The following is a 72,089-nucleotide window of genomic DNA, read 5'->3' on the forward strand; positions in this document are numbered from 1 at the left end:
GGTATTTGGAAGTTGCCGATTCTTCTGTTCATTGTGGAAGCTTGTTCCACTGAAAATGTAATCATCTGTGCATATGTTGTCCAGAATATAATTGTTGTGGCCCATATTGGAAGCAATCTCCCCATCATCTTCACTTCCTCCACTCTTGTCACTGATCTTAGCTTCCATGGATTTGGCCCTTTCGTATTCTCCTTCAAATCTCCCTCTGCTACAATCGCTGCCTTGTCCAAGAAACTATACATACATGAACAAAAATACAAATTAAATATGCATGATTCTTTTTTTTTTTTTTTGAATAATGAATTCCAAAGATCAACCGAATTAAGAGTTTATTGAAATTGTTACAGTACCCTTTTGTTAAAAAACTACCCAATATTATTTTAATGTTAAAAAAAAAACTCTATGATTTAATTTTTTTAGCAATTAAAAATTGAATTATGGGGGTTTTTTCGTCAATAAAATAACATGGGGTTGTTTTTTAGCAATTCGACATAGAGCATGGGATATATACTAATTGTAGAAAACACACTGAATTAATTACTTGAATTGATCGGTGTGACGGATTCGTGATTCTTCTGGAGTGTCCTCATAGAGCATGTCTATATTGTAAGGAAGGCTCATGTTTCGTTTCCTTATAGCTGCAGCGATGACCTGAAAAATATGGACGATGGGGCTCCCCGAGCTCTTCTTGTACCTGTACTTTTTAGTCCCGGAAAGGAATATCAATATTGCCATAAACATTGAGATAGAACATATCCCATAAGCCAAGCTCCGTCCCACTTCGTCTTGGATATAGACAAGAACAGTGACAGCTGCCAGTGTGCCTATGCTTATGAAGAAGAAGAATCTGTTGAAGAAATAAGCCATCTGTGCTTTCTCCTTTTCGTCTTTCTCGTCAAACTGATCGGTTCCGAATCCAGAAACACTGGACTTGAGTCCACCAGTGCCTAGAGCTATGAGGTACAAAGCAAGGTACAATATTGCCATTTGGAATCCGTTCGCTTCCTTGCAGGTTATGTCGCGAGCATGGCAAGGCGGTGGGCGCAGCTCCGGCAAAGCGGTTATTGTTGCCAACATCCCAGTTCCCTGTATTATTAAAATTAAATATTTGCCATCATTTATTACTGTTGAATGACCATCTCTCAATCAACAGCTAAAGCTGTTAGTTAAATGTATCATTTAATATTAATATCTCCAGCAATAATTAATTACTGCAGTTTACTGGACTAGTCAACTATATTAGATAATGGTTGTTTACTTAAACATGGATCTTTCAATTCTTTCTTACCAGTGTTTGTACAACCGCAAAAACGGCGATCGTTTTGTATCTACCGAGGAAAGAATCAGCGAGAAATCCACCCAATAAACATAGGAGAAAACAAGTGCCCATGAAATCGGTAACAATGTTGGCAGAAGTGGAGCTAGGCAGATGCATCACTCCACCCAAGTAGGTCACCAGGTTCACTGCTATTCCCATTGTTGAAAGCCTCTCACATATTTCTATCCCTGAATTTACATTTATATTCAAATAGTTGACAATTAAAGGCTGTTTCTTTTCAATTTTACTTGCATGCAACGATAGTAATTAGTTCATGAAATAACTTCAATACTTGTTTATGCTCTAATAATTAGGATGAAGCTTGGAAACAAAAGGTAAATATTTGTAGGGATAATGTTATATTAATTAATTAAATAATATAATATTTTATATATTAAATGTATGAATGAGTATAAAAGTTTGGGACAAGAACAGATTCAGATTTATTTTGTGATGGCCGCAAATATTTAATTTGATCCCAACTCCAAAAAGCAGGGGAGAAATTAAATATAAATATAAATATATAATTAATGGAGATAATATGAAAAACTTTTAACTTCATCCATAGCCCTAGGATGTGGACCTCTTTATTACTAATCATATTCATAAGGAATCAATATTCACACACCAAAAAAAATAAAAAAATTTAACAGTTCAAAATGAATTTAAGAGAGAAAACAAATACTATGATAGATAGGCCTCACCTGACTGACTGACTGACTGACTGACTGACTGACACATTCTTATAATAATACTATAATAAATTTTGGAGTACTAGACATGAAAAATGAGAGAGAGAGAGAGAGAGAGAGAGAGAGAGAGAGAGAGAGAGAGAGAGAGTTTGTGAAGATGAAGAGAAAGAAACCTAGGATAAGTGCAGCTGGTACCCAACCACCAGTCTTGGACCTCTCAGCTGGTAACCCATTGTAGTCTACTGCATCTCCAACTGTCAAACTCATCTTTTCATCCTGCACCATTTATGCAATTAATTACTAAATAATGTTTACAACCCCTATTTTTATATACATATATCATGCACCAGATATATATTACTAATTAAAATGGTGGGTACGTACGTATTTGAGCTATGCAATTTACTTACCATCTATATAGTTTGGTTTTGTTTCTCGATCTCTTTGTTGGCAAATATTGCAATTATGATAATAATAATAATAATAATAATCTCAGAAAGAGTAATAGGGAAAGATGGAGCTTATTAGAAAGAGTGGATGATTATGCATACAACTCAGAGAATTGGGTTGAGTTATATGTCTTAGGAATAAAACATGTGACCTATTTATAGAATATGAAATATTGGGTTGGACTTTAAAAGGGTAAATTACAAAAACCCCCCTGAACTTATGCTAAATAATGAAAAACACCCCCACCTATCCATGATAACCAAAATCACCCTTTGATTAACCGTTGATCGAGTTTTTTAACAGAAAATGTGTACAGTCTATTATACCTTCTCTTAAATATGTGAAAAATAAAAGAAAAATATCTGAAATTGTGTAAAGTCTATTCCCTGGAATAAAAAAAAAATCATGAAAAGTCACACTGCAAAGTGTTGATGTAGGACAAAAACAATCCTCAGGGGGGGTTTTTGATAATTACGAGTAGGTGGGATGTTTTTCGTTATTTAGCCTAAGTTTAGGGGTTTTTTCGTAGTTTACTTCTATTTAAAATGATCCTCCAACACCAGGTGGAGACAGATGGTTGGTTGATAGAGTTAGGGATTAGTAGGCCTATATATCCCATTTATGGATGGAATGTTCTAGGACTAGCTATTTATTTTTATTAAATTATTGTTAGTGAATTCCAAGAAGAAAAAAAAAAAAAAATAGAGAGATCTAAATGAAAAGATGATGTTGATTTGATGAAAGTGGGAAGGTAAAGATGGAATCTGGAACATGGAATGCCAATGTGAACTTGTTTCACTGTCACACCATATAATGTATGGAGTCCATCAATTATATTATGTTTTATTTTTTTATTTAATTACTAATAATATTTTTGTGAAGCGCAGTAGACAACCCCTCCTGGACGACTTGTTCACTAGCTAATTAGTGCTTTTGCTGCCCCACTTCTCAAAAAGATTACTATCTCCTCCATTTGTATTTGTCTATTTTTTTTATTATGAATGTATGGTATGGGCATATATGATATATATCATTAATCATTCAACAGAGAAAAGGGAAACGTGAAACTGTTCTTCTTTTCATATACCCCTAACTAGCTTGTTATTATTATAGGCAACTATTTGTATAAACCCACAGCAATTGGCATATATATTTATATAGATAGAATCAAACTATTAAAGTTTTTTATTTAATTTGTGAGTCACACTCGCTAAAGTTGGATTTGTTGCCGACCAAATGAAGGAATATTAATTGACATTCATTCATTCATCTGAATATGGGAATGAATTTTTGTGTCACTCTCAGCAAATTAAGTTGGAAATCTGCCCACTTATATATATATATATATATATAATGGTAAAAAGTTATTGGAGAATATCCGGGCCATGCATAGAGGATTTATCATAAAGTCTCTAGCTAGTTTTACTAATTATTAGTACATCCTTTTTTATCTTTTCCTCAAAATCTTTCATTTTTCTTTTTCTTTTTTTTTTTTTGACAAAAATACCTTATTATTATTTATTTTTTTTGCCATTCTATGTTAACATAGTGTGTTTTATAGATGGGAAAATTAGCAAGATGCATCCTCATTTGGCAAATTCTTATAGGAGATGAAATTTTTTATTTATTAATTTTTTTTTTTTTAATTTTAGATAACCTCTTTCTCTTAAAACAACCCTCCTTGCAAATTTAAATTATCTAATGTAGCCTTTCAAACCCGTAATCTCATTTTTTATCTCTATCGTCTCCTTTTCACGTTTCTCTCTTCTTTCTTCTTTTTTTATTTTTTTTATATCTTTTCTATTTGCGATTTTTTATATCTTTTCTATTTTCGCACCAAAATCTCTAGGTTCTTCTCTTTCAGCTCCGGAGATGAAGAACATGCGTCGCCGGCGCCGCTAGAACAACGGCGCTCCTTCTCCTTCTCTTGGAGACGTCGCGGAGGGGGCGATTGGGGACGACGGCGGAGATGAGGAGCGGGACTGGTCTTGCACCTTTTCATTTGAGAATGAGCAGGTGGCGACTGTGGGTGGTGGTGGTGGCAGTGTGGGAGGGGAGGTAGTCGATGTTGGAGGGGGACATGACGAGGCGGATGGTGTTGATAGTGTGGGGATGGTGATGGTGTGGTGTGGTGACGGTCTGGTGACAATGAGGAGTAGATCTATGATTTTTTTGGTAGATTGTGCGGATGAAGTTCGCGGAGGTTGGGTCCATAATCAACTACGTTTTTAGTAGTCGATTAAGGTTAATCGATTATTTTTTTAATTCATTTTTGGATTTTTGGTTATTGATTCTTTATTTTGCCACATATAATTGGACATGGAGGCATAACGGTGATGTGTTTTCGGTCTGCCATTGTCAATCCATAATCCGATTTTGTATAAATCAGTTGGATTTTTAGTATATTTGTTGTTCTGTAAAATTAACGTGCACATTTAATTAATGATCTCTACTTTAATGTTACAATGGAAGATATTCCTATAATGAGTCAAGTGAAGCCCTATATGTATGCCGTCCATGAATACCAACGCGTTAGTTGCCTTACAACCGTGAACAATGCTCATTGCGCATACCAGCCCAGAACTGTCTGTTGGAATTTTCATGATTTCCAATGATTAATATTGAGTAATATTAATTTAATTATGTAAAGATTAATTTCATTTATTTACTTGATCAAAATCATGAAGTAAAGTGAATGAAAATTGTCTTGATTAAATGGTTAAAGTTCTAAAGATGTGCGCTCGGTGTGATCGAGTGATAGGACTAGTTTGAGTTTAGATGTCCAAAAATATTACTTTTGGGGACATTTAGTAATTAGTCAAATTAATTGACCCAATATCTAAATAATAAAATATTTGGCTCAAACCAAATATTTAATTAATTGACCCATGACCAATTAATTTTCCTACGTTTTTTGAACTCATAGAAAGAACATACACAACCTTGTGCTTCTGCTCCAACCATTGCAACCCTCTATGAATGAATCTCTACCGCCTATAAATAAAGGCAGAATCTGGCCAATTCTGTACTGAATTTAATCGGCAATTAAGAGATAATTCTTCAGATTCTTCTTTTCATTCGTCAAAGTTTCATTCGTTGTTCAAGTTCGCACCTGGGTCGAATATTCGTGTAAATATTTGACAACCGATCGTTGTACCTTGGAGACTACCGGAAAGAGACTGTACACCGTTGACAACCCGGAATATTGTCTTAAGGGAATTGCTTTGGCAAGCCTCGATCGTTCTTAGTGTTTTTCACAATTCCTCTTTTCAACAAACAAGTAATTATTTTTCGTTTACGCAGATTTTTATTTATAATTATACCAACAATCTTAAGACAATAATAAGTTTCAATTTGTTAACTTCTGCGTAATTTATATTTGTTTGTCCAAACTTTTGTAAAAATTAAAGTTTGAGTCTGTGTTTTTACTTTTACATCAACATCTGTTATTTAATATATGTATGTGTTTATACCTGCATATTATAACAGGTTACAGTGTTAAATTATAAATTGCATATGCGGTTCTGCCTTCCTTCAACGTTTTGCAAAAGTTTTTATAAAATAATTTTTAATTTGAAATCTGCTATTAAAATTTTGATTTACTAATGTGTTTTTGTTCTTTTGCGAAAAGTTGTGCCTATTATTACAAATTTTATTGGGATAATTAGCAAGAACCCCCTCATCTAGGTAAATGAGTTAAGAAAACACCCCCTTCCAAAAATAATTAGAGAAAACCCCCTTACCTAATATTCCACCCAAGTGATATTTTTATAATTCCAAAACTACCCTTAATTGTCTACTATACTCTTTCAAACCCTAATCTTATTTTCTCTTCTCTCCCGTCTCTTCTTTCCCCGTCCATTCTCTGTTTTTTTTTTCTCCATTTTATACTTTTCTCTCTCAATTCTTAGATTACTCTCTCTTGATCGGAAGATGAAGAACCAACCGGAACGGAACAACGATGCTAATTCCGTTGAAGCCATTGTCGTCGGTGCCGTCTCCTTCGCCGTCGCTGACGAAGTCGGGATCGGGGTCGTCGTCGGAAGATCTTAACAAAAGCCATAAATTGTCGATTTGTCATCGAAATCAGATTTTTGATGGGTGGTGGTTCTGATTTGGTTGGTGGTGCGAGTTGTGATTTTATTTATTTATTTGTAATTAAAAAACCATCATAATATCAAAGTAAGGTGATGATGTGTGTTGTGACGGCGGTGTGGTGACGATGGGGAGGCAGATTTAGGGTTTTTTGGTGGATTGAACGGATGAAGGCGCGTGTAGAGAATTTCGCGCAGGCTGTTACCTTAATCGACTATGTACATGTTCATAGTCGATTAAGCTAATCGACTATGCTCTGGTAGTCGATTAAGGTTCATCGACTCCAATTTTTTTTATTTTTTTTTGGATTTTTTGTTTATTGCTTTCAATTGTATAAATCATTTATAATATTTGTATATTTTTTTGTTTTTGTTATATATAGTTGATTTTGTATTTTTTTCGCAGTTGTGATTTGTTATTTTTAGTATCAGATTCTTAATCGACTATGCTTCACATCAAAGTCGATTACTATAACTGATATAAAACAAAATTTAAAAACAAAAAAAAAATTAAATAATTAAATAATTTCCTTAATCGACTATGAAGCATAGTCGATTAAGGCTAATCGACTATGCTTCATAGTCGATTAAGGAAACTGATACAGAAAAGACGGAAGAAAAAAAACGGAAAAAATTAAAAATTAAAAAAAATCGCTGAGCGTGACCCAGTGATGATGTGGCGGGTGGGGGCAAAGCTGGAAAACATAATGACTGAAAATGGGTGTGGACTTTTCTCAAATGGACTAAAATATTTTGGGCCTCCCTCAATTAAAAAAAATAGTGAGGGGGTTTTCTCAAAGAGCCCCAATTTTATTATGTATATGTAAGAACTGTCTGATTCAGTGTGAAAGTGGTATTATTTTAAATATTCAATTGGTATTTCTGAATCAAATGTTAGCTATAAATCTATTATGTCTATTAAACAAATATTATTCTATTACTGTTATTTGAGAGATTAAATATATAATATTTAATAACTTATATTCTTAAGTACAAAATATTTGAATCACAATATACTTTTGACTCGAATTACCTTTAAATTATTTTGGCTTTCAAGTTTAAAATTCTTTTCGTTTAAATATTTTTTGTGAATTTGAAAATTGTGTTGATGGCTTCAATCAATGATGTTGCTCCTAAGATTGTCGGCGCGGCCGAAAAACCAAACAAGTTCACGGGCACGGACTTTGCTACTTGGAAGAACAAAATATTTTTCTATCTTACTACCATGAATTTGGCTAAGTTTCTCAATGAGGAGGCACCTAAGGCGAATGAAGGAGAAACTCCCGAAAATAATAAGGAAGTCTTCCTAGCCATTGATGCGTGGAGTCACTTTGATTTCCTATGCCGTAACTTGAATTGCTTGGACGAACCGTTGTACAAAGTTTATAGTCCTATCAAGACTGCTAAACTTTTGTGGGATAGTTTGTCCAAAAAATACAAGTCTGAAGATGCGGGTTATAAGAAATTTATAGTGGACAAATTCCAATTTTATCGAATGGTCGATAGCAAAACTGTGAGTGAGCAAGTGAATGAACTTCAACTCATGATTCACGACATTCTCGCCGAGGGTCATGAGGTAAGTGAATCCTATCAAGTGGCTTGCATAATTGGAAAGCTTCCACCGAGGTGGATGGAGTTCAAACACTACCTAAGGCACAAGAAATCGGTTGCCAAATGGATAATAAAATTACCGACAAGGGTGGTCAATACGTGGCTAAGGCACACGTAGTGGAGAGCTCAAAGCAAAGCAACAAGCGAAAGGGTCCTACATTTAACAAAGGATCAAACAACAAGAAAAATAAGAGGTTCACCGGAGCGTGCTTCGTTTGTGGAAAGAATGGACACCTTGCAAAGGATTGTCGCCACCGCAAAGAAAATAATAAAAATGAAGCGAATGTCACCATTGAATTAGCCCCTTTCGAGAACAACAACATGCACTTTTCAGCAGTTGTAGCGGAGGCCTACCTAATGAGCGATACTCGAGGATGGTGGGTAGACACCGGAGCTACACGTCACATTTGCTATGACAAGAGCATGTTCTCCTCCTATAAAAAGTTGGAACAAGAACAAAAACTCTTCTTCATGAGAAATGATGCATATTCGGTGATTGAAGGACAAGGACAAGTGATCCGAAAATTCACTTCAGGAAATGAAGTGACCTTGAACGATGTGCGACATGTTCCGGATATTAGGAAGAACTTAATCAGTGGTTCTATCCTCCTAACCAAGAAAGGTTTCAAGTTGGCTTGAGTCGAACAAATTTGTGCTAACCAAAGGAGGGTTCTACGTGGGAAAAGTGTACCTATGTGACGGTCTCTTTAAGGCAACGTAGCCGTTATCGGCAAGAACTAAGCTATTAAATAATTATTATAATAATTAGCTTATTTAATTATTTTTCTTTTGTATTATAATAAGTAAGATTATATTATTTTTCTTCTGCCGTGTGTATTTAAGTCTGTAATACAAAACTTTTTTTAAAAAACGTTAATTAGTATCTTTCTTCTAAACCGCCTTGTTTAATTTTGTGTTTGCTATACAAAATTATCTTTCTTCAAGTCTGTATAATATATATATATATATATATATATATATATATATATATATATATATATATATATATATATATATATATATATATATATATATATATATAATTTAATTCGTTAAAATTATTTAAGTATTTCTAAGTGGATTATTCATTTTTTCACATTTGCGTAAATGAATATGTTTCTTGGAAAATGTGTTGAAAAAAAGAACTCTTGCATGTAAATGTTTTAATTATATAATGTTCATATAAATATGAAATTTGCATTGAGGCAAAGTTTGCGAAACCAATTCACATCGACTTATGCGATTGTATGAATTCGATCGAATGTATCGAAGTAATTGTGGGCGAGCTCTTTATATGTCAAAATAGAGTTCCACATGAAAACTTATATCATTCCTTATGAGTTAGGAAAACTTCAAAATTTACAAATGTTTAAAAATGTGGGGGTGTTTGACCACGAGTTAATATATTTTAAAGGAAATAACGAGCCAATGTAATTGGATATTCAAAATAGGAATAATCAATTAACAATTTCTCTCATACTTTCTAATAAGGTAAGTCTCGACATATTCGTCGTAGACACAACACCGCGAGACATTTATTCTCTAATGGAATAATTTCCACTGATTTTGAGAAGTCCAAAGATAATCTAGCGGATTCGTTTAATAAAGTTTATCTAGTGAGAGAGTTAAATGTGCATCGAGGGGAATAAGTTTAAACCTAAATAACTAAGTTACCTTATACGGAAACCTAACTTAGCGACTGGAGATCCCACGGACCATGTTCAATAGGACAACCAGTTCTGTGTAACTTAAATAAATGGAGCACTTAGGAGTTTTAACTTCACCTTATTCCTATGATGCAATAAGTGCAACATACGACGTTCAAAAAAGGTTAAACTATTGCTTTTAATGACGTCTATATCTTGTAAATTACAAGTGGGGTATAGTAGGATACTCTTTATAGATGCGGTCACCTATGTTAGTGTGAGCTAGGTCGGCTCGTTGAGAATTCTTAAAGGCTGAAATTCTCTAAAGCACTCGCAGAACCTGAGGATATTCAGGGCCAAAACGAACACAACCGAGAACTTGAACAAGTTCGTTTAGTATGGTGTTAAGTTTATTGTCTTGGTTTACACAAACAGCCGACGGTTCAAGATGAAATAATTCGCCGATTGGCTAAGTAAATCCGATAAGCTTTAACTAGGGAAGATTCAAGATGAAATATTTCACCTATCCCGATGCTGTACTATTCACTAAGGAATTTTGACAAATAGATCTTATGCGATAAGATTGGAAGAACAATTTTATTCATGTGGGGGATTGTTGGAATTTTCATGATTTCCAATAATTAATATTGAGTAATATTAATTTAATTATGTAAAGATTAATTTCATTTATTTACTTGATCAAAATCATGAAGTAAAGTGAATGAAAATTGTCTTGATTAAATGGTTAGAGTTCAAAAGATGTGCGCTCGGTGTGATCGAGTGATAGGACTAATTTGGGTTTAGATGTCCACATATATTACTTTTGGGGACATTTAGTAATTAGTCAAATTAATTGACCCAAAATCTAAATAATAAAATATTTGGCCCAAACCAAATATTTAATTAATTGGCCCATGACCAATTAATTTTCCTACGTTTTTTGAACTCGTAAAAAGAACAGACACAACCTTCTGCTTCTTCTCCAACCATTGCAACCATCTATGAATGAATCTTTACCGCCTATAAATAAAGGCAGAACCGGCCAATTCTGTACTGAATTTAATCGGCAAATAAGAGATAGTTCTTCATATTTTTCTTTTCATTCGTCAAAGTTTCGTTCATTGTTCAAGTTCGCCGTGGGTCGAATATTTGTGCAAATATTTGACAACCGATCGTTGTACCTTGGGAGACTACCAGAAAGAGACTGTGCACCGTTGACAGCCCGAAAATATTGGCTTAAAGGAATTGCTTTGGCAAGCCTCAATCGTTCTTAGTGTTTTTCACAATTCTTTTTTTCGACAAACAAGTAAGTATTTTTTGTTTACGCAGATTGTTATTTTTAATTATACCAACACTGTCGAGTCCTCGTCAATTGACGTTGCATATAACACGAACAAAAGCCCATCATAATGAGTTTTTGCTGACCATCAGATGGGCGTCGTTTCCAGCAATCATTTTTTTTTAAATTATTCTCTTTTTCCTTTCAAAAAACAAGGATAGTTACTGATTCTTAAATTTCCCTTCGGGTGACTCGAACCGGTGACCAAATAGGTTCACCAGTAACAATCAGATAGAGATCATAGTCCAAAATGTTAAGGATTCTTGTACTCAATGTTCATTAGAAGTATAAATTCAAGAGTTCAAACATTACAATAGTAGAGGAATCTAATGAATTTATTAAGCTTATGGCTACTTTATTTCGTTAATTGTGAACATGTTTATTCTATATCATTATATTGGATGACTAATTCTTTAATTACTCCCATATTGTATAATTTTACGGATAAATGATAAATCGAATTGTTTATGAGTTATGACTAAAGTTTCTCTTAAATATTAAGTGTTATGGGGAGTTATTACGTACAATTTTTAAGGCCTCCATGATAAATAATTAATACGTGTTTCAACTTAGGATTTATTTCATGCGGACGTAAATAATTACATTAATTATCTAGTTAATATCCTAACAAATAATTCTAATTAACTATAGGGATATATTTTATCCACAAGTCGAAGGCTGATAAGTGATATCGTAGAATATTTAATTTATAGTTACGGATGGTTATACATTAACTATAAAATATGGAGTATTATACTTTCTCTAGAAGTCAGTATTTTTGGGTAGAAAAAAAGAGAAAAAAAGACTATTTAATTTTGGGTAGATGACAAATAGGTTACATGACAACGGACTTAAATGCACATAGATTCAGATAAAAAGTAGTCTTGCAAATAAATCTATCCTCATGTCTTTTATCTAAAATACGCTTCATAATATAATTTTCATCAATTTCATCCATTCTAGTCTAACTTTATCAATATTGCATATTAACCCCAGTTTTGAATAAATATGTTACATTAACCCCTATTTTCATAATTGTTTTAAAAAATATTTGTTTTCTAAAATCATTTCTCCAGCTAGATTTGAGCGTTGATTTTCTTTTTATTTTTTGAAAACTTTTTTTTTTCTGAATTTTTTTTCTGGCCGGTCAACCGCCGCTGACTGCCAGTCTCCTACATTGAATTTTATTTTGACACTTTCTTTTTTCTCTAAAAATTACTATGTTAACAACAATATTATTGTCTCAGATAGTAATATTGAATGTCATGACAGTAATATTACTAATATTACTGTCCCAACAATATTGAATGCCAAGACAGTAATATTGTTTGGAACAATAATATTACTATCCCAAAACTAATATTACTGTCCAGAACAGTAATATTATGAATATTACTTTCCCGAACAATAATATTACTAATAGTACTGTCCCCAACAGTAATATTATTGCATTAGACAGTAATATTACAGTCGAAGACAGGAAAATTGCAAGCCAAGACGATAAAATTAATTATATAGTAACATTACTGTCTCATACAGCTAAATTATTGTCTCCGACAGTATATAGCAGACCAAAACAATAATATTAATTAAAATATTTTTTTTAAAGAAAAAATAAGTTTTATAATAAAAGTCAACGCCAGAAACCGACGGTCTCCGGCAGTGGCGGTCAAAATTAGAATAAGGGTCAAAATTGGTTAATTAGTGAAATTGAGCTAAATTGGGGTGTAAATCATGAAATTGGAGTTGAATTAAGGTTTCAAGGAATTGGGGATAATTTCGGTATCTATAAAATAGTTTTTCTTATTTGCAAATAAGTTTGAATTAAGTGAATTTATTTGCAAGACAAAAAAGTTGGATGTTCATTTTTTAATTAAGTACTCTTATTATGAGCCTGTTTGGCATTTGCCATTTAATTTTATTTGTCATGAAAATTGAAAAGCGTACGGAATAGATTAGAAATGACTTTTTCGGAAGTAAGTAATGAGATCAAATTTCCGTTCTCGAAAAATTGGAATGCAAATTTCATCCCAATTTCGGAGTAACTCCGAATTGGCGGAATTTCAAAATTTTTGAAAATTACATTAGTTTATAATCTCTTGTTCCAAATTCGGATACAATGAGAATTTTGACAATGTTTTTCTATTTTTTTCGAAATTTTGCAGGAAAATGCAAGAAACTCTAAAAGAGAGTTCGACCAAACGCAACAAATAAAACCGCGTGTGGGAATAACAAATTGAAGCAAAAAATTCCTAATAAAGAACATGCAACAAAGAGTTTCTCATACACATCAATCTTTTCTAATGTTTTAAATTATTTAATCCTTCATTATTTATATTTTTTATATAAATGTAACATAATTTATATTATGACTTAAAAAATATATCATAAACTTGTATTATGTATTTCAAAAAACAATCGAAATATTCGGAACTAAAATTGGATTGAAAATCGGAACTTCCAGTAATTTTATTTACAATTCCGATTCCGTTCTAAATAAATTCGGAAAGATCGAAAATCGGAAATTCGAAAACGAAATGAAAAATAAGGTTCCAAATTTAGATATTTTCGGATCGGAATTGGTGGAACTCGAAAATTTCATTCCGATTTTCAACCCTAGTTTTATGGATGTACATTTTTTTTGTATGATTCTGAATCATGCATTATTGTCTAACGCAATAATATTAAAAGGAAAAAAAATAATATTACTGTATAATAAAATAATATGAGCAATAATATTACTATGTTACAAGTAATAATGCTCTATAACACAGTAATATTATTGTATTGAGTGGTCAACATAGCCAAGTAAAGAAAGAAAAATTTGACAAAAGAAAACTAACATTATTGTGTTAGATAATAATATTAATGTATTGTGTTAGACAATAATATAGTAAAAAAGAAAAAGTCAACGGTGTTAACTGTCGAAGAACCGAGGAAAAAAGGTTTATGAAAGAAGAAATAAAAAAAATAAAAAAAAAAAGTCAATGCTGGTGATTGGCCTTGACCCTCTGACAGCGACGATAGAGGGAAAAAAATAAAAAGCAAAAGTCAAAGTTGAATTTATAGGTCAAAATTAGTGAAATTAAAGTTAAATTAGAGTTTAGAATCATGAATTGAATTTAAAAGGGTTGACGATGAAAATATTAGGATTGCCTTTTTTTGTCTTGAATTATGTTTGTTAGAGAAAATACACGAACCTGATTAAAGATGAGTGATCACAGGCTAAGACTTTTACGCAAGGAAAATATATTAATGTTCTAACCAGTGTTCAAAAAATCGATCGAGGCGGTCGATTAATCGATCTTCGAGACGGAGGCGGTCCAAAACCTTTACGATTTTAGTGTAAAGGTTTGAAAAATCGGTTTTTTGCCTGTGAGGCGGTTTGAGACGGTCCGAGGCGGTCAAACCTTTGAGGCGGGTCAAACTTCGGTGGCAAAAATCGGCCAAAAAATCGGTTTTTTTTTTTTTTATTTAATACTTAAAAATAAAAGTTGGGATTTTAATAAAAAAAAAATGAGTTTATGCTTTATTTTGTTTATGTTAACTGTTATTGTTAAAGAACTAATGATGTATGCCAGAAATGTTCAAGAATAAATGTAAATTCAACAAAATTGCATTTTTATTTATATTTTATAAGGATATTTATGTATTATGATCTTATTATTATTAAACTTTTATTATATTAATAGGATCTATACATGATGGAGATATAACTATGTTTAAATATTTTTTTATATATGTTTTAAGGATTTATAAATAATATCTTGAAATATATTATATTAAATTTAAAAACTGATTTATTTCCGATTTATCAACGATTAATCACCGCCGCACTGATTAATCGTGAGTCGGTCCCTGACCGCCTCCAACCCGATTACCGCTTTTTACAACCTTGGTTCTAACATAGAATGATATATTATAAAACTTGTAATTCAGTTATTATTAGACTTTATATTATTTTCCCTTCCGACGACCTAGTACTAGACACATTTATGACTACTAATGAAAAATCAAAATAGACTACATTTAGCATCTATATTTTGTCAATATTTACTTGATGTGTTTGTATAACAAGTATGGGAATTATCAAATAAAGTAGGGGTAATTAGCAAGAACCCTCATCTAGGAAAATTAGTTAACGAAACACCCATTCCCAAAAATAATTAGAGAAAGCCTCCTTAGTTAATATCCACCTAAGTGATATTTTTATAATTCTAAAACTATCCTTAATTGTCTACTATACTCTTTCAAAACCCTAATTTTATTTTCTCTTTTCCGTCTCTTCTCTCGCGTCTCTTCTCTGCTTTTTTTCTTTTCTTTTTTTTTTTTTTTTTTATCTCTTTTATACCTTTCTCTCATTCTCTCTTATCGGAAGATGAAGATCCAACCACCGACATCACCGCCAGAACAACGATGCCAATTCCGTTGAAGCCGTCATCGTCGTTGCCGTTGCCGTTTCCGTCGCCGTCGCCGTCGTTGCAGATCTGAACAAAAGACATAAAGTTGATGATGATTTTGATGGCGATTCTGAGTTCGAATGCCACGATTGATATATCGGCGGCGAAAAGAGGTAAAATTATCGATCGAAATCGGATTTTGATGGGTGGTGGTACGAGTTGCGATTTTATTTATTTATTTTTAATAAAAAAACTGTCATAATATCAAAGTAAGGTGGTGATGGTGTGTTGTGGCGGCGGTGTGATGACGATGGGGAGGCAAATTTAGGGTTTTTTGGTGGATTGGGCGGATAACGACGCGTGTAGAGAATTTTGCGCATGCTGAAACCTTACTCGACTATGTACATATTCATAGTCGATTAAGTTATCGACTGTGTTTTGGTACTCGATTAAGGTTGATCGACTCCGAGTTTTTTTACTTTCCTGGATTTTTTGTTTATTGATTCCAATTGTATAAATCAATTATAATGTTTGTATATTTTTTTTTTGTTTTTGTAATATATAGTTGATTTTGCATTTTTTCGCAGTTGTGATTTGTTATTTTTAGTAGCAGATTCTTAATCAAACTATGCACAGGTAGTCGATTAAAGTTGATCGATTCCAATTTTTTTTTTTTTTGTTTATTGATTCCAATTGTATAAATCAATTATAATGTTTTTATATTTTTTGTTTTTTCTTTTGTAAAATATAGTTGATTTTGCATTTTTTTGCAGTTTTGATTTGTTATTTTTAGTAGCAGACTTTTGATCAACTATGCTTCATCATAGTTAAATAATATACTGATATAGAAAAAAAAATTAAAAAACAAAAAAATAAAAAATTAAAGAATTTCCTTAATCGACTATGAAGCTTAGTCGATTAAGGCTAATCGACAATGATCCATAATCGATTAAGAAAACTGGTACAAAAAAGAAGGAAAAAAATAACGGAAAAAAAAAGTTGCTGAACGCGTGACCTAGTGATGATGTGGCGGGCGGGGCATAGCTGGAAAATATATTAGCTCAAAATAAGTGTGGGCTTTTCTCAAATGAAGTGAAATATCTTAGACCTCTCTCAATTAAAAAAAGTAATGAGAGGATTTTCTCAAAGAGCCCCAGTAAAGTAATGCTAACAATCACTAATGCGCTGAAATTAAAAGGAAAAGGCTTATAAAATGATTCCTTCTATACAGAATAGTATGGTGTGTGACTTGATATTGATCGTAAAATGACAATCAACTGTATTAAAAGTTTTGAACTAGGGATACAACCATTGCAGTTGCAGGGAAGTAGGAAATAATTGGGTCCATACTTTACTGTTTTGCAGTATAAAAGACGTCAAAAGCATAATTACTTAATAGCCGGTTTGCAACTCAATTGGTAATAAGAGTAAATCAATCAAATTGATGTTTCTCGATGATTTATTATTTATTAATTATGATCAGGTTGTGGATCATAGCCTAACCCACACCCTTGCCGACTGCTTTTCTCGAAAGATAAAAAAAAAACAAGAGTAAACCAATCAAATGTTTTCTAAGAGATGTGAGTTTGAGTAGTGAGTTTAATTCCAAACCCGATTTTTTCATATTACGTAAGGACGCCATGTTTCCGGGTGGTTAAAACTTCTATAAAGTCGCAATGGTAGCACAGGACTCAAATGGGGATTGTATGTGGTGGAGTAAACACCAATTTTCAGGGGCCAACACATGCCGACAGTTGCGAGTCCACCCTTGTGCAAGGGTGTCTATACATTTATTTAGGCCACCCAAATATCAAATTAATGCAAAAATAGTTCTAAATCATTTTCTTTTCTTTTCTATTTTATAGTTCTGTCAAAAACAAGTCCTAAATTTTTTTCCTCACCCACCCAATTACTCTTAGTTAGCCCACCCAAATCCTAAGTTAATGCAAAAAAGTCCTATGTGTTTTTATTTTGTAGTTTTCCCCCCTATTTTCTTGTTTTGTCCAAAAAAAAGGCGTGGCCCCGAAAACCCCAAAAAGCAAAAATTAGATAACCGTGAAGCAAATTCATGCGCTCACTAGAGTCTAACGAAGTATTGATGCATATAGGTGTCCTAGAGGGAACATACATATCTTTAATTGAAGATTACCAGGAGTTTATTACTTCTTTTTGTTAGGCAATCGAATCCCAGGAACCAATGGTAAATTCGCAAAAGAGCAATTGGTTTAAAAAAATTATAAGCATGCACTGGATCGATAATAATAAATTCTGGTAAATGTAGAATAAAAATTAGGCGGCGGTTATATGCAAGCCCATTTTTTTATTAGTTTAAGACCTTTAACATAAAAATACTAATTTAGCCTTAGTGAAATTTAAAATCAAATAAAAAACACAAAATATTAAAAAATAAAAAAAATCACTTCCTACGTGCAAGACCAAATAAAATACATAAATCCAGAAACTCATCTTCCTTATTTTACGACTTAAAACTCTCCTTCTTCTTCACAAACCCACCAAGAAATCCTACACACCAAAATTATCAAATACATACCAAACATTCACGATGGAACCAGAAAACAATGATATGGTGGTTTACGAGAGTGGAGAACACAATGAAATATGTTTTAACCGTTTATTTATTTTTTGGTCGTTTTTTTTTGTTGGGAAAAAAATTCGACGATACCAAAAATCGGTCTGCAAATACCAATTTTTGTTACTAAAGTCGGTAACCACATTCCGATTATTTTAACAAAAATCAGTACTTAAAAACCGATTTTTGTAGTAAAAATCGGCATGACAACACCGATTTGTTTTTGTATTATCGGTATTGTCATGCCGACTTGTACTACAAAAATCGGTTTTTAAATACCGATTTTATTATCTGTGTTTTTTTAAGACCGTTTTCTCATACTTTCGTGCATCAACCTAGGGGATTGATGGAAGAATATTCAAATGAATTATCTAACGAATAAATATTTGAGATACGGAAAGCTCTACTCGATTGGGTTAAAGGAGTGGTAGACGCCACCGAATGGGGATAAACATTTTCGTTTCAAATATTTAAAAAATATCAATTAACCAAATATATAATGTATTATTTAAAAAAAATTCAAAAAATATCGGTATTCGAAAACCGATTTTGTACTCAATAATCGACATTAGAACGCCGATTTTGACTTGTAAAGTCGACGTTGTGTGGCCGATTTGGTTAACAAAAATCGGCATTATGACGCCGATTTTCGTGTACAAAATCGGTCTGGATAAACCGATTTGGGAAACCAACGAAAAAAAATGAAAAAACCGATTTCAATCTCAATTTTTTTTTCCAAAATCGGCCAAATCATTGCAACCCAAGAAAAAATAAGCATAGATTAATGTTCATTCATACATATTTATCAAGAATTGATGTTCGATTAATGTTTTCGAATTTACAAATAAAAATTTAGTAAAAAGGACATCGATGCTCGGTTAATGTTTTCGAATTTACAAACAAAAGTTTAGTAAAATGGACTTACTTGTTGGTGGTGGTGCGTTGGTGGTAATGGTGCGGTGGGTGGGTCGCTGGTCATCGCCGGTGCGGTGGAAGTCTCGCTGGTTGGCTTCGCTGGTTGGCAGTCGTGATATTTTTTTTTTTTTTTTTGATTTTTGGTCTTGAACAAATTAAAAATAAGATTTATTTGTATTTGAGTATTATTTGTGGATAAGGGTACACTAGGCCAAAATGCAACACTGGCGACGTTTTTTTTCGCGACGGTTATGTTTTCGTCGCACGTTTGCGACGTTTCTGTGCTTAAATCGTCGCTATCAAGTTTTAATTTAAAACCCTAGCGACGATTCGGGATAAGCGTCGCTAGCAAGCGACGTAAAGTATACAAACGTCGCCAATACGGAAAAAAAAAATAAAAATATTTTTTGTGGCGACGAAAATAGTGTTTCGTCGCTACTTTACATATTTTGTGATTTTATATTTTAGATGTTGCGACGTAACAGGCGGATTAGTCGCAAATATTATTAAAAAAAAAAAAAAATATATACGTTGCGACGTTTGTTCATAAACGTCGCTCGGAGTTGCCATTTATTTGTAATTTATTTATATGTTGCGACGGAAAGGTAAAAACGTCGCAAAAGTTTTAGTAATTTTTTTTTTTTTTAGTATCCCGGCGACGATATTAACAAAATCGTCGCACAAAATGTGCTCAAATTTTTTTTTTCGAATTTAGTAGCGACGGATTATTTAATTCGTCGCTAGTTCTCGGATATAGTAGCGACGAAAATAGGAAACGTCGCAAAGATTGACTTATTACTCAATCAGGCCCTAATTAGATCTATTTCCTCCCGGCCTTCTCTCTCAAACTCTCCCCCTCTCCATCTCCTCCGATCTGCCCTCGCCGTTGCCGTCGCCGACCGCCGCCCACCGCCGCCGTCTGCTGCTGAGCCGTCGCCGACATCCGCCCGCCCGCCGCCGCCGTCTGCTGCTCACCCGTCGCCGACATCCGTTCGCCCGCCGTCATCCAGCCGTTGCCCCCAATTCCTTTGCCGTCGCAGCCGTCCGCCGCCAGCCCTCCGCCGCCAGCCCTCCGCCGTTGCCGACAGCCATCCGCCGTCCGCCGCCAGCCCTCTGCCGCTACTCCTCCAATTTCAAGGTAATTTTATGTTTTTTTAAATGTTTCTTTGTTTATGTTCAAAATTACTTGGGTGTTCGATTATCGATCTATTTTTAGGTTTTTTGTCGGAATTATGTGTTTGTTTGTTTTATGTTGATTTGATGAGCCTGTGTTGCTCGGATATATTCGGAATTATTGTTGCTCGGAATTATGCGAATTGTTCTTGGATTTATGTTGCTCGGAGTTATGTGTTTGCTCGGAAAAACCGTTGTTCGGAATTATGTTTGTGAGTCTGTTGTGCGTGTGTGTGTTTTGGTGAATGTGTATATATGTTTCTTTCTTCATTTTTGTCTGCTTTGCTACTGTGTCGGTGGAATTTTTTTTTTTTTTTTTTTTTTTTTTTGAAAAATAACTGAAAATTCTGGAAACATACTACCCAAATCGGAAATGTATGTTTCATTGTGGAAATCTTCGAAAAATAACTGAAAATGTCCGAAAAAATTCCGAAAATGAAGATTTTCGAAAATTTCCGATTTTCCGAAAATTCCGATAACAATTTTCCGAAACACCCAAATCCGATCCGATCCGTCCGATTTCCACTCCTAATTATGACTATAAAATATATAAATAAATAAATAAACCTTTTCGGAAAAATATTGAAAAATTGCTTTAAATTAGGGTAAATTACAATCACATCCTAAGGTAAAGCTAAATTATGAAATTTTGAAAAATTGCTTTTAATAATTGTGATCCTTCCCAATTTCTAGGTAATCTTGTTAATTAAAGCATGCCAAAAGATAGGAGTTGGGTTTTATTAGGTGATCGTCGGTTAGCAGCATATCAAAATGGTTGTGTGGAATTTATGGATTTTGCCTTCGCTAGATGTGACGTTGATAATAAAATAAGATGTCCATGTAGAGACTGTAAGTGTCGTAAATGGGGGGATCGTGAATTCGTTCATAAACATTTACTTTGGAGGGGTTGGGATAAGATGTATGGGCAACGCCGATGGACTCTGCATGGAGAGTCCGAAGAACAATACATTGGCGATGAAATGAACAATACTAATCATACAGAAATACTCGAAGTTGCAATTTCAAATGAACCTGTTGATGTACGTGATAACATGGAAGACTTACTGCATGCGTGTCTTCATCACGATCATCATCACGATCAAGAAGATCTGCACGAAGAACCCAACCCCGAAACTGATGATTTTCGTACCCTCATTGAAGAGTGGTGCATCCCCGTTTATGATGGATGCCGGGTATATACTAAACTTTCTTTTGTCATGGAGTTCTACAAAATTAAGTCTCGTGGCAAGATGAGTGATAATACATTTACTGAAACCCTTCAGTTAATGAGAAAACTTGATTTTTTAAATATACCCGACTCTTTTTATGAAGTTAAGAAGCTCATCGGTAAATTGGGGTGTGGTTACGTCAAGATTGATGCGTGTGAGAATGACTGCATGCTGTTTTGGAAGGATGACTTGAACTTAAATGCATGCAAAGTGTGTAATGCTTCAAGATGGAAGAATCCAGTAGAAAACCAACCGAGTTCTTCAACCTCTCAACGCAAAAGGGTACCGAAAAAAGTTCTGCGACACTTTCCATTGATTCCGAGGCTCAAGCGGCTATTTATATGTCAAAAATCAGCAATTAACATGAGATGGCACGCTGAGTCTCGATGTAACGATGGCGTTCTCAGGCACCCTGCTGATTCTGATGCTTGGAAAGAGTTTGACAAGAAGCACGAGTCATTCTCTTTGGACCCTCGAAATGTAAGGCTTGGCTTGGCTACTGACGGTTTTAATCCCTTTGGATCATTGAGCAGCAAACATAGCACATGGCCTGTAATTCTAATGGTTTACAACTTACCACCAAATATGTGCATGCAACGCTCTAATATGATGATGTCATTGCTTATTTCTGGTCCTAAAGGCCCGAAAAATGGCATTGATGTTTATCTACAGCCGTTGATCGACGAGCTTAATGAGTTGTGGGGTTCTGGGATAACAACTTTTGATGCGTACACCAAGCAATATTTTAATATGCGAGCCGCACTTTTGTGGACTATCAACGACTTCCCTGCGCTTGGTAACTTGTCGGGGTGGAGTACAAGTGGCTATCTTGCTTGCCCAAGTTGTGCCGAAAATACTGTGTCTGAACGTTTGTACAAGTCTAACAAACAGTGCTATATGGGTCATAGTCGTTTTTCTGAAGACGGGGCTCCACCTCCGCCTTCAGGAGATGAGGTGTTATAAAAAACGGAGGGTATAAATGTTACATTTGGCGTAGGCCAAACAGTGCATCGAGCTTCCCAATGGAGAAAACGGAGTATATTCTTTGAATTACCGTACTGGAAAGATAATCTCATTCGGCACAATCTTGATGTCATGCATATTGAGAAAAATGTCGGTGAATTATTGCTTAGGTGGTTATTAAATATTCTTGGCAAAAATGACGGGTTTGACAATGCTAAGGAGGACATTGGAAAAATTAAAAAGCCACCGTCAGGCAAATCTGGTCCTCGATTTCCCAATCTCGTTCCAAAATTAGGAAAGTATCACAAGTTGTCTTCCCAATCCAAGAAGGCCGTGTGTGATGTTATAGCAAATGTTAAGGTTCCTAACGGCTATGCATCTAATATAGCCCGTTGTTTTGGTGAAGACAAAATAGGGGGATTGAAAAGCCATGACTACCACGTACTAATGCAACAGTTGCTTCCATTAGCAATCCGTAACGTGGACTTACCAAAAAAGTTGGCTAGTACAATAATCCAGTTGTGCAGTTTTTTTCGAGAATTGTGTTCAAAAACTAACTCAATTGAAGATTTTCGAAAACTGCACTCCGACATTGTGAAAATTTTGTGTGATCTTGAGAAATTGTTTCCTCCGGCATTCTTTGTTGTTATGATGCACTTGCCGGTTCATCTAGCTCATGAAGCAATGGTTGCTGGACCGGTGAATTATAGATGGATGTATCCGATAGAGAGGTACTTAATTTATTTAAAAATCTTATTTCTTTACTTCAATAAATATTTATTTTTAATAAATATTTATTTCAATCTCAGATACTTGGGTCACTTAAAGTCATTTGTCCGAAATAAAAAGTGCCCTGAGGGTTCAATTGCTGAATGCTACATCACTGAGGAGTGCTTAAATTTTTGCTCATTGTACACAGAAAGTTCATCTATGAACATTTCTGTCGATGATAGACAAGGCAATGAAGTGCGATCTAAGTACAGAACTCTTACTTATGATGAAATGGAAAAGGCACACAACTATTGTCTTTTTAACTCTGATGAAATTCAACCGTACATTGAGTAAGTTACTTATAAAAATCTTAAAACTACTACTATTATCATTTGATTTTCATCCAATAAAAAACACAATTATTTTAGGGAGCACTTCGAGACCATTAAGAACAAAATCTCGACAAGTGACCCTGCTTACCAATGGCGCATTCAGCAATTACAAGACAAAGAATTTCGTCATTGGTTCCAATCCTACGTAAGTGTTTGGTTTAACTTTAGCTTAGTTTGTAAATGGTTTTAAAACGTAAAAATGAATAATTGGTGACTACATAGGTGCAAGGAAAGAGTGAACTGAGAGACGATATCAAAGCTTTAGCTTGTTCTCCTCAATTTAGAGTGAAGACTTTCAAGAGATTTGAAGTGCAAGGATTTATGTTCCGCACAAAGTCATCTGAAGAGTCTCTTTCAACTCAAAACAGTGGTGTTTTTGTCAAAGCAAAGACAACTACTTTCGCGAACTCCAAAGATAAATCTCCGAAAGAAGAAGACGTAGGGTACTATGGCGTAATAAAAGATATTATTGAACTCTCATTCGCCGTAGGTACAAAGAGGGTAGTTTTATTCGAATGTGATTGGGCTAATACTCGCATGAACAAGACGGACGGTTTGGGCTTTACACTTGTGAACTTAACAAAGCCAGATATAAAAGCAAGTCCCTTTGTTCTTCCATGTCAAGTATTGCAAGCTTTTTACGTTGATGATCCACGTGATAGGCCATGGGTGGTTCCGATTGTTATTAAACCAAGAGACAACTTTGCTTTGACTCCTGATGATCTCAATGTAGTTGAAGATGAATGTTATGAGATACTTCCTATAAATAATGACATAAATGCTATAGATGATATGGAAGAGTGAATAATTATTTTTGTTGTTCTAATATTTTTTTGAAGTCTTGTTAATTAGCTTGTTTGGATTGTAATGTACTTGTTTTAATGTTATCATTTTATTTGCCATAATTTATTATTGTTATTTGTATATATATTTCTGTATTGTATCTTATTTGCTTTCTCAGGTGAGCAATGTCGACGGAAGACATTTCTGTTGAGCCTATAGGTGATGAGTCTACAAGTACCGACATAGTTGATTTGGAGTTTGACGGTATGGGTATTCCCGTTGCACCCGGGAGGTACAAGTTGGCGGTGGCAATTAGTAACGAGGTTACACATTGGGACAATTTTGATCCGTCTATTTCATGGCCTAAGCACAAGAAAGAGGGTCGTGTCGAAGGATTGTGGAGAGCATTTAAGGTATTTGAAAGTTCAAATTATTTTATTTATTTCAGTTATTATAATTATTTTGTTATCAATTAATTATGAATTTTTTTGTATGCCTTTTAGGTAACGTGGAAACTTCCTGAAAATGAGGCTACGAAGAAATGGTTCAATGAGACGGCCAATTGTCGTTGGAAAGATGCAAAAAATAAAAGATTGAAGGCGGTTTTTGATAAAGCGCCTAACCTTGCAGCTGCTAAGGCAAATCTTCCGGATAGGATTAGCGCTCAAACTTGGGAGAGGCTGTGTGATCAGTTTCATTCTATTTCTACTCCGGGGGATGATGGGAAGGTAATATGATTTTAATTTATGATTATATTTTCATATGTTTATGTGTATTAATTTGTGCAATATTTTTCACAGTCCAAGTCCACTAAATGCAAGGACTCAAGAAAGAAAGTGTCGACAGACCACCATTGGGGTCGAACAAGTATCAATAGTTGGTCCTATAATCATGTAAGTGGCTTAATCTATAATTTTAATTTATTTAAGTTTATATAAAATACATACTTATTGTATAATCTATTTTTTAGTTTAAAAAGTTTGGCAAAAATCCTACCGTGGTTGACACGTATAAGAAAGCCTACATGGGCATTGATGCGTTGAGGGAAACCGGACCATCTATTAGTGAGGAAGGAGAGACAGAGCCGTATAACGGGACAGCAACTCCTGAACAACTTCTCATTTCGGTAAGTAAAGTGTAATTATATTCTTCAATCGGTAGTATGTTTAGATGTGTGGCTATGGATTTTTTTTTTGAGTAAATATGGTTTTGGTTATGTTTAGATGTGTGGCTATGGATATTCTTTATATGTTTAGATGTGTGGTGGCTATGGATATTTTTTTTTTTTAATATGTCAAGTTGTTGTTGTGTACTGGTAAGGATTTTTTTTTGGGTATGCTCGTATTTAGATGTTATGCTGTCGAATTTTTTGCTAAACTTTTGTACATAATCATTTTCAGGCTGATTTGGAGCGAATTTATGACGAGACCATGCGTGATGGAAGTGACGAAAGCACGGCCAACTCGACTGCAATTGAAAAGGTTTTGGGAAAGAGTAAAGGCCTTGGAATTAAAAGTTCAAGCACAAGGATTGGAAAGTCGAGATTTTCTTCGACTCCATCAGACGTGGAGATTCAACTGGAGATTCAAATGAAGGCAATGCAAGAACAAATGCAAATGAAAGACGAACAAGTGAATCGATTGGAACAACAATTGAACAAAAACCGAGAAACAAATAAAGTTAAAGATGAAAAATTTGATCGATTAGAACAGCAATTGCAGGAAACCCGAGCTCTTTTGAACAACTTGCTCGAGCGTTTTAATGGTGGAGTATAAAAACGAGATGAAATTAGTGTGCCTCTTGAACTAATACATTTATGGTTTCAAGTTTTTATGTAATTTTTGAATTGATGTTCGTGTTGTATTTTGATATTTAATTGGTAATCGTGGTTTTTAATATTTTTGAGTAAATATGGTTTTGGTTTTTTTTTTTTATTTTTTTTAACAGGGGATTTTATTTGTAATAAAAAATAATTAAAATAAATAAATTAATCAAAAAAAAAAAACGTTTGCGACGAAATATAATTCAGTGTTCGTCGCAAAAAAAAAATAGAACCGGGCGACGAAACAACTATTTCGTCGCCCACAGATTCGGTGAACGTGCGACGAATTAAACAAAATTCGTAGCAAATACATACGACGATATTAGTTTTCCGTCGCTAACAATAAAAAAATAATTTTTTTCAGAAAATACGGTTTTTGCGACGAATGTGTGGGTTCGTCGCCAATCTTTGCGTCGTAATTGGATTTTCGTCGCTGACTTTGCGACGGGGCATTACGCGACGAATTTTTAATCATTTGGCGACGAAATTAAATCGTCGCTAAAGGCGAAAAAACGTCGCTACGTGACGAATTTCGTCGCGAAATTTCGTCGCCAGTGTTGCATTTTGGCCTAGTGGTATATTTGTCATATTTGGTCTTGATGTAATAAAATTAGATTAATTTATGGGTTTGAACTAATAAATTTCTTTATGTGGTTTTGAACTAATAAAAAAATGGGCTTGCATATAACCGCCGCCTAAAAATTATTCTAGAAACTACAAAGGAATTCGGATAGGATCCCCAATGCAGTCTTCAGAGTCACGAACTTGTAGATAGATATTGCTAGATTTGTAAGAGGTTGAACTCGAACAGGGAACTCCAAACTCTCGATTCTCTAACCATAGTTCTCAAGACCTCCGATCTTCTATTGCATATCTCAGATTAATAATATCTCTGAAGAACCGGTTAATACTTCGGCTAATATGAGTGAACTTATTCTTGAAGAACCCAAAAATTATAATTCAGAAGTTTATAGAGAAATGAGAAAAAAGAATTGTCTTATCCCAAATCGTGTAAGTCATTTTTTCTAGTGCGAGAAAAATCTATTTTCTATCTCCAACAAAATCTTGTATGTTAAGGAACGTAGAAATAGTTCTACAAGAAAATAAGTAAAGGAAACAATTCCTTCTCGTCCACCAATGCATTCGTTGAATTTTATTTTCTCAAGAATTAGATAAGCAATTGAGCTACAATATTGACCAAAGAAGAAAATATGGGTCGGACATCCAATAGTTTTTCAAATTCTAAAATAATTATATTTTATGAAATATTAATAATTATTTGCTTTCCACTATCAAATAATTATTGCACTTGCGTGCGTATTTGAGATCCAATTATTCATACTTGAATTCTCCCCATACTAAGGTATCCAATAACCAACAAATAATTTACCCAATACTTAATAAATTAAATGACATCTTTTCTTGTATGGATGTGCGCTTGTCAAAAATCTGCGGGTTCTAAAACTCACCATCGTCCTGTCAAACTAAACCAAACTTGTGGGTTTCTAACGATTTCAGGATAGGCACATGGAGGTTTATAGTAGATACCAATCTTCACAAGACGAAACCTGTTATAATTTAAAACCTTTTTTTTTGTTTTTTTTTTAATTTATAAGTTGTACGCGAAACTATTCAGAAATTAAAATGAATGAGCAAGCGTAAAATCTTAAATCGAAACAACGTGAATAACATCAACCATAACAACGTGAATATCATCAATAAATGTCAACAGTAGCTAATACGTTTTTAACTATAAATCCATTAAAAAGAGTAACTAAATTCAAAGCTTTATAAGACAAGATTCAAAATAAGGGGCAATATGCAATACCCCATCAAATGGGAAATATTTTGAACTAAACCCAATTGACTTTAAAGACTTTTGCATATAACCAAATTTCATTCTAAATTAGTGAGACCCACCTGGACTAGTGTGAAAAGACAAAAACACCATCAAGTACTATAACCCTAAATCCTAATTATTCGCCTCCACCTCTATCACTTTCATATCATCTCTTCCCCACCTCTCCACTAAATCCCTCCCTTTCCAAAAAATCCATCCTTCCTCCACCGCCGCTACCACCGCCTTCGTTGCCGCCGCCGCTTCCTTCGTCTCCACATATATCTCTTTCTCTCTTGTTCTTTATCTCTATATCGATTTTCCTCTCTTCTTTTTTACAGATATGTACATCACCACCACCATCCCGCTCGTTGTTGTTGTCGGCTCCTTTGTCTCCACATAAATTTCTTTCTCTCTTATTAGTTATTCCTCTCTCGATTTCTTTTTTTTTTCCCGATCTGTAATAACCACCGTCGCCGCCTCCACCGAAGCTCCTCCGTCTCCACATAAATCTCTTTCTCTCTTGTTCGTTATTTCTCTCTCGGTTTATCTCTTTTTTTCGAGATCTGTAACCACCACCGTCACCGCCTCCGTCACTCTCTCTTTCGTTCACCGGCGCTGTCGTTGACTCCCCTCCCTCTCTTTCATTATCTTTATATATCTAACTATGTTTGTTTCGATTTTTTTTCTCTCTATACGTGAACTACAGTTATATTCGAATATGACTATTGTTGAATATGACTATAGTCATATTCAAATATGTTTTATCTTCTAGTTTCAAATTGTAATTTTTTGTGTGAATGTTGATTGAAATATTTTTGTGAATAATAGGGGATCTTCATTTTTTGATATAATTTGATAAACATGACTGTACTACATTATATAATCGTATTTTTAAGTTGAAAATATAAAAAACGGTAATATAAACAAAGAATATGACTATGGTTGATGTAGTCTCTTATAGTCATATTTGACTATAATCATATTCAACTATAGTTATATTCGGCGTAGCAAATCTATCGCGAAAAAAATCAATAATTTTTTTTGATGTTGGAGATTTTTCGGAATCAGGTGAGAGAGATGGAATAATTGGGACAAACCGTGTCATTGATGTAAGGATAGTATTGGGAATAAAATTTCTAAAGGGTTATCACAAATGAAGATTTAAGGGGTGGACATATCACCATTTCCTATTCATAGGAGGGGCTTATTCCTATAACCCCTTAAATTAAAATAGACAACTATAGATAAATCGAGACGACATGGTTGTTATAGATACACGTTTTGATATGTAAAAATACTTTATTCATGTATTATATATTATTCATTTATCATATTACAAAATATAAATAGAATGACTACTTTTTGTATGACGAGGCGAGACGAGTTTCAGGGGTATTATTTTTTTTTAACTCGTCTTGGACCTTAACCCGCGGATATTCTCCATTCCAGAATCCAATCCTATTGATAGATCTATCCGTCCGATCTGAACAAAACGATTTTCATGAATTCTACAGATTCAACGAGTTGATGAGTCCAACTGTTTAATTTATTTGATTGAATATATCAGATACAAAATCCATATAACCGAGAATTGAAAAAAGATAAAACTCATAAGATGCTCAAGGTTATTAACTATCATCATTCGTGTGTAGGGATGGCAGCGGAGCGGGTACCCTCGAAAAAGTGCAATACCAGAACCATTACCATTTAATATAGCTCAAACCATGACCATACCAAACCCATTTAAAAAATCAATGGAAATACCAGAACCATTACCACGAATATCCGGATACCCACGGGTACCCATTTACCATTTAAATTGTTCTAATAAAAATAACTTTGGGTCCGATAACGTTTAAGTAACTCTCAGAAAAGTGGAAGAAAAAACGAAAAGAAAAAAAAAAGTAAATGATACAAATATATCCTCCCTAAATTATTTAATATTTTATTTAAAAATTTGCCAAATTATTATTTTTATTCATATTATGTTGAATTAATATATATATATATATATATATATATATATATATATATATATATATATATATATATATATATATATATATATATATATATATATATTAAATGGTCGGGTACCCATGACCGTAAAGGTAAAACCAGAACCATAACAAAACCATGACGGTTTTCTTTTCTTTTACCAAAACCATTACCAAACCCTAATGATTTTGGTAACGGGTTTTAAACGGAGCGGATACCCGCGGATAGCTAGCGGTTCGGATTTTTTTGCCATCCCTATTCGTGTGTAGTAGAAATGTGAATTCCTTTTGATAAATAATTTATACCTAATAATTAATGCATTCATCCGATGCGCCGAGGTTCACTTTACTCAATTATATTAGAATTTATCCCATTGTGAGATCAAAGCAGCCTACATTAATAAAACGTGTAGGTTAAGTATGTATGACTTATGTGAGTAAGTAATATGTTGTTAATAAGAAATAATATAGTTTCATTTTAAACTGCGGTAAAATAATTATTCACTTTGTATGGATCAACACATGTCTACTGTGTTAGCATATTCAGTCAAAAAATAACTCTCAAGTTATTTTATTTTTACTGTCGATAAGTCATATTACTTAAATATTGTGCTATAATCTTTAATTCAGATTGTGAGCCATTAACTCTGTATTCGAACCGAACTTTTGAAATGATGTTTCGTGTGTTCCATCAAAATCAACACACAATCTCAATACTATCAGAATATAAGACTAATGAAATTAATCAATAAATTCATTCAATGTCCTAATAGAGATTCTCACAAAAACGATGAAATACTATTTCACTGAATTCATAATAAACTAATGCAGATTGTGAACGATAAACTCTATATTCAAACTGAAATTTTGAAATGATGGTTCGTATGCTCTATCAAAATCAACACACAATCTCGAATACTATTATAATGTAAGATTAATGGAATCAATCAAATAAAAGCATTGAATGTCCTAATACAAATTCTCATAAAAATGAGCAAATACTATTTTATTGAATTTATAATACACTTGTGTAGATACAAGAGCGGACTTTTAGTCTACTATCCCAACAATCTGTCACTTCGAATCAAAGACTTGCATCTCAACACCTCTAACCAATCCTAACGACAAATCTACGGGCTGGCATCCCATGTTGAAGCGTATAATTCATTTTTAGTAGAATATGCAATCGTAAGATTACATAAACATCCCACTGTAACTTTTCACTTCGTTAATAAAATAAATCTTATAAAGCATTAACAGGCTAAAGTAAAATTAATCTACCATTAATTATTGAGTCGATACAAGGCTATTTGTCTGGTAAAATGGTACATAATTTTGTTTTCTTTAGTATAAAAATATATACTTCACCATAGTCTAATTTTTAAGCCTAATAATAAATTCATATTTGCCGACTATGCAAATTATAAAGCAAAACTCGGTTTAAATTATTTACCATTAGTATAAATAAGTTTTTCTATGGAATAGAAATTGCTTGTTTCTTTTGTATCATCTTACGTGTCAAAATACACTAATCTTGAATTTGTGTATGCTAAATTAGACCACATTAAGAGGGTGTTTGGCTAAACTTATAAGATGTTAAAATGAGCTTATAAGATGTTTTAGAGCTTATAAGCTCTTCCAAAGTGTTTGGTAATTTTTTAGAAAAAGATCTTAATTTTTTTTAAAATAAGCTGTTGGAGAGCAAATAAGATCTTTTTAAATAAGTATCTCTACCCCACCTTTTTATTTAAGATCTTTTAATGAGTAAAAATAGGAAATACGTTCATTATCCAAACACTCTAAAAATTAATCCTAGAAATAAGATGTAACAGCTTATCAGCTCTTAAAACATCTTATCAGACGTAAGAGTTTATCAGCTGTTTAAAATAAGCTTACCCAAACACCCTCTAAATCATTATAACTTGTATGTGAAAACCCAATGTCCTATTCGCATACGTAAATTAATTTATAGCATATATAATTAGTTTCACACAAAGTTTTATATATTGATTTAATTCGAGAAACCATACACTTAGGTAAAGATACAATTTCCAAATCATTTATAAAACGGAAATTATCATCCATAACTCTTAAGACTACCACCACACTTCAACTAGAAAACATGATATATCTAAATTCTTCATCAAATTCAAAACTTGATTCAGTGATCAATTTAAATATTTTATAATATGCTCACTTGCTTGATTTCATATATTAATACATAAAGCTTGCATTTTTAATGCATGTAGCTCTAAGCTAAATCCCCTAATTTGCATAGTGAAATGCATTCGCCAAGAATTACGAAATTTTGAAATTCATCTACAATAATTAAATTAATGTACTGGTGGAATTTTTAGGAATTTGAATAAATAAACCAATGTTATCAGAATTGGACTGGACACAAAATCGGACTGGTATTAAGTCACGGTTGGACCGGTTCAACCGGGTTCGACCCGGGTTTTTATTTTTTGAAAATTTTAATTATTTTATTAGTTTTAATATTTTAAATTTATATTTCCATAATACTTTTTCTATCTTTCACACCATCTTCCCTTTTATTAATATTTTTTTATATATAAACTATTTTATTTATTATTCTCCACCCCCACTTTTCTTCTTATCACTTACCTACACTGCTCTCTGCTTTTATTTATTTTTCTTTTTTCTTTTTTCTTTTCGTCTCTTTTTCTTCTTTTCTATCTTCTTCTTCGTTCTTCTCACTCCATATCCACCACCAAACAAAATGTTCCAGTCACCCACGACCAGAGCCTTCAAATTCCGGCCACCCATGACTAGATTTGTCAAATTCCGGCCACCACCAGTCTACTCCACCCAGATCCGGCCACCTCCGGCGAATTCGGCCAATATCCCGCCGCCAACAACCACCAACAAAGTGTTTTAGATGAAAACCGAGGTCATTAACCGGTTTTCGGGTTCGCCGGTTTTCGCCGGTCGAACCGGGTTTTTGACATTTGGCCCGGGTTCTTGAATTTTCCGGTTTGAGCATCAAATCGGACCGTTTTTCTTGTGGGTTGCGGTCGGACCGGTCCGACCGGCCGGTCCGGTCCGGTTCTTACAACATTGAAATAAACTATTGTTATCACCGAGAAGTTATCCTCGTAATCAATCATTTTCCTTCCTACGGAATATTCTTGCTATAAGCCAATACTTTTTCAAATATTTTCACGCTATTATTTATATTAGATTTTTTATAGCAATGCATCTATAGAAATAGACTTTTAATCACAAGTCTAGGAAAGAATGGCAAGCTTATTTATAATCTTGTCATGACTAATTCTATTAACATGTAACATTTTGGTTTTATAATGACCTCCTAATAGGATAAAGCTCTATTAATGTAACACTGGTAACTTTAGTTCTTCTCATTGAAAAGTGTCTTTGAAATTTCCATACTAGAATAAGAGCGAGAGTCTTATTGGCGTATTTAGGATATACTAGAAGATTATATCGGTAAAACTTCCTAGAACCCTGTCATTGAACTTTTTAGTCCATAACATGATCTTTGTTTAAAACACCGACATTGTTACAAGTCAATACCTTCTTAATTCTAGGAATAAAAATGGACTATTCTCTTAATGTTCCACATAAGAGATATTTGTTTTAAACTAATCTTGTATTAACTATGCTATCTAAAAGCTAAATGGTAACTAACCCCAGATCCTAATATGTGCAGACTCTATATTTAAACAATTTTTAATTCAACAAAAGTCATCAATACTAACTTTGAAAATTATATTAAAAATAAAGAATAATCAATAAATTAGCATAGATCAAATAATTTTCAATAAGTGTTAAATTATTTCTTCACATAATTATATTCAAGTAATGTAGTCTACTTGGTTTAAAAATCTAGGACATTTTCTTAGTTTTACCAAACAATTTCATAACTTATGCCAATATTGTTTTGTCAAACAAACTCAGTTAATATACTTATTCAAATGTTTATCTGTCGCGGTATTCAATATATTTTTTTAAGACCTTGTATCTGTTGGGAATCGGACACGTGTACGCAACGGAAAACAAACATTTTATGCGGTTTAAACAAATTTAAAACACATAAACACATGCCTGATAATTGAAAACAATTAATTACATACATTTGCGCTTCCAGCTAAATTAAAAACAACATACATGCCAAAAACTTAATCGAAATTAAATCAACTAGCATGCTCGCGTTTAAATCAAATTATCATGCTCGCAGTAAATAGTAAATAAACAATTTCATGTAGTCACATAAAATCATACAACATACTTACTAAATGAACATGCATATTTAATTTAAATAAAATCAAATCGAACGACAACGAATTCAAAACCTTACCTCTTGAAGCGTGAGGTAGGCGCACTAAACGAAGCTAGATTGCCACGAAAACCAATCCGTGCAATCCGGGGCAGCAACGGCGAAGCGGCAGCAGCGGCGGTGCGAGCTACGACGGCGCGTGTGGCTCACGCGCTGTCTTCAGGCGGCGCGTGCGACGTCGGCTCGGGAGCTGCTCCTCGATTCTTCAATTCTTCGATCTTCCTCCTCTCGGATTTCACCTCGTATACTTTGATCTACTAAAACGTGGCACTAGATACGAAATAGTTAGAATAAAACGGAAGAAACGAAAAGAGAAAAGAGCTACAAAGAGGATCGGCCAAGGGATGGCCGACTCCGGCGAGATGGTGGCGACGGCGGCGGTGGTGGCCGTGGATCGGGATCGGCAGAGAGAGATGATGAGCGGCTAGGGTTTGGTTTTTTTTTTTTTAGTTGTCTTTTTTGTGCAAGACTTATAAATCAAGTTTTTATAGTGTCTTGCATAAAACCCTAACAGGCTTAAGTTGGACCGGGCCCAACAGCTTAAGTTTGTTAATTCTTTTATTCGCTCGTCTCTCTCAATTCAATAATCGGAAAATTGTAACAATTACATTTTCGGAATCATTAAAATGTCCTCGTCATTACGAGTGCCAATTCTCAATTTCCAACTTTCTAAAAGTGGAAACCCTAATTTAGTGCACTTTCTAAATTTGGAAACTTCCCAATTCAGAAAGTCCACTAAGGTCCGTTTGATTGCTCTTAATGAGCCTCTTAATGACAACTTTGCTGATTCGGTAAGCATTTGCACCATTCAGGGCATTTGATAGTAATAGCTGAATGGTTCCAAAATGATCTGAATTATTCAGCCGGAAAATCAATGCTGAGTGAATAAGTGCATAAATGAATGAAAATTATACCACCACTATCCAATATTTTCATATTTTGTTTTCAAAGTGTTCTCCACTTTTGAATATATTTATTAATTATATTATGTACATCTGAGGTATTATTCTTCTTCTTCTTCTTCTTTTTTTTTTTGTCTTTATTTATTTATAAATTGGTCTCTTAAACATTCAAAAAAATTTTTAGTGTACCTTAAAAATATTATTTCATTTATTTTTACAAAATCGGTATGTATATTTCATCATTTGTCTTAAAAAAATATAATATGCATTAATTGTTTTTGAAAAGTCCTCATGGAGGTTTAAAAAAAACTCAAATACTTTTATTTTTGTTCATGAAATTTCTTTTGAGAGATGTAGAATAATTTATGAGGAATATTTTTTATTTATATCAATTAAGTAAATCATGCTAAAAAAATTATATTTATACATATATTTCGACCATAATTCAATTAACAATTATATTGGTATTTAACCAAGCTTAAAACATAAACATGCTACTATTCATATATTATTGATCTTAAACTATCAAACAAGTTTAATGGTTCAACATTCAGTATTCAGAAACAACTCTTAATCATTCAGCTATGAATTCAGCATTCAACATTCAGTGCTTAATCGTATCAAACACAGCCTAAGATGTTCGCCCATTCTTTTCCTTTCCTTATTCTCATTTATAATTCCAAATTACGAATGTTGGACCAATCATATTGACTTCCAATCATGCAATGAGAAAAATAATTTTACATTTGACCGTTCATTCAAAGATCTCATGTGCACGAGCAGTGTGACCCTCGATGGTTCAGGTGTAAGCTAGCCGTGGGCCCACAACCCTTTGTGGTCAAAACTCGTCCCTTAGAGTTACGATTAAGATGAAGCTCGTTTCATCTCAATCACCCAACGAATCAAGATTGGCGTCTAACAACTACTCGTCATGATTCCCTAGATACAAATGAAGTGCCTGCAAGAACCTTTTGATATAGTTAGCGTACAGTACGATCCCTTCGATTCACATGTCCCGATTGAACTAGAGGCATTGGTTCATCGAGACCTCCTTAGTATTTCAATGACTGTGCGATCGTTTTAAGTGTTGTAATCGTTACGTGCATGACTTAGAGAATCGAATTCTCTAATCATCACTTAGTCAGCTCTAGCCAGAGACTTAGAGATTACAAACTAGGAGAACACACATGACATCCAAGACTATTCTAGCGATCGAATCCCCGACTCAATGCACATACCTCCCACTAGATTTCAGACTGCACGAACACTGGCCCTTGGTGCGGTCCTCAGTGGAACTCAAGGACAGGTCACGATACAGCTGGTCCTCTAGTGAAGTCACGGTGATGTCTAGGTCATAAGGACAAATGGTGTACCACTATACCATATATATCTCAACTCGATTATTGAGAACCACTTAGAGATTTCTAGGGTAAAGGAGTTCAGTGAACTCGTCAACTTACGAGCACCCACTTATGCATGCCGATGTCACAATACCGTTTATTGATGAGATGCAGTACACATACACTAAGTGCTAGTCTCTTAATGGTAAAGGCCGATATCCTTATTGGTGGCGTAACCTTTCGACTAGGAACACGTTTAACAGTTATAATCCTAAAGTAAATATCTCACGATCCTAAAGATCAATTACTAGTACTTGTAATAACTGTAAGGACTATATCTATGTTTAAGACAAAGGGAAAAATATATAGAATGCCAAGTTGTTTTATCATAAATACGAAAAAAGGATCATTCATCACAAGAATAAATGGAAAGACGACAGCCACAAGTTGGCTTGTTTGCAGTTTGCTATAGGTCCCTTTATATTATAATTGGAAAAATTTGCTAGACACCCCTTATTTTGAAGTTATATAGTTATAGATCAATTCTATTAGATGAATATATGTATAGGTTCTTTAATCAATAAAATTAATATAAATAAAATAAAATTATTAGTCTGTAGACATAAATAATCTCAATTAATATTTATATGAAAAAAATTATTTATTTAAATGGATCAAATCCCACATATCACTTTACCTACCATTTCTCTCTCCGCTCTCTTCTTCCACACTTCTCTCTAGGGTGGTTTCGGGTTGCCCAATATTTAAAATTAATAGTATGTAGGCATAAATAACCTCAATTAATATTTATATGAAAAAAGTTATTTATTTAAATAAGTTATCAAATCCCACATATCACTCTACCTACCATTTCTCTCTCATCTCTCCTCTTCCATACTTCCCTCTACGGGTGGTTTTGGTATGGTTGCCGTTTATTTTGATCAATACCGTGTACCTACCGAACCATATGAAATTTGAAAAAATCGATAACGTTACCATACCAATAATTGCGGTATACTGTTATTCGCTATACCGTACTTTCGGTACGGTATATCGTTACGTGGTACTCTATCGTTAATTTTAAATTGTTACACTTTGAATAATATAAGTTAGGGTAAATTACAACCACCCCTGAGGTATGGTCAAATTAGGAAAAAACCCCTACTGTTTAGGTAATTATAACCACCACCCTCAACTATAAATCATTTTACACATCCACCCTTGCGGATTCAAATTTAGTGGAATCTTTGAGATTATGGAATATTATCACTTTTTTACCGTTTTATCCAATTCGAACTCTATATTTTGAAACAAGATGATCATAATATGTGTTTTTTGGCTTGTATATATCAGATCGTGATGCATAGAAAACTGTATTTTTATCATACCTCAGGGGTGGTTGTAATTTACCCTATAAGTTATAATAAAACGATCTTATGAAAGCACAATAAAATATTATAACACTTTAACCACGAACATTGGCTACGTATATGATCTTATTCAATTTCTCAAACCTCCCCTAATATTATCAAACTTCAACTTTATTGATTTAGCCACACATTGCAAAATAAGATTAATAGAGTCACAAATTTTCTTTTAAAACTTAATTTGCAGCCCTCCCACTGTTTTAGTGAAAATCAAATTAGATGTACATTTTTTTGTTGCACTAAACTTCAATTTTGTCTCATAAAACTTTTTTTAGAAACTGTATTTTAACTTTTTAAGTTTTGACCTATTTATTTTAAGGGGTCTTTACAAATAAGTTCATCAATGAGTACTTATTCATAAAGAGATCCAGACAATAAACTCCTTTACAAAAAGATCCACACATGGTCCAGATTTTTTTAAAAGACTAAAATAGCCCCTCATACTTTAATATGCTCCAATTTTATCATTTAATTTAATTTAACCTCAATTTGACCCTGAAATTCATAAATTATTCAATTTTGACCCGAAACACATTTTTATGGATAAATTTGTCCGTCACCCCGTTGACTGCCGGTCTCCGGCGTTGACTTTTTTTTTTCCTCCTGATTTTTCCGCCACCGGTTTTGGCCGTTGACTTTTTCGATTATTTTTTTGGTCTTTTTCTTTCTTTCTGTAACATCCTTTTTTTTCCATTTAAATAGCAATATTGCTGTGATTGACAGTAATATTAATTACTGTGAAACACGGTAAAATTAACTATACAACAGTTTAACACAATAATATTGCTATATTAATCTCTAGCACAGTAATATTAACACAACAAAACTCATTATTATTGTGTAATAAATTAATATTACCACGTTGACCGTTCAACAAATGTAAACATAATAAAAAGCCAAAAGAATTAATATTATTGTGAGTGACAGTAATATTACTATAACAACAGTAATATTACCGTTAACCACAGTAATATTACAATAATAGACAGTAATATTATCACGTTACTCCGTGAATAACTCAAACAAACAAAAAAACCCCAAACAAACTAATAATATTGTTGTGGTTGACAACAATATTACTATAACAACAGTAATATTACCGTCAACCACAGTAATATTATTGTGTTTACAATAATATTACACTAATAGACAACAATATTGTTACGTTACTCAGTGAATATTTCAAACAAACAAAAAACCCAAGAAAATAATAATATTGATGTGGTTGACAGTAATATTATTGTGTTTACAGTTATTTTACCATCAACGATAGTAATATAATTACATTGACTTGTCAACAAATCAAATAAAAAAAAAAATAACCGAAAATAAATAAATAATATTATGTTAATTTACTGTCAACGGCAGAACAATTACATAAATGTATTGTCAACGGCAGTGCAATTACGTTAATGTACTGTTATTGACAGTATAACTACGTTAATTTACTGTCAGTGACAACACAATTACGATCAACGTTTAGCGGCGGACAAAAACAAAAAAAAAAAAAAACTAAAAAAAGTCAACGCCGGAATCCTGCGGCGGGAAAAAACAGACCAGAAGAAAAAAGAAAAAAAATCAACGTCGGAATCCGGCTGCGGAAAAAACAGACCAGAAAAAAAAATTGAAAAGTCAACGCAAAATTTCTTTTTTGAATAAATAAAGTTTTTGAAAAAAAAAAGTCAAAATTAGATTTTTGTGGACAAAATTGATTAAATTAGGGTTACAATTAAAAATTGGGTATAAAGAGTTGGGGGTAATATTGTCATATAGATGAATGTTTCCTTTATTTATAATAAATATGAAAGGGATGGGCTTATTGGTGAAAGAGATATTGCCCTAAACCTAGAATAATAAAGATGCTTGAGTAGGGGCCTATGCACGAAAAACCCTATATTTTTTTGCAGTAATTTTATTTTATTAATTAATAACCAATATCAAAGAAATATATATTAGTTAAACTATAAAATTCAAATTTGCGGTACGGTATGGTATTACCATGGTATTGAAAATACAATACTGCTACCGTATAATAGTGGTACGGTGCAAATTCCGTACCAAATGCAGTGGTAACCGAAGTTTTGGTAATTTTTCGGTATTATTTAGTAAGTATACAATGGTATTCGATAAGTGGTAGTTATTTTCCAGCCCTACTCTCTCTCTCTCACACACACGGGGATACACACACATCTTTCTCTCTCATCCCACATATCATCTCTCTCTCTCATTCCTTATATTTATGTATATTCGAATTGTTGTTTGTGTTTGCATTTTGTAATTGATTTTGTTTTAATAAGCAACCAAAATTATTTAAAGCCACAAAATATATTTGCAATAAAAAATAAAGAATTGCAAATTGCAATTTGAAAAAAAAAATATTATAACAATTTATAGACAGTGCAACAATAATGCAAAAGATGCCAATCAGAAGTTGTAGTTATAAGTTTGCTAATAGGGTAATATTTTCATTAACCGAAAATGGTCGTCTTTCTTTTTTTACCCAGGCACGTATGAGTTGAAACGCTTCCAAATGTTTATCATACACAAGAAATATCATAATATCTTGCTATAATGTGAGTTATGTTTTTTGTTTAGAACTTCCATCATGCTTCCTCATCCACATGCATGTGCAAGGGCTAGGTAAACATACAATATAATGCACAATCTTGAACCTACAAAAAATAAATTGCAAACTTCCAACACAATTTACTAATTGCATATATAAGAAAAATAGCAAAAAAATAATTGTGATTGCAGACAACAAATATTAATAGCAAAAATTAATTGCAAATGAAAACAACAGTTCATCTTATACATGTAGACATGAACTGCAAACAAGTAATAAAAACTTCAATTAAGACCAAACATGAATTGCAAATAACTAATAACAACTTCAATTATAATAGAGAATCGCAAAGTGCAAACTGCAATTAGACATGTACATCCAATTGCAAAAAAACTAGATGTATTCCCTAGTAATTTGCACACAAAATTAACCACAACAACATGTAAACTCAAATCATACTAAAAATTTAAGTGAAAACTCAAAATAGCAAAGCTCAAATCATACTAAATGTTTTTGACTTCAAACTAAATGCAATCCAAAATTTTCATAAATTACTTGAATAGAAAAATATGAGTATTACTTACCGAGACTAATCGGGTTTGATCCGTTGTAGGAATAGCAAAATAAACGAAGAAACAACATACGATGTCTTCACACTACAAGCGATCTCCAAATAGCAAAAAAAAAAAAAAAAAAATCGGTTTCCACAATGTAAACAACAAACGGAATTTTGTAAACTGCAAACGGTTCGAGGATCCTACCTATGGCAGACGCGATTCAATTTTTTGTTGGTTTTTGGTGTTGATGAAATCAATGTTTGGGAGCGGTGGAATTGATGAAATTGATTTTTGGGAGCATTAGAATTTGAGATTTGAGAATACGTCATATTTGGGAATGAGTATTATGTCAACTGCAGTGAGAAGTATATGGGATATTATTTTGGATATTTTTATTTCCATATATTACGAGGGATATTTTGGACACATGAAATATAATAAATTTACTAATAATTAGATTTTATTAGTTGGACTTATACACATAAAATCTCTTATAGAAGGACGTATAGCAAATTGCCCCACTTTAATTTATGTGAATAGATCCAAGTTAAAATATTCATATTTTAATAAATTAATTATGTTTAGTTGGCAGAAATACCCTCAATCAAATAAAATCAAATCAAATCCCTCTAAATCTATCCTTCAAATCAATTTTCCCCAAACTTCTCTCTTACAAATTTTAATTGAAACAAAATTAATTCGTAAAAGAAAAATATAGTACTTATTGTACAAATTCAGTTTGTAAAAAAATCACCATTGCCGCAGCTAGACACCGCCACAGGGGGTCGGGTTCAACTTTTAGGGGACCCGAAACCGACCCGTGGGGAGGCGGGTATGGTTCCGGGGTTGGGTCCACTCGGGTCCGGGTCGGTTCCGGGTCTAGACAAAATTATTAAATTTTGTTCAAAATGCTTTGGATGAGATTTAAACTCGGGTTCCTTAAACATGAATGCAAATCCAAATCAGTGACGCCAGGAAAATATTTGCTAAATTACTTGCAAGAATTATATATAACATAAACTAAAAGTGTAAAATGATTATAATAGTAAATGTTAAATAGATTATTAACTATCATATTTATTATTATTAAATAATTTTAATTAACTTATAAACAAATATAATATAATAAAAAATTAAAATAAAGAAAAAATAAATTGAAAGGACTTGAGCTTAATCCATTTAAATCTTACGATGCGATTCAAAGATTTGAATAAAATGTAAATGTAAAAAAATAATTAAATCATATCATCTACGATTTAATTCTTACGATTTTTACAAATTAAACCAATTATTAAAAGAGAAATCACATCATAATATTTTGATTGTACTCATCATGTATAGTTTTATTTTTAAAGTAAGAATATTAATTGAAATGATATATAATCTATTTTTGTTAAAATAAACATCATCTATATATTTTTATTATAAATAAGTCCTTGTCAATAATTATCTTATGATAAAATAATCAATAGTTTTAATAAGTTCTTGTCAATAATTGAGGCTAATCGATTTAAATTAATTGAATTATTTATAATCTATTTTTTTCAGTAAGCATCTTATTTTATTTTTCATTCGAATTTTTCACACTATCGATTTTAAAAACATAAGCGAGTTTGTATTAAGTCAACGCATTTTCTTATTTATCAATTACTTTATATTTTTCAATAGTTGAGATTATATTGAATATACTAATTAATAATAAACGTTTTGAAGTATTGAACCATGATTTTATATATATTTTTAAAAGTTTATTTTATTGCATTTGTTAATAATTTAATTACAACTATTTAATAACAATTAAAATAAAAATTAATAATTTATTTAACATATTTATACATCAATTAAATCATTTTACGCTATTTTGTATATTATATATATATTTATAGCCATTTTGTTTTTATTTAATATCTTGTTTGTCCCAATAGTAAGTATTGTCCATTCTTCCAATTGTCCCGAGTCGAAGTCTTCTTGAAGCACTTTTTGGTAAAAATGCTACAATTAATATGCGGGTCCCGGGTTGGGTGTCGGGTCCTAAAAAGGGGGGCCTGAAACTGACTCATACATTGGCGGGGCGAGGCCTGGCAGTCGTCGGGTAACAATAAAAAAACAAAATAAAAAAATTACTGTTATAGGTTGCAATTTCACTTTTTGATAAAAAAATACAATTAATATCCGGGTCCCGGGTTGGGTTTCGGGTCCTAAAAAGGGGGGCCTGAAACCGACCCATACATTGGCGGGTCAACGCGGCGGGGCGGGGTCGGGCAGTCGTCACCTAACAATCTATATAATGTATAAAAGTTGAATTCCACACCTAATTGATTGACATTTGTCAATTTCAACTGATGACATCATCTATGCAATTTCCTTCCATGTGGCAAATTGATTGGTGAAAATAAATCATCAAAAAACATGTCACCATTTTCCAAGATTAAAAAGAGTTATTTTATTATATATTTATATCATACCATTTATAAAATGCCCTAAATATATCAACTTTCTTAGAAACTCTAAATAGTTTTATTTTTTAATTTAATTTTAATAGTAATTAATTTAAGTTAAATTTATTTAAATTCAATTTAAAATCTTATAATTGTATGATTGATGTTGTTACGAAAATTTTGTATTTTAATTCATAAACTTGGATTTATATAAAAAAAATATTGCAAAATAAATTATTTGATATTATACATTTTACATGAATATGACCAGAGAATATGTTTATATTTTTTACTAATTTAATATCATGTTCGTAATTACCAAAATTTCCCAGATGTTTGTTTCCGTCTTACATCGACCCCCTTAAGGTATGATTGTTTACGGAATTTTTTCTATTACGTGGAATATTCCCCAAAAAATGCAGATTCTACCCTGCACACGACATTTGTTTATGATACTTTTTAAAGACAAAAATTAACCTGAGGGACTTTACACGAAATATTTATTCTTCTTAAATAACATCTTCACAACTTTTAGTATTACTATTACCTCCCCAAGGGTAATTTTTGTGTTTAAAAAGTAAGATAACAGAAATGTCACATCTGCAAGGTAGAATCCACAATTTTTGGGATATTACATAGAATAAAAAAGATTCCGTAAAAAATCACACCATAAGGGGGTCATGTAAGACATAAACAATCATCTGGGGGATTTTGGTAATGACCGATAAGTGGGGGTGTTTTCCGTCATTTAGATAAGTTCATGAGAATTTTTGTAATTTATCCTATTAACAACGTTTATCGTTCTTTTCACGTCTTAACGTTTTCTTATACCCTTATATAATTTTAAATAATTTTAATGTCAGCTTGATAATATAATTAAATATTAATTTCTAATATATTTAATATGTGTTTCTTGATGTTTCAGGTACCACACATAAGGAATTTGATATAAAAATTGTGAGATTGAATAGAATTGTTTTTTTTATACAAAATAATAGATAATTGCAAAAACATTGATGCAAAATCAGAATTAGGACTATGATTAGTATTGGCATCATAATTAGGATTATAATTAATATTCTTTGAATTAGTATTAGTATTAATCCTAGGGTTAGAATTCGGATTAATATAGTATGATAATTAATACTAGGATTAGGATTATAATTATGATTAATATTAGTAATTGAATTATAATTAAGATAATAATTATTGATTAGTACTACAATTAGTGAAATGTATTAGTATTATAATTATGGTTAGCATTAGAATTAGGATTATGGTTAGAATTTAAATTAGAATTATAATTAGAATTAACATTAGCATTAGCATTAGTATTATTAATAGTAAAATTATTAGGATTATAATTAATGTTAGAAATAGGTTTATGATTAGAATTATGATTAGGATTAGAATCACGATTAGTGTTATGAATAGGATTAGGAATAGGATAAGGATTTGGACAATATTAGTATTACAATTATAATCAGCATAAGCATATCTAGATTAACATTATCATTAAAATTAGTATTAGCATTAGAATATATACATGAGCATTAACATTAATAATATGTTAATAACATATTAGTATTAGAAATAATATTAATATTAGTATTAATATTAGTATTAGTAATAGTATTAGTAATAGTATTAGTATTAATATTAGTTTTAGTATTAGTATTAATATTAGTATTAATATTAATATTAATATTAGTCTAAATATCAGTATCAATATCAATATCAGTATCGGTATCATTATTGGTATCGGCATTAGTATCGACATCAATATCTGTATCGCCATCGGTATCGGTATCGGTATCGGTATCGGTATCAGTATCAGTATCAATACCAGTATCAGTATCAGTTTCAGTTTTCGTATCCCTATCCGTACTAGTACAGTATGAGTATCAACATTTGTATCAATATCAATATCAGTGTGAGTATCCGTATTGGTATCAATATCAATATCAGTATCAATATCGATATTAGTATCACTATCAGTATCAACATCAATATTAGTATAGTATCAATATCAATATTAGTATCAATATTAATACGAGTATCAGTATGATTGTGAGTATCAGTATGAGTATGAGTATCAATATTAGTATAAGTATCAATATTAGTATTAGTATTACTATGAATATCTGTATGGGTATCGGTATTAGTATCAGTATCTATATCAATATAAGTATTAGTATTAGTATTAGTATTAGTATTAATATTATTAGTATTAGTATTAATATTAGTATTAGTATTAATATTAGTATTATTATTAGTATAAGTATTAGTATTAGTATTAGTATTAATCGAATTAGTATCACTATTGGTAACAATATTGGTATCAGTATTGGTATCGATTATTGGTTTCATCATTGGTATCAGTACTGGTAGTGGCATATACATCATATCTCTTTTGAAATATTTATAAGTTTTATTGTTGTTTGAGTAATGTGTATCACTAATTGAACGTCATTAGTAATAAACTTGCAGGTTATTTGAATATCTATTGTGTTACTTCTCTGCTACCGTGTTTGTTGTTACCTTAGTTACTTTGCAGAAGATTCACATGGTGTACTAGATTGCAATCCAAGAAATAGAGTTATACCATATGTTTTAAATGATTTCACTTAATCTTGATATCGTGTTTTGCGCGCTTCATGTTTTTGTATTTGTAATATTTAACTTTATTTCATATGTTACAACTCTAAATTAACAGATACAGTTTATATTTTTTATTTCCTTCCATTTTGTTTTACTTGAATTGGTACTGTTATAAAGAGATAGTCGTTTACATAAGTTTATTTTTATTATTTTAAAACTAACATCCGTGCAACGCACGAGTGAAATACTAGTGACCCAAGTTCGAATCCCCTTGCCAACGGTCGCTAGGTCGAGCTTGTCACACATGGTTAGCCTAGTGTGGTTTACATCTCTCGTATGGTTTGCAAGCTATTATACGAGAGTGTAGGTTTACCCAGTGCACCTATATGGTTGGCTGCGGGTTCCTGCATTACCAAAAAAAAAAATACAAAACAAAAAAATCTACTGTTATAAGTTGCAATTTGCAGTTTATGTAATTTGGCAGTTTCATTTTTTTTTTTTTGGCTATTTGTTGAACCAAAATCAATTAGAAACAAACATACATTATAAACTCACTACAAATAAATACAAAACGAGAAAAGCAAAAAAAATCACTTTTGGGTAAAAATGCTACAATTAATATCCGGGTCCTCGGTTCGGGTCCCCAGGTAGACCCGTCAGGTCTCGGGTCCTAAAAAGGAGAGCCTGAAACCGACCTATACATTGGCAGGTCGATGGGGCGGGGCCGGGCAGTCGTCGGATCGGGTCCGGGTCTAACCCGGCCCGTGGCCGTGTATAGTCGGCGCGCCACCAGCAAACTGATGAAAATTTTATATGCAATATATAAATGCAAATAATAACAATAAAAATAGAAAAAAAAAAATCAACTCTTATAGGTTGCAATTTGCAATTTAGGTAATTTTGTTGTTCCATTTTTTTTTTGCTACTTGTTGAACCAAAATCAATTAGAAAATACTAACATACATTATAAATTCACTATAAATAAATACAAAATGAGAAAAGCAAAAAAATCCACTCTTTGCAAACAATGAGCGATTTATATTTGTTGTCCGCTTTTAACTCTTTCACCGAAAAATCATGTAATAATGTAAAGCTCCTATATTTTTCTTCTCTATAACATAATCTCAAAAAAATTAGAATTCCAAAGGAAAGAAAAAAAATCGTAAATATGTTGATCGAAAAGAAAAAAAAAATTAGAAAAAAAAAAGAGAGAGACACGATATTAAGAGGGAGAGAAAGACAAGAGATTATATAGGAAGAAAGAGACGTAAGATTGGAGAGAGAGAGAGAGAGTGTGATATATAATTTTTTTTTTTTTTTTATTAATTGAGAGTGTTTATGTCAATATACTAATTGTTTTATTTTATTTATATTTTTTTTGGTCAAATGGTCTATGCCTATATTCATCTAACAACTAGGATCTCCACCTATATAAGTCGAGAATAATGGGTGTTTAGCCAATTTTCCCTAAATTTTATTAGTCAACTGTATGTATGTCAGCAATATTGTTAGAACCGGACCGAACTCGGACGGGTTTGACCGTGACCCGGCAATAAGCGGTCCGGTCTGACATCTAAAACCGGAAAAATCGAAATTTGGGGACAAATGACCAAAATATGGTTTGACCGGGTAAAACCCGAGAACCGACGACTCAATTAAGGAACCCGATTTTCGCCAAAACGTCTCGAATCACCATTAATTGGTTATTTGTGGCTAGATTTGAGCGAATCTTCACAGACTTAGTCGTGGGCGGCCGGATCTAGTCACGAGTGGTCGAAGGATTGCCGGATATGATCATGGGTGATCGAATAGGGGTGGCCGATTGCCGGATTTGAAGAATAAAAAAAGAAAAATATAGAGTAAAAGCAATAAAATATAGTAAAAAGTGATGTGAAGTAGATAAAAGTGAAAATAATAAGTGAGAGGTTAAAAATATAAAGAAAATAATATTTTTAAAATATTAAAATTAATAAAATAATGACATATTAAAAAAAATCAAAAACCCGATTGAACCGGTTCGATCCTATAAACCCATAACCCAAATGGTCGCCCGTTCTATAGCCGGTTCGATTCTAAAAACATTGTGTTAGTGACCGATCATTTGCGGAGTTGTATGCTAAAAAACAATTATAGAACAATTGTTACTGATATTAATAAGCAATTCAATATAAAAAAAAATATTACAGTAGAACATCAATAAATTACTATTCAATAAATTAATAATCTCGCTTAAATAATAAAATTTTCCGATTCCATCTCGTTGAAATCGTATTAAATTATTAGTTCGATAATTTGATATTTTGATAGATTAATAGAATTTTGCTAGTTCCTAATCTATTAATTTATAGAATTAATAATTTATGAGAGTATAATAAAAAAAAAATGAATGAACAATATAATAAAAGGGGAGGATGTATTCCAGGCAAAAGTCAATATGTTGGGGTGTCATGCATTACCAAACAATCATATTTCCAGAAATATATACCCCATGGTGTGTGGTAGACTTGCATATTCAATCATTGAAATGGATTAATGGAGAGTTGACAATTAGACGTAACACCTAGGTTTGTTTGAAAATTATATTCAGTGAACCTTACTGAAGTTTATTTCATTAGGGTTTTCTTTTTTTTTTTTTTTTTTTTTTAAATCCTTAAACCTTTTATCAAATCTTTTATTAATAGAGAGATCCAACTCATATTTATTCTTTGAGATAAATCTATATTTCTTTTTCTTCTTATCTAATTCTGAAATTGCCACTTCACTATCTTTTCCCCACTATATTGATCCCCATTTTTGTTTATAATAGACTATTAACTGTAGTTGATCAAGGATATCGACTACTAAAACCGTAATTGATTAATGTAATCAATTTCAAAAAGTAACAAAAACAACCATGAAGTTGTTACGACAACTAACACGCAATGGCGGATCCACTATGGTTCTAATGTGTGCAACTGCACACTCTTGATTTAAAAAAAGAAAAATATTCCCTATATATTGTTTTGTTATATATGTTTCGATGTGTTACTATATTGTAATATTGTTCTAGCTTGAATGGTAAATATTTACGTAGCTAGATTTCTTGAGAGGTGTAGAGCACAAAACCCAACTAGACATACATATACATACATATACATGTTCCTTTTATTTTATTTTTTTAATATTTATGATTTTTTTAAATATTTATGGTACTATAATTTAAATATACTTTTCAATCTTAATTTTTTTGGGCTCTTTGATATAACCCCTCAATTCAATTAAACTTCTATAAATTAATACAGTCGGGACTAGCAAAATTCTATTAATTTAGCGAAATATTAAATAATCGAACTAATAATATAGTAGGTTTTGACCGAATTGGGACCGAAAGAAACTATTATTTAAGAAAGGTTATTAATTTATCGACGTTCTATTGTACTTCTTTTAATAGAGAGAAAACCAAACTATTTTGCACAATTTGAGAAAAACTCTTTCCTAATTTCAGCCTTCAATTTTTCCAATTATGTCCCTGCCACCTCATCAACACTATCACCAATTATGTCCATGCCACCTCATCAGCCGTATGATATATAAGCATAGTCGATTAAAAAACTGACTACTAAAAAAACACAACTATGTAAAACCGAAAATCGACATTATTTTTACATAACAAATAATAAACATAAAGAAATTGTAATTGATTTATACAATCGGAATGAATACAGAAAATTCCACAAATAAATTAAAAAATGAAATCAAGTAACCTTAATCGACTACCAAAACAGTCGATTAACACTTTAATCGACTACCGCATAGTCGATTAACTTAATCAACTATCATAAAAATACATAGTCGATTAAGGGTCCAGCCTATGCGAATTTCTCTACCCGCGTCGTCGTTCGCTAGATCTACCAAAAAACCTTAGATCTGCTTCTCGTCGTCACCACGCCCCCGCCACACCACATCATCACTACCACACATCCATATTCAAACAGTTTTTTAATGACACACAATATAAATTACAACCCGCATCACCAACCCGAACAAAACCACCGCCATCAAAACCACTAAAATAAAGTCACCCAAACCCAATTTTCTCAATGACCACCGCCATATCCAAAAATAGGCAGCAAAATCAAATTAAAAATCCATAACCTGCGGCGACGAAAAAGAAATCTTCGCAAAATCGAGAAACTATGGGTAAGGGGAACGCTACTTGAGGTATTTGCGAGCGCGGGATCCTCCGCCGTGTCGTCGCCATAGTCTTCGCCGTAGATTTTCAGATGTTGTTCGTGATTTAGGCCATGGTGACGGCAGACGGGGAGAGAGAAGTCTGAGATTTGAATATTGAGAAGAGAAACGACGAAGAGGAAAAAAAAAAGTCTGGAAAGATGATATATAATTAGGGTTAAAATAGTTATAATCAAATAAGGGTAGTTCTGGAATTTTGAAAATATCATTTTGGTGGAATATTAGCTAAATGGGTTTTCTCTTATTATTTTTGGGAGGAGGTGTTTCATTAACTACATTTCCTAAATGGGAGGCTCTTGCTAATTTTTCCTAATTTTTATATATATGTTTTACATAAAATTAGATGTATTATCTTTAATTCTTAATATATATATATATATATATATATATATATATATATATATATATATATATATATATATATATAAAAGATTGGCCACAAATTTTGCTACTTGCAACTTTAGATAATTTACAGTTTTTTGAACATTTCACCAATTATATGTCCAAATATTTTCTAAATTATCCTAAAATTTTTAATGATATTTTTATATTTGAAGTTCTTACATATTTTTATTACGGGTCCATTAGATATAACCCCCTGAGAATTTCAAAAAATAGGGATAAATCCAATCTTATATTTTCCATTTGAGAGAAACCCATATTTTTAAAATACCAAAAATGCCCTGAATAAAATCCCACAAATCACGTTACATTACCTTTTGAAAATTAGAAGAAATCACTCCCTATAATATCGTCAAAACAACTACCCATTAATCCACTACCCCCATTCTACAGACGACAACAGAGATCCAGAAATCCTCTCTAAACCAGGTGCCGAAATCCAGCAATCACCTCCGCCACCACCTCCGCCTCCTAGATCGTCACCTCCACCTAGACCTCGACCGACACCACCTCCGCCTCCAAGGGTGCGACACTCGATTTAGGAGTGAATCCAAGTAAATTAAATGCCCAATGTCGTTGTTACCGTCGTTGGCCACCGGCGGCCGCCGCCGTCACATCTCAGATATAGGGTTTTGATGATTTTTCGGTCCATAGTCGATGAACGAGATTCATAGTCGAATTAGATCTATGGGATAGTATATTAAATGATATGGGATAGTCTATCAATATTAAAAGACAAATCCGCCGCCATGATCTATGATTTTGTTGATTATTCGGCCCAATAGTCAAATAACTAAATTCATAGTCGAATCAGATATATGAGATAGTCTATTAAATGATATGAGATAGTCTATTAATTTTAAAACACAAATCCGCCGCCCTCACTTCTCAAATCTAGGGTTTTGATGATTCTTCGGCCCATAGTCGATTAACGAGATCCATAGTCGAATTATATCAGTGGGATAGTCTATTCATTTGTGTTTAAATATTAATAGACTATCCCATATCATTTAATAGACTATCCCACTGATATAATTCGACTATGCATCTCGTTAATCAACTATGGGCCGAAGAATTATCAAAACCCTAGATTTGAGTAATCCTAGATTTGAGTAACCCTAGATTGGAGCAGTGACGGCGGCGGCGGCGGTGGCCAATGACGATATCACTCCTAAATTGATTGTTACGACCTTGGAGGCGGGAGCGGCGGAGGTCTTGGTCGATTTTGGCGGTCGTGGAGGTGGAGGTGGAGGTGGTCGGATGTGGTGGTGGTGGAGGTTCTGGTGGCGGCGCAGGTGATGGTGGCGACTTTGGTGGTGACGGGAGAACAGCCAGCACCGATGATGGAGGAGGCGGTAACGGTTATTGGCGGCGACGCTGATGGAGGAGGCGACAACGGTGACAGAGATGGCGGCGGTCGGAGGTGGAAGCGGCGAACCCGGCGGCGGCACTCTTTCGCCTAAAAAACTAAATGGAGATATAGGGTTTTGTAGAGATATCAGCAATCTCATATCACGTAGTTAAGGAAATAAATGCCGTTCAAAAATAAAACAGGGGTATTAAAGGGAAATTAAATAATATATTGTGTCAAGTTGGCATATTTGGGTGTATCTCTAAAAGGGAAAAATTAATTGGAATTACCTCATTAGAAAATCTGAACATGGGGTTATCCCTAATAAATCCTTTTATTATTTTAGGTGTATGCTATTTATAATAATAAAAAAAAATTACAGGGCGCAACCCCCAAACCCTCGTAAACTTTTCGTCCAAGCATGAACACCCTTTCCAAAAAATCCGGATTCGTCACTGCCAACACGATTCAACAACAAAACTCAAATAATAACAAACAACCGCAAAAAAACAAAAACAACAATAAAAATACGATAGCGACTATTTTTTTACAAACAAAATACTAAATACAAAAAAAAATAAAAAAAATAATAAATTGGTTACAAAATAAATGATTAGCCTTAATTGACTAATGAACATAGCCGGTTAATCTTAATTGACTACTTTCAATAGTCGATTAGGGTCCAACCTGCGCGTATTTTTTTCGCAGCACCGTCCTCCATTTAATATACCCAAGAAACCCTAGATTATGTGTTGATTTAGATATAACACATAATATCATTTTGAAAGTTGGCTTAGAATACAATGTTTATACTGTTCACAATTAAGATGTAATTTGACTGACCATTGGTTTAAAGATTGTACCACAATACTTTAATACATATATATATTTTAAGTACAGTAAACAAAGAATAACTTTATGGAACAAAAGCCATCTTGTCTCAGCACATATTTTACATTTAATTAGTAAGTTTATGTCCATGTTAAGTGACAAATACAAACTACCTAGGCTTTTTGAAAATTTCACATGTTTTACTTAGACATCACACAATTTTATAAGATTTGGTCAAATACATGCATTATATCACATGTACAACTCAATATCATGTAATGTATAACAAATTTCAGATCAGAATAATCATGTTTTAGCAAACATATAATATTTTTCGAATTTTATATTCACATAGACATAGACATCACATGTAAACAATTTAATTCTAGGAACACCAATAACGATACATATTGTTTCAAGTGTCACAACACTTCGTGTACAAATTTTAGCATAATGTTCACGCATTGGACAGTGATAGGGCATTTTAGTACCAGACGAGTTGCATTGGTTCACGAACATTTGTATTATACATGAAGAGGTGTGTTGACATTTCTGACAGCTCATCGTACTGTCATCATAAATCCTCTGTCCAATCTCCAATTGAGGCGATTCGTGAAATGGTATGTCTACAACTTGTTTGTCGTTGCTTCTAATAACCTAACTTGATTGTCTACAACTTCCATGAAATAGTATGTTTCTCAAAGTGTATTGGAAAATTAAATTAAATCCAAAACACGCCAATTCAAGTCAACCCTTCCCCTAGACCCACTAACTATGGGTCCCGGACGTGGACTTGGGCCAACTAGGCGATGGCGATGCGTGTGGTTTTCGCAATAAGTACACACTTCACATGGATTTCACCACACTTGGTCACCCTTACGGGTGATACACTAAATGACCAATTTGCACTATTTAAAGTGCATTTATGATAGTTATCATTTCAATATGCAGAACAAGTGACTGTCATACCCCACCTCAAGCCCTTGAGCTCATTTGGCTCATTTGAAATAGCTCACTTTATGCAGTAATTTTGCATTTATCACATATTGTATTTGAGTAATTAAGTAAATTACGTTCATCTACACAAAATATAGATTACAATTCCATAACATATTTTCCAATTGTAATACAGAAATTTACTTCAACATTTTGAATGAGGTTAACACCTAAAGTTTTCCAACACCACATAGTAGGCAACTTGGGACAAGCTCGTCCTAAACTGCTCCTAAAAGTTAAGGGGTTTTTATGAGAAATTCCCTCACCACTCACCTTTATTAATCTAGGTTCAAGTGTTTTTTTTTCTCTTTCACAAATATGTTCACCTCTTCAATATGTATTTTAAACAAAGACAACCCTAATATTTTATGACAGCATTACCCTCAATTCTTTAAACTCAATTTTTAAATATTACTGTCTAGTACAATAATCATTGGTCACCCGCAACAATATTAATATTTTTGAGTTTTTATTTTTTTTGCTGTGTTGACTAGTCAACATAATAATGTTATTGTGGCACACAATAATATTATTTAGTACCACAATGATATTTGGTGTTAATAATTTTGTGTTACATAGTATATTATATTTTTTACTGGGCAAAAGTATTTAGAAAACAATAGTGATACAAGAAAAAAATCGACGTACAAGACTGGTGTTGACCATCGGCAAACGGCAGAAAAAAGAGAAAAGAAAATGAAAGTCGAAGACTAACATTGAGAACTGGTCAATAGAAGCAAAAACAATTTCACAAAAAAAAAAAAAAAAAAAAATTAACACAAAACAAGTAAAATATGAAAATAAAGTCAATGCCAGAAACCAACAATTGTGGGGTGCGGTGGTTAAAATCAAGATCAGGTCGGCAGCAACTCCAATGGGAATATCAAATGGATTTTCAAACAAATAAATCACCCTTTTGATATTCCAAAATTAAAAAATTCTAGTCCAATGGAAGTATCAAAATGGGTAAGTATTTTGATATTCTACTTTTTTATATGTAAAAATACATCCTGTAAATTGATTATCAAAAAAATAACCACCTAAACATCCAATCATAAAATGACACGTGGCAATTACAAATAAAAATACTAAAAAATTTCCAATTGATTATTAATTTTAATGACCATAATTGGAGTAGATAAACTATAAATGAATATTAAAATATTATGTTAATTATCAAATGAGTATTTGATAATCCAATTTTAATGTTTAGCATTGAAGTTGCTCTTAGTAGAATTAGAGTCAAGTGGATCAAATTTAAGTGTCTTAAACTTTTAGAGGTTATTTTTATCTTCTATAGGGCCTTGAGTTTTGTCTATGGTTTTATATAAATGTCTTTTTTGTGGACCTATTTATGATAAGGTAGACCACGGTTTGTTTGATGCTACACACGGTGAAATACACTGGGTGAGTATTAACTGTTGATCTGCACACAATTACACACACCCATGTGTATGTGTGCTTAGTTGAAAGTTACTTCACCACATCAATGGTTAATAGTTACCTACTGTATTTCACCAGGTGTAGCATCTCAAAGACCGGTAGACTACCATAAGCTTGTGTACAAATGCCCCAAAAAATAATAGTATGTGTTAGGGCATCTTCCACCCATCACTATTTCCCATTTTTTTTCATTTAATTCAGGTGTTTTTAACCTCCCAACTTAAATCACTAAATCAACATTACACCTAAAATTAGTTGTAGTCAACCCACATATCACCATGACGATTTAGTTTTAGTCTCCCACCGTGGTCAACCCACATATCACCATATTACCAAATCCTATATTTTCACCAAATTGTTTGGTGAAGAAATTTGCAACTCCCACCCTATCACTATTTTACAAATTTTTTCACCAAATCCTATTTTTTATATCAAATATAGAAATTAAAATAAGATTTGGTGTAATTAACACCATTTTATAATTAGTATATACTATTATCATATTAACTAATTTCATGTGATTACCAATTTATAAGCATATTTATAGAAAATATATTAGTATTAATTAATGAATTAGTGTTCAAAAGATAAATACATTTATTATTATTATTATTATTATTATTATTATTATTATTATTATTATTATTATTATTATTATTATTATTATTATTATTATTATTATTATTATTATTATTATTATTATTATTATTATTATTATTATTATTATTATTATTATTATTATTATTATTATTATTATTATTATTATTATTATTATTATTATTATTATTATTATTATTATTATTATTTTTATTATTATTATTATTATTATTATTATTATTATTATTATTATTATTATTATTATTATTATTATTATTATTATTATTATTATTATTATTATTATTATTATTATTATTATTATTATTATTATTATTATTATTATTATTATTATTATTATTATTATTATTATTATTATTATTATTATTATTATTATTATTATTATTATTATTATTATTATTATTATTATTATTATTATTATTATTATTATTATTATTATTATTATTATTATTATTATTATTATTATTATTATTATTATTATTATTATTATTATTATTATTATTATTATTATTATTATTATTATTATTATTATTATTATTATTATTATTATTATTATTATTATTATTATTATTATTATTATTATTATTATTATTATTATTATTATTATTATTATTATTATTATTATTATTATTATTATTATTATTATTATTATTATTATTATTATTATTATTATTATTATTATTATTATCATTATTATTATTATTATCATTATTATTATTATTATCATTATTATTATCATTATTATTATTATTATTATTATTATTATTATTATTATTATTATTATTATTATTATTATTATTATTATTATTATTATTATTATTATTATTATTATTATTATTATTATTATTATTATTATTAGTATTATTATTATTATTATTATTATTATTATTATTATTATTATTATTATTATTATTATTATTATTATTATTATTATTATTATTATTATTATTATTATTATTATTATTATTATTATTATTATTATTATTATTAAATAAATATAAATATGTTTGGCTCTAATAAGTTATATGTTTAAACAATAAACATGTTTATTACCAACAACCAACAAAAACATAACATTATAACGTAAAATAATAAATTACAAGACAAAATATATAAATGAAATACCCATAAACTACTTAGCAAGTTTTTTTTTCTTTTCTAGCCAAAATAAAATTTTATTGATTCAAAGGGGCCTCGTTAAAACCTTGTTTGGCCTAACAAGGAAAGAGTACCCCTTATTTTCTAAGATTAATAGTCTTGACTATCATAGATCGAATTAGAGAAATGTCAATCGCCAGTAGGTTCGCCATAGTTGCATTCTCTGTTGTTGTTTGGAGATTCCGGGACGTAAACATCTTCATCATTTGGTCCACTTCCCTCTCCACTAAAATTCAAATTCAAATTCCTTGCAGCTCCTGACCTGCTTCCCCTATCAATGATCGCTTGTTTCTTATCACTCCAGAATTGTTTACTAAATGGTGTGAGAGTACTCAAATCCACTCTCATAACCTCCATATCTTGTTCAGAAGCCTTTCATTTTTGTTTTTTTTCCCTATTGTCTTCTTTTTTCTGCTTAAGGCTCACTAATAAATCCGAACGTGCTTCTCTTTGTCTCTGCATATCTAAGTACTCTTCATGCTATTTTTGCATAAGATCTTGGCTCTTTCCAACACTGTTCATCATCTCCTGCCACATGGGATCCTTTTCCTTTGTGAGGTTTTTTTTTTTGTTTTCGCTCCTTTCATTCCCCTTGGTCTGCCATGTGAGTCACTATGTCCAAGAGGAGATGATGAACTATCTCCAAGAGGAGATGAAGTACCGTATCCAATGGGAGATGATGTACTCGCCTGAATTGGTTCAGCCCATTTCACGTGAAATTTTAATATTTTCCAAGCATGATCAAACTTAAATGGTTGATTTTTGGGTTCTTTGATGATATATAGTCCTTTGGCCTCCGCAAAAGAACAGTCAACTTCATGGAAGAAATCGTACGACAGTACAGGACGACAAAGTTTTACGTCTTATAAAAAATGTGTGCATCTATCCAATTTCTTGTTTACGGTACTTCTGCTGATTCATTTGATCAATATTTTTGGATTGCTCAGTCAACTCTAATCAGATTTGTTAAAAAAAATTGCCGTCATATCGTCAAGGTATTTGGTGAAATTTATCTGAGAAATCCAAATGCGGAAGACATTGAAAAGTTGTTACAAGTTGCAGAATCTCGTGGTTTTCCTGGGATGTTGCGGAGCCTAGATTGCATGTACTGGGAGTGGAAAAATTGCCCAACAGCTCATGCAGGGGCATACCGTGGACGCAACAAAAAATGCACTATCATACTTGAAGCAATAGCATCGCACGATACTTGGATATGACATGCATTCTTCGGCCTCCCAGGTACAAATAACGATGTTAATGTCCTACAAAAATCAACTCTATTTTAAGCATTAACCAATGGTACATCTATACCAGTTAATTATTCGATCAAAGGTAGGAATTATGATTTCGGTTATTATCTAGCTGACGGTATTTATCCTAAATGGTCAACTTTAGTACAATCCATTCGTGTACCCAAATGTGCCAAAGAAACTTATTTCGTACATAAACATGAATCATATCGCAAAGATGTAGAACGAGCATTTGGAGTTCTTCAAGCTCGGTTTGCAATTGTTAGAGGAGCGGCTCGATTATGGAATAAAAAAGACTTACATGATGTCATGTTTGCATGCATTATTATGCACAATATGATAGTTGAGGAGGAACGTAGTGGATATCTAAACGCCATTCTTGACTATGAAAGTTCACCCACTATCTCTCTAGCTGAATTTTCAAGAGATATAAATAATACGAAATATGTTAGTTTTCTTGGTCGACATCGGAATTTGATAAATCAAGGAGAACATAATGAACTAAGAAGAAGGCTGGTAGTACATTTGTGGGATAAATATGACCAACTAGATGGTGTTGAAGATGATGATGACAATAATGGTGAATGAGACCTTATGCTAATAAGGGGTACTCTTTCCTTGTTAGGCCAAACAAGGTTTTGATGAGGCCCCTTTGACCTTCAAAATTATCAATGCAATAATTTGTTTTGGCCAAAAAAATGTTGTAATGTTTTTTTTTTTTTCTTTTTTTTTTTTAAATCGTGTTGTAATATTTTTATGCATTTTGTTATGAAATTATTGTTTATGTGTGGTTTTATTATATGTATAATAATTTACGTCGATTTTCATTCATGTTTCTATAGTTTTTTAAAATTTAGTATAATTCTAAGATTATATAATCAATAAAATTATTACTTATAAACGGATCTATAATCAATATTTTTAAAATTAAAATAGATTAAAATTATGATTAATATTAAATTATAATTTTGTGATATATTTTATGAAATACTATGGGAGACCAAACCAAATGCTATTCTCTATAAATAGGAAAATGGTGAAATATTATTATTTTATGATTTAGTGTAAAATTTGCTGGAATTGGTGGGAGACCAAATGCACTATTTTTTCACCAAAAGTAGTGACATTATAGAATTGTGTGCTAATGGTGGGAGATAAACCCACTTTTTCACCACAAAAAATAGAATATGGTGAAAAAATGGTGATTAGGGTGGAAGATGCTCTTAGAGCATCTTCGACCGGTCACTATATCGCCATTTTTTCATCTAATTTAGGTGTTTTTAGCCTTCCACCCAAAATTCCTATATCACCATTACATCTAAAATTATAGAAATTTGGTTTCAGCCTCCAACCGTGGTCAACCCCCATATCACCAAATACCCAAATCCTATTTTTTCACCAATTTTTTTGGTGAATGAATTTTCATCTCCAACCCATCCACCATTTTTCTATTTTTTCCAACAAATCCTATTTTTCTACCAAATATAGAGGTGAAAATTGGTTTTGGTATAATTAACACCATTTTATTAATGCACATATAGATGATGATTTTAACTAATTGCACCGATTACCTACTTAATTAGCATATGAATAAAGTAGCATATATGTGATGATGATACTAATGGTGAATCAGTTATTTTTTTATGATTTTAAATTAATTTATGTTGTAATAATGTTATTTATACAATAGTTTATGAGATTATTGTTTATGTATAATTTTATTATATGTAAAATAATTTGAGTTCTTGTTATTTCATGTTTAGAAAGTTTTGTAAAATTAATAACATATTTTTAAATTATATAGTTAAAAAAATTTATTACTTAAAATTGGATCTATAATTAATATTTAGGAAATAAAATATACCAAAATTACAATAAATATTAGATTTACAGTTTTGGGGCATATAGGGGCATATGGTGAAATGCTATGGGAGACCAAACCTAATCCCATTTCTTGTAAGTGATGAAATGGTGAAATATTAGTATTTTAATATGGACAAATGACAAAAGGGGACATGACAAGGGACTTAAAATGCACATTGATCCACAAAAAAAACTGTATTTCAAATAAACTCATCCACATGTTTTTAGTCTAAAATACCCTCCATATTATAATTCTTATCAATTTCATCTATTATGCTCAAACTACCTTAATATTACATATTGACCCCAGATTTAAACAAATATATCACATTAACTCCCATTTTAATAAATGTTTTTGATTTTTTTTTTCAGAAAATCATTTTTTTTCTGAATTTTTTTTTCCGGGCAGAGTCCGGCGTTGACTTTTTTTTTGATTTTTTTTTGAAATCTTGTTTTTTCATAGAAAAATTATTTTAATTAATATTACTGTTTTGGCTGCTAAATCACTGTCTCAGACAGTAATATTATAGTTTGGGACAGTAATATTATGAATACTATTTTCCCGAACAGTAATATTACTAATATTACTGTCCCAAACAATAATATTATTGCATGAGACAGTAATAAAACGGTCGGAGACAGTAATATTACCGTGCAAGACATCAAAATGCAGGCCAAGACGATAAAATTAATTAATACAATAGTACTACTGTCTCAGACAGTTAAATTACTGTTGGAGGCAGTAATTTAGCAGCCAAGACTGTAATACTAATTAAAATATTTTTTTTAAGAAAAAAAAAATTTCAAAAGAAAAAAAAGGTCAATTAACAGTTAAATTACTGTCTCCGACAGTTAAATAACTGCTGGAGATAGTAATTTAGCAACGAAGACAGTAATATTAATTAAAATATTTTTTATGAAAAAAAAGGTCAATTAACAGTTAAATTACTGCCTCCGACAGTTAAATAACTGCTGAAGACAGTAATTTAATTAAAATATTTTTTTAAGAAAAAAAAGGCAATTAATAGTTAAATTACTGTCTGCGACAGTTAACTGCTGGAGACAGTAATTTAGCAGTTAAGACAGTAATATTAATTAAAATATTTTTTTAAGAAATCACAAAATAAAAAAAAGTCCACACCAAAGACCAGGCGGTTCACCTACAGGAAAAAAATTCAGAAAAAAAAAAGGTTTTCAAAAAAAAAAAAAAGTTAATGCCGGAGACCGCCGGTCGGAAATGCGGGTGGTTAGTTTTGACAATATATAAAACACATGGCATATAAATTGTAAACTCTACAAACAATTATGCCAACACACAACATGAATGAGCAGTGCATTCCAACAACAAGAAAGTAATGATTGACAGTGGAAGGGAGCCCATGTGCGTTTACTCGATTTGCAAAATCTTCAATCACCACTTTATTGGAATGAATGTTTGTTTAAACACCTTTTTGAGTTGCGTACAACAAATAAAAATTGCAAAGATAAAATCTGATCCAGGTTGTTTTTTTGTGCATGGATAAAAGTTTGGAGCTCCAAGTGTAGGGGATTCATATATATACCTTTATCATAATTTGATTTTGAATAAATAAAAGCGTCTCAATTATTTTTGCCACCATATTTTGTTTTCCATTATCACCAGATCTTATCACATTCAAATCTCATCCATCGTTTTCCTTGTATTATGCTCTATACTCCTATATTTGTTTTTATCATTAGTTACCTATTTCGGCCTTTACCTTAAGAAAGAAACCCAAGAGTTACTTATATTATATATGGTATATATCCTATGTTTCACAATTTGAAGATCGATCCTGTCATAATTTTTATTTTTTCTTCATTTTATTTAATATAATTGTTAACAAAGTCTTGCGAATCATGTTTTCATTCGAAAGCTTAATTAATAATTAGATTAATGACCAAGAATTTTACTGACCTACCGAGTCTGTAAAATAGATTTGCAGTGGGTAATCCGTCTTTTTACTGACCTTAATTAATAGGGTTTATTTGAGATATCTCCTCTCTAACTTACATAATGTGGGATAAGTCTAATTTTTTTATTTAGGAAAATCCATTTGTTATAAGTTTTATTCAATATAAACCCAAATAATTTGTTTATACCTTTTTAAAACTCTAATTAAGATTTGTTTTATCTTATTTATTTTGATTATTATTATTAAAAAAATTATTATATTTTTCTTTTTTGGCGATGGCTTGGGTAGTCGGAGCTCCGGGTAGTTGCCTCATCGTTAGTAAATTTCAACATTCATTGACATTCCATTTTTCTTATCTTTATTTTTTTTAATTTCTTTTTTCGGCAGGGGGTCGGAGTTTTGATAGCTGACTCGTCATTAGTTAACTTCAACATCAGTTGACATTTTTTTTTTTTCTGAGGACAGGTCGTCTGAGCTTCGGTTAGCTCATCAAACATTAGTTAACATCTACCTTACTTGACATTCCATTTTTTTTCTTTTCAAAAATTTTATTTCCGGCGGCGGGTCGTCAGATTTCTGATTAGTTGACTTACATTAGCTAACTACATATTAGCTGACTTCAACATTAGTTGACGTCCAATTTTTTATTTCTTTTAACTTTCTTTTTTCTCGGCAATGCGACGGCGGTGCTCTGATTAGCTGATTCTGTTGTAGTAGACATCCAACTTTTTTTTTCCTTTAATTATTTTTTACGGTGGCGGGTATTTAGGCCCCCCGATTAGCTGACTAAGCACTGACACACGACTGTTTTAGTGTTGAAGTCAGCTAGTCGTAGCTTCCATGATCCGCCATCAGAGGAAAAAAAATATCGGATGTCAACTAATGTTGAAGTTAGCTAATGTTGACTTAGCTAATTAATCGGATATCGAACGACTCGTCGGTGGAGAAAAAAAATAAGAATGAAAAAGAGATGCCAATTAATGTTAAAGTTGACTAATGCTGACGTAAACTAATGTTGAGTTAGCTTACCAAAGCTCCGACGACCCACTTCCGAGAAAAAAATAAAATAATAAAAATTGGAAAAAGAAAAAAAAAAAAATGGAATGTCAACTAATATTGGAGTTAACAAATGCTGCATCAGCTAACCGGAGCTTCGACTACCCATGCACCACCGCCGTAAGAAAAAGAAAAAAAAAAGGTTGGGTCAGAGCGAGTCGGACCGGCCCGAGTCAAACTAGACCTAGTGGGCAGGGTGGGATGAGATGAGAGTGGGTTGGGCTTATCTCAAATACAATATAATATATAGAACTATTTCAAAAAAATTATGTTTTCATGAATTTATTTAAAATAAATGGTTTTTGTGCATAAGTCCCCAATCAAGCATATTTATTATTCTAGGTTTGGGGGCTATATCTCTTTCACCAATAATCCCATCCCTTTAATATTTATTATAAATAAATGAAACATTCATGTATATGCCAATATTAAACCCCAACCATTTATATCCAATTCTTAATTGTAACACCAATTTAATCAATTTTGTCCACAAAAATCCAATTTTGACTTTTTTTTTTTTCAAAAACTTTTTTTTGCCGCCGGATTCCGGCGTTGACTTTTCGATTTTTTTTTCTTCCGGATTTTTTTTTTTTTTTTACGTCCGCCGCGAAATGTTGACTGTAATTGTGGCTGTCGCTGACAGTAAACTAACGTAATATTATTATTTTTTATTTTTTGTTATTTGTTTTGTTTTGTTTGATTTGTTGACAAGTCAACGTAATTATATTATTGTCGTTGACATAAAATAACTGTAACCACAATAATATTACTATCAACAACATTAATATTATTATTTTTTCTGGGTTTTTTGTTTTGTTTGAGTTATTCACGGAGTAACGTAATAATATTACTGTCTATTATTGTAATATTACTATAAACACAATAGTATTACTGTGGTTGACGGTAATATTCCTGTATTTATAGTAATATATTATTATTTTGTTTGAATTTTTTTATTTGTTTGAGTTATTCACGGAGTAACGTAATAATATTATTGTCTATTATTGTAATATTACTGTGGTTAACGCCAATATTACTGTTGTTATAGTAATTTTACTGTCACTCACAGTAATATTAATTCTTCTGGCTTCTTATTATGTTTACATTTGTTGAACGACCAACATAGTAATATTATTAGACAATAATAATGAGTTTTGTTGTGTTAATATTACTGTGCTGGAGATTAATATAGCAATATTATTGTGTTAAACTGTAGTTTAGTTAATTTTACTGTGTTTAACAGTACTGTCAATCACAGCAATATTGCTGTTTAAACGGAAAAAAGAAAAATGTTACAGTAAGAAGAAAAAAAACTCGAAAAAGTCAACGCCGGAAACCGGTGATTGAAAAATCAAGAGAAAAAAAAAAGTCAACGTCAGAGACTGGCGGTCAACAGCGGTGAGGGACGAATTTGTCCATAAAAATGTGTTTTGGGTCAAAATTGAATAATTTGTGAAATTTGGGGTCAAATTGAGGTTAAATTAAGTTAATGATGGAATTGGAGCATATTAAAGTATGAGGGACTATTTTATTCTTTTACAAAAATCTGAATTATATCTGAACTTATTTGTAAATGAGTTTTTTTTTCGGATCTCTTTATAAATAAGTACTCATTGTTGGATTTATTTGTAAAGACCCAAATTAAAAATTAAAGGGTAGATTAATTTATAGTGAACTTAATCCTACCGGAGAAACAAGAATCAAATCAGAGTAAGAAGACAAAACACGTTACACTTGAAGATCTTATCTTAATTGTTTCTTTGAAAACGAAATAAAAATATAAAATAAGTGATCATATCGATCAACACCGGGTCCAACAATCATGAAATAGTCAGTCACACTATCTTTTCTCCACTTCTCATCCTTCTTTTTATGCTCTATTTTGTGGATATCTCTTTCATTAATTAATTAATTAATTAATTAATTAATCAATTAATAGGTGCCAAAGGAACATCAAAAGGGAAAGGAACATGAATGCTCACAGAAAATGTATAGTAACAGATTTTGTGTTTTGTTATTTGAAAATCTTCATTCTTCCACTTCAGAATAAAATCTTCACGTTTTATTTGGACCTAACGACCCCCCTTTTCTACCTTGCTTATTAGTTATTACATATAACAATATTTTAGCATTGAAGCAGTTTGAATATCCCAAATGCACAAAAATAGGATTTGTTTTTTTCATTTTTCAACCCAACTAAAATCATTAAAATCGGAGTTCATTTGAAAATGTTACTTGGCGATAAATTTAGGGACGAAATCTAACTTTAATTTGTTGTCTTTCCCAAAGTAAAGCTATATAATTGTGATATCTCGACCATGATACAATTCGAATTCCACAAAAGTCAAACCAAAACTTGTAGATATTCTGTTTGGCTTTTGAGCCAACTAGAATCACTAATCATTTAAAAAAAGTTCTGGCCAAGTGCCAGATTTCGATTAATGGAGATATGAATAAATATGTGGCTTTTCTTAAAAGGTTGACAATAATTTTATTCTATGTATTTATAAATAGGACATTTAATATTTGAATTTTCTGTATAGAACTTTATTCATTTTCTTTTATTTATATTAGATCACGAATGATTGTATAAAAATTTGGCGAATATAATGATAAATATACCCATGATAAGGGACTCCATGCACATAAGTTCAGATAAAAACAGTCTTGCAAATAAACACATTCTCATGCCTTATGTTTAAAATACATCTTATATAATTTTCATCAATTTCATCCATTATGCTCCAACTTCATCAATATTGCATATTGACTTCAGATTTCAACAAATATCACATTAACCTCCATTTTCATATTTTTTTTAACAAATATTTATTTTTTTAGAAAATAATATATTTTTCTGAATTTTTTTCTGGCCAAATTCCGGCATTGACCTTTTTCTTGAAAACATTTTTTTATAACATTTTTTTTCGGCAGGTCAACCGCTGGTCTCTGGCGTTGACTTTTTTTTTCTCCCTAAATTACTGTGTTATGAACAAATTATTTTCTCAGACAGTAATATTGAATGCCAAAACACTAATATTACCATTATCCCAAATAGTAATATTATTGCATGAGACAGTAATATTACGGTCATATACAGTGATACTATGGTGCATAATTGTAGGCTAAGACGATCAAATTAATTAATATTGTAAAATTAATGTCTCAGACAGTTAAATTACTATCTCCGACAGTAAAATTAGTGTCTAGCCAGCAATATTACTGTTTGAGACAGTAATATTGTAGGCCTAGACAATAATATTAATGAAAATATTTATAAATAAAAAACAAATCACACTGGAGATTAGCGTTGATCGCCAGTCAGCGGCGACGACAACAAGGAAAAAAAAAAAGTCAGGCCGGGGACCGGCAGTCAACAACGGCTGACTGGCGATGACGGTCAGAATTGGGTTAGGCGTCAAAATTAAATAATTGGTGAAATTTGGTGTCAAATTAAGGTTAAATTGTGTTAAGTGGATGAAATTGGAGCATATTAAAACATAAGAGGGTATTTAGTCTTTTACATACCTCTAGACTTTGTAAAAAAAAATTTAGTCTGATCCTTTTTGTGAATAAGTAGCGCATAATGGACTTATTTGTAATAGTCCCATAAAGTACGTTGGGATTTGACTTCAAGTTAAATCAGTTAGTTTGACCAAGTAAACCTTGGGATTTTAGAGCAAACACAACATTGACTCTTTTGGTACAATTATGGAAAACAATGTTGGGAATTAGATACGTGTACGCAGCGGAAAACAAAAATTTTATGCGATTTAAACAATTTGAAACACATAAACACATGCCGATAATTGAAATCAATTAATTGCGTACCTTTGCGCTTCCAGCGAAATTAAAAACAACATACATGCTTAATTACTTAATCGAAATTAAATCAACTAGCATGCTCGCGTTTAAATCAAATAACATGCTCGTAACATATAAAACAATTTCATGTAAACACATAAAATCATACAACAACAACGAACATACATATTTAATTTAAACATAATGGAATTCATCGACAATTGATTCGAAGGTTTACCTCTTGAAGCGTGAGGTAAACGCACCAAGCAAAGAATGCGAGCCGCGGCGGCGCGTGTGACTCACGTGCGGTCTTCGGGCGGCGCGTGGGGATGCCTGCGGCTTCGGCTCGTGTGCTGCTCCTCGATTCTTCGATCTTCGATCTTCCTCTTCTCGGATTTCACCTCGTATACTTCGATCTACTAAACATGTGGCACTAGACACGTAATAGTTAGAAAATCGGAAGAAAATAAAGAAGGAAAGGAATACCAAATGTAATCGGCCATCCGGCGAGATGGCGACGGCGACGGCGGTGGTGGCCGCGGGAGAGGGTGGCCGATCGAGAGAGGGAGCGGCTAGGGTTAGGGTTAGGTCTTGTGTGTGTGTGCAAGACCTATAAATCAAGTATTTATAGTGTCTTGCATAAAACCCTAGCGGGCTTAAGTTGGATCGGGCCCAACAACTTAAGCTCGTTAGTTCATTTACTTGCTCGTCTCTCTCAATTCAATGATCGGAAAATTGTAACGATTACATTTTCGGAATTATTATAATTTTCTCGTCATTACAAGTGCCAACTCTCGATTTCCAACTTTCCAAAAGTGGAAACCCTAATTCAGTGCACTTTCTAAATTTGGAAACTTCCCGATTTAGAAAGTTCACTAATACGTTTACGTTTGCCTATTCTTTTCCTTTTCTTATTCTCATTCATAATTCCAAACTACGAATGTTGGACCCAATCATATTGACTTCCAATCATGCAAAGATAAACCATTTTATCTCTGACCGTTTATTCAAAGATATCATGTGCACGAGCAGTGTGACCCTCGATGGTTCAGGTGTAAGCTAGCCGTGGGCCCACAACCCTTTGTGGTCAAAACTCTTCCCTTAGAGTTACGATTAAGATGAAGCTCGTTTCACCTTAATCACCCAACGAATCAAGATTGGCGTCTAGCAACTACGCGTCATGATTCCCTAGATACAAATGAAGTGCCTGCAAGAACCTTCAGATATAGTTAGCGTACAGTACGATCCCTTCGATTCATATATCCCGATTGAACTAGAGGCATTGGTTCATCGAGACCTCTTTATTTGTTCAATGACCATGCGATCGTTCTAAGTGTTGTAATCGTTACGTTCATGACTTAGAGAATCGAATTCTCTAATCATCACTTAGTCAGCTCTGGCCAGAGACTTAAAATGATTACAAACTATCAGAACACACAGGACATCCAAGACTATTCTAGCGATCGAATCCCCGACTTCAATGCATAGACCTCCCACTAGATTTCGGATTGCACAAACACTGGCCCTTGGGATGGTCCTCGGTGGAACTCAGGGACAAGTCACGATACAGCTGGTCCTCTAGTGAAGTCACGGTGATGTCTAGGTCATAAGGACTAATGGTGTACAACTATACCATAAATATCTCTACTCGATTATTGGGAAGCACTTAGAGATTTCTAGGGTGAGGGAGTTCAGTGAAGTCGTCAACTTACGAGCACCCACTTATGCATGCCGATATCACAATACCGTTTACTGATGAGATGCAGTACACATACACTAAGTGCTAGTCTCTTAATGGGAAAGGCCGATATCCTCATTGGTGACGTAACCCTTCGACTAGGAACACGTTTAACAGTTATAATACTTAAGTAAATATCTCACGATCCTAACGATCAATTACTAGTATTTGAAATAACTGTAAGGACTATATCCATGCTTGTGACAAAGGGACAAAGATATAGAATGCCAAGGTGTTTTATCATTAATACGAATAAAGGTTCGTTTATTAATTACAGTAATAAATACGAAAGACCATAGCCACATGTTGGCTTGTTTGTCACCTACTCTAACAAACAACTCATAATTACTTCACTACTAATCCAACTTATGCAAATGACCTATCAAAATGTTCAAAACATAGAGATCCAGATGCTCATAAAATTTCACGATTTTCGAAGTAAAGTGCATATATAAAACATATTTGTAAACTTCAGGGCAAAAAGATGGCAAAATATCATCTGAAAAGCATTTATAGATAAGTTCTGTAAAATTTTCTCCTACGTACATAAGATCTTATAAAGTATCGAAATACGAACTCCTACTTAATATTACACTATTGTCTTTATCTATAACTTCATCAAATCGGAGGGAGGGAACCATTAGACCAAATTTCATTTCAGGCAACTTTTTTTTTAGACGAAACTTTTATGGTTGCTCAAATTGCGACGCTTTCTCATAATATCGTCACAATAACATACGAATTAAATTTTAATGTAAAATTATATTGCGACGATTCGGATTTACGTCGCATTATCATTGCAAAATTGATAACGAAAAGTTCCCTGAAGAAAAGACGACGAATCAGATATATGCGCCGCAGGGATGCAACGTTATTATGAATTGTGGTCGCAATAGAAAAAAAATATTCTTAATTAATAATATTTGCGACGTATTACATTAAATGTCGCAAGATTTTTGGAAAATTGGCAACTTTTTATGCAACTTTCGTCTCAATGATTTTTCAATTAAATCATTCTGAATTTATTTGCGACTTAAATAATACAATGAAAGAAAACGTCGCAATATCAACGGTAATTTTATTTCACAAAAAAGTTTGTTGCGACTATTATTTATGTAAATCGCAATTTTGATTCGGCTAGTGTGACGAATCTACATAACGTCGCAATGTCAACGGCTATTTTATTTCCATGAAATGATGTGGCGACTAAAATATTCAAAAACGTCGCAAATAAAAAATTGGTCCTGCGACGAATACCTATAAATTTCGCAAAACTAAATTATAATCCCTTCTGTACGCCCTGATTCCAGAACATCTCTTCCCACTCCCCTCTTACCTTTCTCTTCCACACCGCCACCACTGCTGCTACAACAATTCACCGTCGACTCCGAAGCAATCCGCCATTGCCGTCGCACCCGACGGCATAAGCGACTGTTCAGCCAAAGTCGACGCGATAACCACTGTTATGGAGTTTGATGATAGGGGTATTTCCCGGTTGAGTCTGGGAGGACAGAATTGGCAAATGAGCTTGCTAAACAGGTTGCACATTATGACATCTTTAATTCATGTATTTCATGGCCCAAATACAAAAATGATGGACGTGTAGATGCATTTTGGGCACGGTTCAAAGTATATGGTGTTAAAATTCTCGTGTTTACAAAATTACTGTTATAAACTAGCTAATATTCTTTCTATTTTTCTTAGGATGAATATAATCTTCCCGATGATGATGCTTCAAAGAAGTGGTTCAACAAGACTGCAAATGCTCGTTGGAAGGACTTCAAGTTTAGGGTTTTAAGTGCACTGCCGGACCTCGAAACTGCAAGAAGAACTCGTCCGGAGGGCTTTATTAGCGATGATTTATGGGGTCAATTGTGCGATCAATTTATTGCTATGAAAGAGTCATAGGAGTGATGGGAAGGAAAATTTGTATTTTTTATTAATTAATATCATTATATGATTTATGCATTGTATCAAAATATAATAAATTATTTGCTATTATGATTAGTCCAAATCTCAAAAATTCCGTGAAGCACGAAAGTCAATTGCATAACACCATTGGAATCGAATTGGTATGACTGATTGGTCCCATTAACATGTAAGTGATCTTGTATGTGTGTGATTGTATATATTTGAAGAGTTATTATAACGGTCTAATTACTTTTATGTTACTACAGGTTCAGGAATTTGGCAAAATTTCTACCGTGATAGCTAAATTCTGAAAAGGCTACATGAGTATGGATGCATTGAAGGAATCAGAGCCTATCATTGTTGATGGTAGTGATGGTGAGAGTGGTGGGGGTGATGGTGAGCGACAAGTAGAACTATTTTAGTTGTACCGATGCTTTATTTTCTACTTGAACATATTTGGGTTGTATATTGTAGTTGGTGGATTATGGATTTATTTTGTACTTATGTATCGATGAATTGTGTAATGTAGTTGGTGGATCTTTACGTGAATTGTGCAATGTAGTTGGTGAATAATTATATTGAGAAACTATGTATTTTGGGTTCTTTAATGTAGTTGATGCATATTTTTGTTGAATTGTTATTTTATTTCCTACTTAAGTATTTGTTGCTTGTGTAATGTAGTTGGTCGATCTTTTATATGAATTATTGTGGTTTTTTTTTTTACTTAAACATATTTAGGCTGAACAATGTAATTGGTATATTTTTATTAGAATTATTATTTTATTATACACTTCGTATCAAATAATTAGTGTTAATAAACTTTTTGATATTACTCAGATGAATTTGGACAGTGTCTACCAACAAGTCTACCAACAATGTATGAATGATGGGAGTGATGAAAGCACCGCCAACAAGATAGCTTGTGAACAAGTACTAGGAGAAACTAAAAGATTTGGAGTTGATTGCTCAAGTTCAAAGAACGGGGTAAGGTTCAACTTATCTTCTGTTGCTAGAGATGAAGAAATAGTGGCTTTGAAAGAAGATAGTCAAACTTTAAAGGACGAGATGAATCAAATGCAGAGTCTTATGAAATCTATGGTCGAATATTTTTGGGCTCAAGTTGTCGAGTTCCATCACCAGAATCCATCCGGCGACGGCAACTACTTTCCTCTACAACATTGGTTTGGGTACTTTTACTTCATGTTTGGATTATTTAAATTTGTTTTGGATTATTTTGTGTTTTGAAAGAATGTTTGGATTATTTTGTGTTTGGATGATTTTGTGTTTTGAAATGTTTTGATGATTGTGTTTTGGAATGTTTTGATGATTTTGTGTTTTTGAAGAATGTTTTGGATGATTTAATTTAAGCGAGTTGTTTAATGTTTTTGTG

The 72,089-nt window shown here is 32.3% G+C and overlaps 5 protein-coding genes across 5 annotated transcripts in view; 4 read left to right on the forward strand and 1 right to left on the reverse strand.

Annotated features, from left to right (window-relative positions):
- The window catches only part of LOC105966450 (Major facilitator superfamily protein), a 3,911-nt gene extending 868 nt beyond the window's left edge, over positions 1-3,043 (reverse strand). Inside the window, exons 1-5 of the mRNA XM_012991008.2 lie at positions 2,421-3,043; positions 2,184-2,286; positions 1,289-1,506; positions 542-1,086; positions 1-234 (exon numbers count right to left, since the gene is read on the reverse strand). The exon at positions 1-234 is cut by the window's left edge and continues 868 nt beyond it. Coding sequence (XP_012846462.2) covers positions 1-234; positions 542-1,086; positions 1,289-1,506; positions 2,184-2,286; positions 2,421-2,423 — 1,103 coding nt within the window. The 5' untranslated portion in view covers positions 2,424-3,043. The remainder of the gene's footprint in view (positions 235-541; positions 1,087-1,288; positions 1,507-2,183; positions 2,287-2,420) is intronic.
- A 4,619-nt stretch (positions 3,044-7,662) lies between these two features.
- On the forward strand, positions 7,663-8,804 carry LOC148767480 (uncharacterized). Its single transcript, XM_088824633.1, has 2 exons — positions 7,663-8,130; positions 8,253-8,804. Exons 1-2 carry the CDS (start codon positions 7,663-7,665, stop codon positions 8,802-8,804), a joined length of 1,020 nt encoding a protein of 339 aa, XP_088680759.1.
- A 10,730-nt stretch (positions 8,805-19,534) lies between these two features.
- On the forward strand, positions 19,535-23,168 carry LOC105976822 (uncharacterized). The gene is made up of 2 exons (XM_088824249.1): positions 19,535-20,193; positions 20,922-23,168. Exon 2 carries the CDS (start codon positions 20,942-20,944, stop codon positions 22,418-22,420), a length of 1,479 nt encoding a protein of 492 aa, XP_088680375.1. The 5' UTR covers positions 19,535-20,193; positions 20,922-20,941; the 3' UTR covers positions 22,421-23,168.
- On the forward strand, positions 22,553-24,856 carry LOC105953501 (uncharacterized). The gene is made up of 6 exons (XM_088824634.1): positions 22,553-22,895; positions 22,989-23,151; positions 23,230-23,481; positions 23,560-23,668; positions 23,746-24,719; positions 24,810-24,856. Exons 1-5 carry the CDS (start codon positions 22,553-22,555, stop codon positions 24,325-24,327), a joined length of 1,449 nt encoding a protein of 482 aa, XP_088680760.1. The 3' UTR covers positions 24,328-24,719; positions 24,810-24,856.
- LOC148767481 (uncharacterized) lies at positions 24,492-26,218 on the forward strand. Its single transcript, XM_088824635.1, has 5 exons — positions 24,492-24,719; positions 24,810-25,034; positions 25,107-25,199; positions 25,277-25,432; positions 25,707-26,218. Exons 1-5 carry the CDS (start codon positions 24,492-24,494, stop codon positions 26,079-26,081), a joined length of 1,077 nt encoding a protein of 358 aa, XP_088680761.1. The 3' UTR covers positions 26,082-26,218.
- Positions 26,219-72,089: the final 45,871 nt, after the last annotated feature.

The sequence above is a fragment of the Erythranthe guttata genome, chromosome 10, assembly GCF_056151865.1.
Source record: "Erythranthe guttata isolate IM_541 chromosome 10, IM_541, whole genome shotgun sequence".
NCBI lineage: Eukaryota > Viridiplantae > Streptophyta > Magnoliopsida > Lamiales > Phrymaceae > Erythranthe > Erythranthe guttata.

Bases quoted from the DNA above. Each gene is read 5' to 3' on its own strand.
- LOC148767480 (XM_088824633.1), top strand. From the start codon at position 7,663: ATGGCTTCAATCAATGATGTTGCTCCTAAGATTGTCGGCGCGGCCGAA. The intron at 8,131-8,252 runs GTAAGTGAATCC...ATTACCGACAAG, and splicing joins TTCTCGCCGAGGGTCATGAG to GGTGGTCAATACGTGGCTAA.
- LOC105976822 (XM_088824249.1), top strand. From the start codon at position 20,942: ATGCCAAAAGATAGGAGTTGGGTTTTATTAGGTGATCGTCGGTTAGCA.
- LOC105953501 (XM_088824634.1), top strand. From the start codon at position 22,553: ATGCATATTGAGAAAAATGTCGGTGAATTATTGCTTAGGTGGTTATTA. The intron at 23,152-23,229 runs GTACTTAATTTA...TTTCAATCTCAG, and splicing joins TGGATGTATCCGATAGAGAG to ATACTTGGGTCACTTAAAGT. The intron at 23,482-23,559 runs GTAAGTTACTTA...CAATTATTTTAG, and splicing joins GAAATTCAACCGTACATTGA to GGAGCACTTCGAGACCATTA.
- LOC148767481 (XM_088824635.1), top strand. From the start codon at position 24,492: ATGTCGACGGAAGACATTTCTGTTGAGCCTATAGGTGATGAGTCTACA. The intron at 25,200-25,276 runs GTAAGTGGCTTA...TCTATTTTTTAG, and splicing joins ATAGTTGGTCCTATAATCAT to TTTAAAAAGTTTGGCAAAAA. The intron at 25,433-25,706 runs GTAAGTAAAGTG...AATCATTTTCAG, and splicing joins CTGAACAACTTCTCATTTCG to GCTGATTTGGAGCGAATTTA.